The 72,089-nt window shown below is 45.1% G+C and overlaps 2 protein-coding genes across 4 annotated transcripts; one reads left to right on the top strand and one right to left on the bottom strand.

Annotated features, from left to right (window-relative positions):
* Positions 1-27,991: 27,991 nt before the first annotated feature.
* LOC100279243 (putative cyclin-dependent protein kinase C family protein) lies at positions 27,992-32,331 on the top strand. Its single transcript, NM_001152264.1, has 12 exons — positions 27,992-28,193; positions 28,300-28,381; positions 28,452-28,542; positions 28,636-28,665; positions 28,770-28,882; positions 28,977-29,049; positions 29,150-29,270; positions 29,704-29,821; positions 30,980-31,119; positions 31,208-31,265; positions 31,409-31,479; positions 31,569-32,331. Exons 1-12 carry the CDS (start codon positions 28,084-28,086, stop codon positions 32,092-32,094), a joined length of 1,533 nt encoding a protein of 510 aa, NP_001145736.1. The 5' UTR covers positions 27,992-28,083; the 3' UTR covers positions 32,095-32,331.
* A 15,186-nt stretch (positions 32,332-47,517) lies between these two features.
* Positions 47,518-50,079, bottom strand: LOC100194106 (uncharacterized). 3 transcript variants are annotated; one of them, XM_008662530.3, is made up of 5 exons: positions 49,887-49,985; positions 49,626-49,777; positions 48,907-49,521; positions 48,427-48,804; positions 47,518-48,331 (listed from the first exon to the last, which is right to left on the bottom strand). In XM_008662530.3, exons 2-5 carry the CDS (start codon positions 49,650-49,652, stop codon positions 48,257-48,259), a joined length of 1,095 nt encoding a protein of 364 aa, XP_008660752.1. In that variant the 5' UTR covers positions 49,653-49,777; positions 49,887-49,985; the 3' UTR covers positions 47,518-48,256. The 3 variants fall into 3 exon arrangements, with proteins under 3 accessions (XP_008660752.1, NP_001316635.1, NP_001132631.2); NM_001329706.1 differs by lacking the exon at positions 49,887-49,985 and adding an exon at positions 50,004-50,079 and having other exon boundaries at positions 47,970-48,331; NM_001139159.2 differs by lacking the exon at positions 49,887-49,985 and having other exon boundaries at positions 47,970-48,331; positions 49,626-49,841.
* Between the last annotated feature and the right edge of the window lie 22,010 nt (positions 50,080-72,089).

The raw sequence follows: 72,089 nt of genomic DNA on the forward strand, positions 1-72,089 counted from the left end.
CGCCACCCGCCGAGCCTCGACTCGGTCGAGGGGTAGCTCTCTTTGGTGGAGATATTGCAGGTACGGGGTCTGCCAGTTTCGATTAGGCGTGACCCCGCTTTGCTCCTCCTCGATGCGCAGTGCCTCACCCTCGGGGGCCGAGGGTACCTCGGACTGAACCGAGGGCGCCTCGGGTCGAGCTGAGGGTGCCTCGGGATGAGCCGAGGGTGCCTCGGACTGAGCCGAGGGCACCTCGGGTTGAGCCGTGGGCGCCTCGGACTGGGCCGAGGGTACCTCGGGCTCGGGCGTGTCGTCGATCTTGACGGAGGGTTGATGCAGATCCCGGGAGAAGACGTCCGAGGGAACCGTTGTTCGCCCCGAGGCTATTTTAGCCAGCTCGTCCGCAGTCTCGTTGTAGCACCGAGCGACGTGGTTAAGCTCGAGCCCGTAGAACTTGTCTTCCAGGCGCCGAACCTCATCGCAGTAGGCCTCCATCTTCGGGTCGCGGCAGTGGGAGTTCTTCATGACTTGGTCGATGACGAGCTGCGAGTCACCGCGGGCGTCCAGGCGCCGGACCCCTAGCTCGATGGCGATCCGCAACCCGTTGACCAGAGCCTCGTACTCAGCCACATTGCTGGACGCCGGGAAGTGGAGGCGTAGCACATAGCGTAGGTGTTTCCCGAGGGGCGAGATGAAGAGTAGGCCTGCGCCGGCTCCCGTCTTCATCAACGACCCGTCGAAAAACATGGTCCAGAGCTCCGGTTGGATCGGAGCCGTTGGCAGCTGGGTGTCGACCCATTCGGCCACGAAGTCCGCCAAGACCTGGGACTTAATGGCTTTCCGGGGAGCGAACGAGATCGTCTCGCTCATGATCTCCACCGCCCACTTTGCAATCCTACCCGAGGCCTCTCAGCACTGGATGATCTCTCCCAGGGGGAAGGATGACACCACAGTTACCGGATGAGACTCGAAGTAGTGTCGCAACTTCCGCCGGGTCAGGATCACTGCATATAGCAGCTTCTAAACTTGTGGGTAGCGGATCTTGGTTTCGGATAGTACCTCGCTGACGAAGTAAACCGGCCTCTGAACGGGCAATGCATGCCCCTCTTCTTGCCTCTCGACCACAATCGCTGCGCTAACCACCTGAGTGGTCGCGGCGACGTAGACCAGGAGGGCTTCTCCGGCAGCTGGGGGCACCAAGATAGGTGCCTTTGTGAGGAGCGCCTTCAGGTTCCCGAGGTCTTCCTCGGCCTCAGGGGTCCAAGTGAAGCACTCGGCCTTCCTTAAGAGGCGGTACAGAGGTAGACCTCTTTCGCCGAGGCGTGAGATGAAACGGCTCAGAGCCGCGAGGCATCTCATGACCCTCTGTACGCCTTTCAAGTCCTTGATGGGCCCCATACTGGTGATGGCTGCGATCTTCTCCGGGTTGGCTTCGATGCCCCGCTCGGAGACGATGAACCCCAAGAGCATGCCTCGGGGCACCCCGAAGACACACTTTTCGGGATTGAGCTTGACGCCTTTCGCCTCTTTGATGAACCCTGCCGCCATTAGCTTGTGGACCTCCTCGCCTATCGCTCTGCGCTTCTCCTCGTCGAATCGGCGCAGAGGCTGCTTGACGGGTCGGGCTCCGGCCCGAATATCCAGCGAGTGCTCGGCGACATCCCTCGGTATGTCGGGCATGTCCGAGGGACTCCACGCGAAGACGTCGGCGTTCGCGCGGAGGAAGTCGACGAGCACTGCTTCCTATTTGGGATCGAGCCCGGAGCCGATCCGGATCTGCTTGGAGGCGTCGCTGCTGGGGTCGAGGGGGACGGCCTTAACCGTCTCCACTGGCTCGAAGTTGCCGGCATGACGTTTCATGTCTGGCGCCTCCTTAGTGAGGCTTTGAAAGGGAAATGTGCCTTTGGGCCATTTCTAAGTATTTTGGTGGTTTAGTGTCCAACACAAGTGCCTAAGTGTAAAAAGGTGGACAAAGTACAAATCAAGGATAAAGGTATGTTTCTCAGACTTAGTACATTGTTTTATGGACTAATGTATTGTGTCTAAGTGCTGGAAACAGAAAAAATCGAGTTGGAGAAGAGATGGCTCGAGCAGCCAAAGTCTACTCAGTCTGGGTGCACCGGACTGTCCGGTGGTGCACCAGACAGTGTCCGGTGCGCCAGACTGGCTCGAGGAAAAGGCTGCTCTCGGGACTTCGACGGCGGTGTACGGCTAAAATTCACCGGACTGTCCGGTGTGCACCGGACTGTCCGGTGGGCCGCTCACAGGCGAACTCGTCGCTCTCGGGAAACCATCAACGGCGTACGGCTAAAATTCACCGGACTGTCCGGTGTGCACCGGACTGTCCGGTGAGCCAACAGTCGGCCGGGCCAACGGTCGGCCGCGCAATCTGCGTAGGGACACGTGGCCGAGCCAACGGCTAGAAGAAGGCATCGGACTGTCCGGTGTGCACCGGACATGTCAAGTGCGCCAACGGCTCCCAGGCTGCCAACGGTCGACTGCGCTGTTTATGGAAAGAAATCGGGCACCAGACATGTCCGGTGTGCACCGGACTGTCCGGTGTGCACCGGACTGTCTGGTGCGCTAGTCGACAGAAGGCAAGATCAGCCTTCCAAGATTGCTCTCAACGGCTCCTAGCTGCCTTGGGGCTATAAAAGGGACCCCTAGGCGCATGGAGGAGTACACCAAGCATCTCCTAAGCATTCCTAAGCACCAAGACATCGATTCCGCGCCTTTGATTCTTTGCAATAGCGATTAGAGCTCTAGTTGAGTGGTGAACTCATTGAGTTGTGTTGTGAGCTCTCGTTGCGACTTGTGTGCGTGGTGTTGCTGTGATTTCTTGTCTTGAGTGCGTTGCTAATCCCTCCCTTGCTCCATGTTCTTTGTGAATTTCAAGTGTAAGGGCGAGAGGCTCCAAATTTGTGGAGATTCCTCGCAAACGGGATTGAGTAAAGCAAACAAAACACCGTGGTATTCAAGTGGGTCTTTGGACCGCTTGAGAGGGGTTGATTGCAACCCTCGTCCGTTGGGACGCCACAACGTGGAGTAGGCAAGCGTTGGTCTTGGCCGAACCACGGGATAACCACCGTGCCATCTCTGTGATTGATCTTTGTTGGTTATTGTGTTTTGTTGAGGATTCCTCTTTAGCCACTTGGCAATTATTGTGCTAACAATTAACCAAGTTTTGTGGCTTAAGTTTTGAAGTGTTACAGGATCACCTATTCACCCCCCCTCTAGGTGCTCTCAATTGGTATCGGAGCCGTTCTCTTCACAAAGGGACTAACCGCCCGAAGAGATGGATCCTAAGGGGAAGGGAATAGTGATCAACGACAAAGAGAAGGAATCCTTCGTCAACGAGCCGAAGGACGATAAGCCTACCGACTCCGGCTCGGGCCATAGACGGAAGGAAGGGAAGAAGAAGAAGACGAGGCGCATCAAGGAGATCGTATATTACGACGACAGCGATGACTCTACTTCTTCCCAAAAGGACGACGACCACAACGACTACGAGAGAAGGAAACCGGTTAATTCGAACTTTTCTTTTGACTACTCTCGTATTCCGCAAAGTTCAAATTCACATTTGCTCTCCATTCCACTCGGCAAGCCCCCACACTTTGATGGGGAGGACTACGGATTTTGGAGCCACAAAATGCGTAGTCACCTATTCTCTCTCCATCCTAGTATATGGGTGATTGTAGAGAGTGGAATGCACTTTGATAGTTCGGATAGTCCCATGTTCATTAATGAGCAAATACATAAGAATGCACAAGCTACTACTGTTCTTCTAGCTTCCTTGTGCAGGGATGAATACCACAAAGTGAGCGGCTTGGATAACGCCAAGCAAATATGGGACACCCTCAAGATTTCTCACGAGGGGAACGACGTCACCTTGCTCACCAAAATGGAATTGGTGGAGGGCGAGCTTGGAAGGTTCGCGATGATAAGGGGCGAGGAGCCAACTCAAACATACAACCGGCTCAAGACCCTTATCAACAAAATAAGGAGCTACGGAAGCACGCGATGGACGGACCACGACGTCGTCCGACTGATGCTAAGGTCCTTTACCGTTCTTGATCCTCATTTGGTGAACAATATTCGTGAGAATCCCAGGTACACCAAAATGTCGCCCGAAGAAGTCCTCGGAAAATTCGTTAGCGGGCGAATGATGATCAAGGAGGCGAGGTACGTGGACGACGCTTTGAATGGTCCGATCAACGAGTCGCAACCCCTTGCTCTCAAGGCAACAAGAATCAAGGAGGCGCTACCTAGCAAGGTGGCACAGATTGAAGCGGTCGGACTTAATGATGAAGAGATGGCCCTCATCATCAAAAGATTCAAGACGGCGCTTAAGGGTCGCAAGGGACAGCTAAGCAAGACCAAAGCCAAGGGGAAGCGCTCATGCTTCAAATGCGGTAAGCTTGGTCATTTTATTGCTAACTGTCCCGACAATGATAGTGATCAGGATCAAGGGAACAAGAGGGAGAAAAAGAAGAACTATAAGAAGGCAAAGGGCGAGGCTCATCTTGGCAAGGAGTGGGATTCGGACTGCTCCTCGTCCGACTCCGACAATGAAGGACTCGCCGCCACCGCCTTCAACAAGTCCTCCCTCTTCCCCAACGAGCGTCACACATGCCTTATGGCAAGGGAGAAGAAGGTATGTACTCGAGACACTACTTATGCTTCTTCAAGTGAGGACGAATCTAGTGATGAGGATGAAATAGATTATTCATGTCTATTTAAGGGCCTAGATAGAACCAAGGTAGACAAAATTAATGAATTGATTGATGCCTTGAATGATAAGAATAGGCTTCTAGAAAAACAAGAAGATTTGTTGTATGAAGAACATGACAAATTTATAGAAGCACAAAAATCTCATGCTCTAGAAGTTAAAAGAAATGAAATGCTTTCTTGTGAATTATCTTCTTGCCATGAGACAATTTCTAGCTTAAGGAGCATTAATGATGATTTGAATGCTAAGTTAGAAATAGCTAGGAAATCAACAACTTGTGTAGAAAATGTTGTTATTTGCAATAGATGTAAAGATTTTGACATTGATGCTTGTAGTGAACACATAGCCTCTATTGCAAAATTAAATGATGAAGTAGCTAGTCTTAATGCCCAACTTAAGACTAGCAAAAGTGATTTCGATAAGCTAAAATTTGCAAGGGATGCCTACACGATTGGTAGACACCCCTCAATTAAGGATGGACTTGGCTTCAAGAGGGAAGCCAAGGACTTAACAAGCCATAAGGCTCCCATCTCCGCCAAGGAGAAAGGGAAGGCCCCTATGGCAAGCAGTACTAAAAAGAACCATGCTTTTATGTACAATAATAGAAGACAGTCCCATAGGAGTTGTAATACTTTTGATTCACATGCCTATGATTCTTATGGTATGTATGCTTCTAGTTCTTCCTATATGCAATGTAGAGATATGCCTAGGAAAAATATTCATCATGTGCCTAGAAAGAATTTTGCTCATGCTCCTAGGAAAGTTATGAATGGTCCATCTACAATTTATCATGCTTTGAATGCTTCCTTTGCTATTTGTAGAAAGGATAGGAAGATAGTTGCTAGGAAATTAGGGGCAAAATGCAAGGGCGATAAAACTTGCATTTGGGTCCCTAAGGAAATTGTGACTAACCTTGTAGGACCCAACAAGAGTTGGGTACCTAAGACCCAAGCCTAAATTTGCCTTGCAGGTTTATGCATCCGGGGGTTCAAGCTGGATTATCGACAGCGGATGCACAAACCATATGACGGGGGAGAAGAAGATGTTCACCTCCTACGTCAAGAATAAGGATTCCCAAGATTCAATCATATTTGGTGATGGGAACCAAGGCAAGGTGAAAGGTTTAGGCAAGATTGCAATATCAAATGAGCATTCTATCTCTAATGTGTTTTTAGTGGAGAGTCTTGGATATAATTTACTATCTGTTAGTCAATTATGTAATATGGGATATAACTGTTTATTTACAAATGTAGATGTGTCTGTCTTTAGAAGATGTGATGGTTCACTAGCTTTTAAGGGTGTACTAGACGACAAACTTTACTTAGTTGATTTTGCAAAAGAAGAGGCCGGTCTAGATGCATGCTTAATGGCTAAGACTTGCATGGGCTGGTTGTGGCATCGCCGCTTAGCACATGTGGGGATGAAGAACCTCCACAAGCTTCTAAAGGGAGAACACGTGATAGGTCTAACCAATGTTCATTTCGAAAAAGATAGACCTTGTACAACTTGTCAAGCAGGTAAACAAGTGGGAGGAGCACATCACAACAAGAATGTGATGACCACGTCAAGACCTCTGGAGCTGCTGCATATGGATCTCTTCGGACCCATCGCCTATCTGAGCATAGGAGGAAGTAAGTATGGTCTAGTTATTGTTGATGACTTTTCCCGCTTCACTTGGGTGTTCTTTTTGCAGGATAAGTCTGAAACCCAAGGGACCCTCAAGCGCTTCCTAAGGAGAGCTCAAAATGAGTTTGAGCTCAAGGTGAAGAAGATAAGGAGCGACAACAGGTCCGAATTCAAGAATCTTCAAGTGGAGGAGTTCCTTGAGGAGGAGGGGATCAAGCACGAGTTCTCCGCTCCCTACACACCTCAGCAAAATGGTGTGGTAGAGAGGAAGAACAGGACGCTCATAGATATGGCAAGGACTATGCTTGGAGAGTTCAAGACCCCCGAGTGCTTTTGGTCGGAAGCCGTGAACACGGCTTGCCACGCCATCACCAGGGTCTACCTTCACCGCCTCCTCAAGAAGACTTCATATGAGCTGCTAACTGGTAACAAACCCAATGTATCATACTTTCGTGTATTTGGGAGTAAATGCTACATTCTAGTGAATAAGGGTAGGAATTCCAAATTTGCTCCCAAAGCCGTAGAAGGGTTTTTATTAGGTTATGATTCAAATACAAAGGCGTATAGGGTATTCAACAAATCATCGGGTTTGGTTGAAGTCTCTAGCGATGTTGTATTTGATGAGACTAATGGCTCTCCAAGAGAGCAAGTTGTTGATCTTGATGATGTAGATGAAGAAGACGTTCCAACGGTCGCGATACGCACCATGGCGATTGGAGATGTACGGCCTCAGGAACATTTGGAGCAAGATCAAACGTCTTCCTCAACTATGGTGCATCCCCCAACCCAAGATGACGAACATGTACCTCAAGTGGAGGCGCATGATCAAGGGGGAGCACAGGATGTTCAAGTTGAAGAGGAAGAAGAACCTCAGGCACCTCCAACCCAAGTTCGAGCGACGATTCAAAGGGATCATCCCGTCAACCAGATATTGGGTGATATTAGCAAGGGAGTAACTGCTCGTTCAAGATTAGTAAATTTTTGTGAGCATTACTCTTTTGTCTCTTCTATTGAGCCTTTCAGGGTAGAAGAGGCCTTGCTAGATCCGGACTGGGTGTTGGCCATGCAGGAGGAACTCAACAATTTCAAGCGCAATGAAGTTTGGACACTGGTGCCTCGCCCCAAGCAAAATGTTGTGGGAACCAAGTGGGTGTTCCGCAACAAACAGGACGAGCACGGGGTGGTGACAAGGAACAAGGCTCGGCTTGTGGCAAAAGGTTATGCCCAAGTCGCAGGTTTGGACTTTGAGGAGACATTCGCTCCTATGGCTAGGCTAGAATCAATTCGTATCTTGCTAGCATATGCCGCTCACCATTCTTTCAGGTTGTACCAAATGGATGTGAAGAGCGCTTTCCTCAACGGGCCGATCAAAGAGGAGGTGTACGTGGAGCAACCCCTTGGCTTCGAGGATGAACGGTACCCCGACCACGTGTGTAAGCTCTCTAAGGCGCTCTATGGACTTAAGCAAGCCCCAAGAGCATGGTATGAATGCCTTAGAGACTTTTTAATTGCTAATGCTTTCAAGGTTGGGAAAGCCGATCCAACTCTTTTTACTAAGACTTGCGATGGTGAGCTTTTTGCATGCCAAATTTATGTCGATGACATAATATTTGGTTCTACTAATCAAAAGTCTTGTGAAGAGTTTAGCAGGGTGATGACGCAGAAATTCGAGATGTCGATGATGGGCGAGTTGAACTACTTCCTTGGGTTCCAAGTGAAGCAACTCAAGGACGGCACTTTCATCTCCCAAACGAAGTACACACAAGACTTGCTAAAGCGGTTTGGGATGAAGGATGCCAAGCCCGCAAAGACGCCGATGGGAACTGACGGACACACCGACCTCAACAAAGGAGGTAAGTCCGTTGATCAAAAAGCATACCGGTCCATGATAGGTTCTTTGCTTTATTTATGTGCTAGTAGACCGGATATTATGCTTAGCGTATGCATGTGTGCTAGATTTCAATCCGATCCTAAGGAGTGTCACTTAGTGGCTGTGAAGCGAATTCTTCGATATTTAGTCGCTACGCCTTGCTTCGGGATCTGGTATCCAAAGGGGTCTAACTTTGACTTGATTGGGTACTCAGATTCCGACTATGCTGGATGTAAGGTCGATAGGAAGAGTACATCGGGGACGTGCCAATTCTTAGGAAGGTCCCTGGTGTCATGGAATTCTAAGAAACAAACTTCCGTTGCCCTATCCACCGCTGAGGCCGAGTACGTTGCCGCAGGACAGTGTTGCGCGCAACTACTTTGGATGAGGCAAACCCTCCGGGACTTTGGCTACAATCTGAGCAAAGTCCCACTCCTATGTGATAATGAGAGTGCCATCCGAATAGCGGAAAATCCTGTTGAGCACAACCGCACAAAGCACATTGACATCCGGCATCACTTTTTGAGAGACCACCAGCAAAAGGGGGATATCGAAGTGTTTCATGTTAGCACCGAGAACCAGCTAGCCGATATCTTTACCAAGCCTCTAGATGAGAAGACCTTTTGCAGGCTGCGTAGTGAGCTCAATATCTTAGATTCGCGGAACTTGGATTGAATTATAGCATACATGTATTTATGCCTTTGATCATGTTCATTCTGCATTTTGTTGCTTATTGTGGTGCTCAAGTTGTACAAACACTCCCTGGACCTCACAAGTCCTTTTTGCAAGTGATGCACATATTTAGGGGGAGCTGTGCTACAACTTGACCCTTTGAGACTAACCATGTACTTGAGTTTGGTTGTTTTAGTCTTCAAGGAGGATTGAAAGGGAAAAGGTGGGCTTGGACCATGCAAGACTTCCACTGCACTCCGATGCAAAGAGTAACTTTCCAAGTTCATCTTCATACTCTTATTGCCTTTGTGTTCTCTTTTGATGATTTTGGTGAGGCAATGGGGTTAAAGGGCCAAGATTGATCCCGTTTTGGTGCTTGATGCCAAAGGGGGAGAAAATAAAGGCCAAAGCAATAGATGGATCAGCTACCACTTGAGAAATTTTGAAAATAATAGATTAGAGTTTTTGGTTTGTCAAAACTCTTTTATTGTCTCTTATGTCAAAAGTTGGCCTCTTATGGGGAGAAGTGTTGATTGTGGGAAAAAGGGGGAGTTTTTGAAATCCTTGATCAAATTTCATTGGAAAACCTCTCTTTATGTCTCTACAAGTGGTTTTGACTTAGAGATAGGAATTTGAGTTTGATTTGCAAAAACAAACCAAGTGGTGGCAAAGAGTGATCCATATATGTCAAATTTGAATCAAAACAATTTGAGCTCTTAGTTGAATTGATTTTGTACTTGTTTTACTTGCTTTATGTTGTGTTGGCATAAATCACCAAAAAGGGGGAGATTGAAAGGGAAATGTGCCTTTGGGCCATTTCTAAGTATTTTGGTGGTTTAGTGTCCAACACAAGTGCCTAAGTGTAAAAAGGTGGACAAAGTACAAATCAAGGATAAAGGTATGTTTCTCAGACTTAGTACATTGTTTTATGGACTAATGTATTGTGTCTAAGTGCTGGAAACAGAAAAAATTGAGTTGGAGAAGAGATGGCTCGAGCAGCCAAAGTCTGCTCAGTCTGGGTGCACCGGACTGTCCGGTGGTGCACCGGACTGTCCGGTGGTGCACCGGACAGTGTCCGGTGCGCCAGGCTGGCTCGAGGAAAAGGCTGCTCTCGGGACTTCGACGGCGGTGTACGGCTAAAATTCACCGGACTGTCCGGTGTGCACCGGACTGTCCGGTGGGCCGCTCACAGGCGAACTCGTCGCTCTCGGGAAACCATCAACGGTGTATGGCTAAAATTCATCGGACTGTCCGGTGTGCACCGGACTGTCCGGTGAGCCAACAGTCGGCCGGGCCAACGGTCGGCCGCGCAATCTGCGTAGGGACACGTGGCCGAGCCAACGGCTAGAAGAAGGCACCAGACTGTCCGGTGTGCACCGGACTGTCTGGTGTGCACCGGACATGTCAAGTGCGCCAACGGCTCCCAGGCTGCCAACGGTCGACTGTGCTGTTTATGGAAAGAAATCGGGCACCGGACATGTCCGGTGTGCACCGGACTGTCCGGTGCGCCAGTCGACAGAAGGCAAGATCAGCCTTCCAAGATTGCTCTCAACGGCTCCTAGCTGCCTTGGGGCTATAAAAGGGACCCCTAGGCGCATGTAGGAGTACACCAAGCATCTCCTAAGCATTCCTAAGCACCAAGACATCGATTCCGCGCCTTTGATTCTTTGCAATAGCGATTAGAGCTCTAGTTGAGTGGTGAACTCATTGAGTTGTGTTGTGAGCTCTCGTTGCGACTTGTGTGCGTGGTGTTGCTATGATTTCTTGTCTTGAGTGCGTTGCTAATCCCTCCCTTGCTCTGTGTTCTTTGTGAATTTCAAGTGTAAGGGCGAGAGGCTCCAAATTTGTGGAGATTCCTCGCAAACGGGATTGAGTAAAGCAAACAAAACACCGTGGTATTCAAGTGGGTCTTTGGACCGCTTGAGAGGGGTTGATTGCAACCCTAGAACCAAGCGTTGGTCTTGGCCGAACCACGGGATAACCACCGTGCCATCTCTGTGATTGATCTTTGTTGGTTATTGTGTTTTGTTGAGGATTACTCTTTAGCCACTTGGCAATTATTGTGCTAACAATTAACCAAGTTTTGTGGCTTAAGTTTTGAAGTGTTACAGGATCACCTATTCACCCCCCCTCTAGGTGCTCTCAGGCTTTCCAGGTCGGCGATGAGGGCCTCGGACTCGGCGAGGGCCTCAGCGTACTCCACGTCGCATTCGAACGCGTGCTTGTACGTGGGGCTGACGATGATGACCCCGTTGGGGCCCGGCATCTTGAGCTTCAGGTAGGTGTAGTTGGGGACGGCCATGAACTTCACGTAGCATGGCCTCCCCAGTACCGCGTGGTAGGTTCCTTGGAACCCGACCACCTCGAACGTCAGGGTCTCCCTTCGGAAGTTGGAGGGTGTTCCGAAGCAGACGGGAAGGTCGAGCTGTCCGAGGGGTTGGACGCGCTTCCCGGGGATGATCCCATGGAAGGGCGCAGCGCCTGCCCGGACAGAGGACAGATCAACACGCAGGAGCCCGAGGGTCTCGGCGTAGATGATGTTGAGGCTGCTGCCTCCGTCCATGAGGACCTTGGTGAGCCTAACGTCGCCGATGACGGGGTCGACGACGAGCGGGTATTTCCCCGGGCTCGGCACGTGGTCGGGGTGGTCAGCTTGGTCGAAGGTGATGGGCTTGTCGGACCAGTCTAGGTAGACTGGCGCCGCCACCTTCACCGAGCAGACCTCCCGGCGCTCTTGCTTGCGGTGCCGAGCCAAGGCATTCGCCGCTTGTTCACCGTAGATCATAAAGCAGTCGCGGACCTCGGGGAACTCTCCTTCTTGGTGATCTTCCTTCTTGTCATCGTCGCGGGCCCTGCCACCCTCCACGGGTGGCCCGGCCCTGTGGAAGTGGCGCCGAAGCATGACGCACTCCTCCAGGGTGTGCTTGACGGGCCCCTGGTGATAGGGGCACGGCTCCTTGAGCATCTTGTCGAAGAGGTGGGCACCTCCGGGGGGTTTCCGAGGGTTCTTGTACTCGGCGGCAGCAACAAGGTCCACGTCGGCGGCGTCGCGTTTCGCTTGCGACTTCTTCTTGCCTTTCTTCTTGGCGCCGCGCTGAGTTGACGCCTCGGGAGCATCTTCTGACGGGCGGCCCTGGGGTTGCTTGTCCTTTCGGAAGATGGCCTCGACCGCCTCCTGGCCGGAGGCGAACTTGGTGGCGATATCCATCAGCTCGCTCGCCCTGGTGGGGGTCTTGCGACCCAACTTGCTCACCAGGTCGCGGCAGGTGGTGCCGGCGAGGAACGCGCCAATGACATCCAAGTCGGTGATGTTGGGCAGCTCGGTGCGCTGCTTCGAGAATCACCGGATGTAGTCCCGGAGGGACTCTCCCGGCAGCTGCCGGCAGCTTCAGAGATCCCAGGAATTCCCGGGGCGCACGTACGTGCCCTGGAAATTGCCGGCGAAAGCTTGGACTAGGTCGTCCCAGTTGGAGATCTGCCCCGGGGGCAGGTGCTCCAACCAGGCGCGAGCGGAGTCGGAGAGGAACAGGGGGAGGTTGCGGATGATGAGGTTGTCATCGTTCGTTCCACCCAGTTGGCAGGCCAGACGGTAGTCCGCGAGCCACAGTTCCGGTCTTGTCTCCCCCGAGTACTTTGTGATAGTAGTCGGGGGTCGGAACCGGGTCGGGAACGGCGCCCGTCGGATGGCCCGGCTGAAGGCCTGCGGACCGGGCGGTTCGGGCGAGGGACTCCGATCCTCCCCGCTGTCGTAGCGTCCCCCACGCCTGGGGTGGTAGCCTCGGTGCACCCTCTCGTTGAGGTGGGCCCGATGGTCGCGATGATGGTGCTCGTTGCCGAGGCGGCCCGGGGCCGCAGGCGCGGTGTTGCGCGTGCGTCCGGTGTAGACCGAGGCTTCCCGCAAGAATCGGGAAGTCGCGGCATGAGGTTCCGAGGGGTCTCCCTGCCTTCGGGAGGCAGAGCTCTCGGCCCGTCAGACCGCGGCGCCTTCCAGGAGATTCTTGAGCTCCCCCTGGATTCGCCGGCCCTCGGTGGTTGATGGCTCCGGCATCGCGCGGAGAAGCATCGCTGCGGCAGCCAGGTTCTGGCCGACGCCACTAGATGCGGGTGGCGGCCTGACCCTGGCGTCGTCGGCGACGCGGTGCTGGAAACCCTGGGGCAGGTGACGTATTTCTCCGGCCGGGGTTGGCCCGCCCATGCCTGCCCGACGTCCCGGCGGATCGGCTCAAGCGCCCCTGCTCCCTCGTCGAACCTGGCCTGTGCCCCGCGGATTTGCTCGAGCTGTGGGTCATGGCCCCCTGCCTGAACGGGGACCACAGCTAGCTCCCGTGGGATGTCGACGCGGGGCACTGGCCTAGGGAGATCACCGTCCTCCGGCATGCCGAGATGATTGCCTTCGGAGGGACCCCCTAGATTGACGTGGAAACATTCGCGGCTTGGGCCGTAGTCCTCATCGCCGAGGCTGCGGCTACCGTCGGAACAGTCAGAAAGGCAGTAGTCACATGCGGCCATGAAGTCCCGCATGGCACTGGGGTTGCCAAGTCTAGAGAAACCCCAACAGATGCTGGGCCCGTCGTCTTCCTTGGACCCAGAGGGCCCGTAGGTCGAGACGTCCGTCAGCCGGTCCCAAGGCGACCGCATGCGAAACCCCAGAGGGTTTGGACTCGCCTTTACGAGAACGTCCACCAAAGCGAGGTCGCTAGGCGGGTTGAGGCTGAATCCAAATGACGTAGGATGGGAATTGGTCGGTACCTTTTGGTCGACGAGCGGCGATGAAGTCACGTCGGGGACTGACTGCACCGTCGTCTCAGGTGCGAGGGTGACGTCCAGCAAGCTTTCCGCGAGCGCGCTGGCGTCGTCCGCTTGCTCGGGATTGGCGTGTCGCGGGGAGACGGCGCTTGCCTTCGTCTCAAACGCGAGGTCGACGCCCGGTGCGCCCCCCGTTGGGGTGCCGGGGTCGTCGGCTCGCTCGACAGCCGACGAGGCGTTGTCTCCTGCTTGGCCTTGGTTGCCCCGCCTCCTCCTCCGTCGGCGGGGGAGAGGACGGGGCGATCTCGAATGTTGCACTCCCACCATGCGGGGAAGACGTCGCCGATTCCGCCGCCGGTGGGCGGGCTGCCAGCCGCCATTGTCGTCGTCGCGCGGCGGTGGAAGGAGTATCATGTCGTAGCTGCCGTCGAGGGACATGAACTCAAGACTCCCGAAATGGAGCACCGTCCCGGGTTGGAGAGGTTGCTGGAGACTGCCCATCTGGAGCTTGACGGGAAGCTGTTCGTCAACACGCAGCAGGCCCCTACCTGGCGCGCCAACTGTCGGCGTTTCGAGACCGGGGGGTCCTTGGGCCGACGAGTGAATGTCGCCGCGTGTCCCAGCCCAGATGGGTCGAGCGCGAGGGCGAGCGCGAAGGGGGGAAGAGCGAGGTGGCCGGAGACCGGCGTGAGAGAGGTGGGAATCCCACGGCCTTCGTGTTCGTCCCGCGCCTAGGTCGGGTGCGCTTGCAGTAGGGGGTTACAAGCGTCCACGCGGGAGAGGGAGCGAGCGGCCCCAAGCGAGCGCCTGTTCTCGTCCTCGTCCCCGCGCGGCTAACCTTCTCTAAGAGGGCCATGGTCCTTCCTTTTATAGGCGTAAGGAGAGGATCCAGGTGTACAATGGGGGTGTAGCAGAGTGCTACGTGTCTAGCGAGGGAGAGCTAGCGTCCTAAGTACATGTCGTCGTGGCAGCCGGAGAGATTTTGGCACCCAGCTGGTGTGATGTCGTGGCCGTCGGAGGAGCGATGGAGCCTGGCGGAGGGACAGCTGTCGGAGCGGTTGGGTCCTTGCTGACGTCCTCTTGCTTCCGTAAGGGGGCTGAGAGCCACCGTCGTCACAGCGCATGCGGGGCGCCATCATTGCCTATCTGGCGGAGCTAGCCAGATGGGACGCCGGTCTGGTTCCCCGTGGCCTGAGTCAGCTCGGGGTAGGGTGATGATGGCGCCTCCTGTTGACGTGGCTGGCCTGCGCCCTAGGTTGGGCGATGCGGAGGCTCCTCCGAAGCCGAGGTCGAGTCTGTCTTCCGTGGCCGAGGCCGAGTCCGAGCCCCTGGGTCGGGCGAGGCGGAGGTCGTCGGCTGAGGCCAGGGCGGAGTCCGAGCCCTGGGGTCGGGCGAAGCGGAGTTCGTCGTCTTCTGGGACTTAGCCCGAGTCCGAGCCCTGGGTCGGGCGGAGCGGAGTTCGCCGTCTTCCGGGACTTAGCCCGAGTCCGAGCCCTGGGTTGGACGGAGCGGAGTTCGCCGTCTTCCGGGACTTAGCCCGAGTCCGAGCCCTGGGTCGGGCGGAGCGGAGTTCGCCGTCTTCCGGGGCTTAGCCCGAGTCCGAGCCCTGGGTTGGGCGGAGCGGAGTTCGCCGTCTTCCGGGGCTTAGCCCGAGTCCGAGCCCTGGGTCGGGCGGAGTGGAGTTCGCCGTCTTCCGGGGCTTAGCCCGAGTCCGAGCCCTGGGTCGGGCGGAGCGGAGTTCGCCGTCTTCCGGGGCTTAGCCCGAGTCCGAGCCTTGGGTCGGGCGGAGCGGAGTTCGCCGTCTTCCGGGGCTGAGCCCGAGTCCGAGCCCTGGGTCGGGCGAAGCGGAGCTTCCTATGGTGCCTCCGGCGGGGCCTGACTGCCTGTCAGCCTCACTCTGTCAAATGGCACCACAGTCGGAGTGGCGCAGGCGGCGCTGTCCTTCTGTCAGGCCGGTCAGTGGAGCGGCGAAGTGACGGTGGTCACTTCGGCTCTGCCGGGGGGGCGCGCGTCAGGATAAAGGTGTCAGGCCACCTTTGCATTAAATGCTCCTGCGACTTGGTCGGTCGGTGTGGCGATTTAGTCAGGGTTGCTTCTTAGCGAAGGCAGGGCCTCGGGCGAGACGGAAATATGTTCGCCGTTGGAGGGGGGCCTCGGGCGAGACGGAAATCCTCCGGGGTCGGCCGCCCTTGTCCGAGGCTAGGCTCGGGCGAGGCGTGATCGAGTCGCTCGAATGGACTGATCCCTGACTTAGTCGCACCCATCAGGCCTTTGCAGCTTTATGCTGATGGGGGTTACCAGCTGAGAATTAGGAGTCTTGAGGGTACCCCTAATTATGGTCCCCGACACATATGCTATGACTAATGTGTTTTTTCAAGTCTATTTCAAACCAAGTCATAGGTGTATTGAAAGGGAATTGGAGTCTTCGGCGAGGACAAAGGCTTCCACTCCGTAACTCATACTTCGTCGTCGCTCCGCGTATCTCTCCATCTTTTTGGGGAGAGTTCAAAGCAAAAGGACTTCGTCTTTGGTACAATCTTCACTCATTTATTTATGACCAAAGGGGCAGAAAGTTCTTCAAGGGCTCTAATGATTCCGTTTTTGGCGATTCTTGCCAAAGGGGGAGAGAGTATGAGCCCAAAGCAAAAGGACCGCACCACCACCTAAAATTAGAGATTTTCAATTGGTAAATTTCAAATTGGCATCTTATTGTGTTCAAAAGGGGGAGATCGTAGTATTTCAAAAATGATATATCAAAACCCTCTTGAACACTAAGAGGAGGATCTCATTTAGGGGGAGTTTTGTTTAGTCAAAGGAAAAGCATTTGAAACAGGGGGAGAAAATTTCAAATCTTGAAAATTCTTCGTAAAAATCTTATTCATTTACCTTTGACTATTTGCAAAAGAACTTTGAAAAGGATTTACAAAAGAATTTGCAAAAACAAAATCTGTGGTGCAAGCGTGGTCCAAAATGTTAAAAATGAAGAAACAATCCATGCATATCTTGTAAGTATTTATATTGGCTCAATTACAAGCAACCTTTGCACTTACATTATGCAAACTAGTTCAATTATGCACTTCCATATTTGCTTTGGTTTGTGTTGGCATCAATCACCAAAAAGGGGAGATTGAAAGGGAATTAGGCTTACACCTAGTTCCTAAATAAATTTTGGTGGTTGAATTGCCCAACACAAATAATTGGACTAACGAGTTTGCTCTAGTGTATAAGTTATACAGGTGCCAAAGGTTCACAACAAGCCAATTAAAAAGACCAATGTTGGGTTCAAAACAGAGAGCTAAAGGCATCCCGAAAGGCTCCCTGGTCTGGCGCACCGGACTGTCCAGTGTACCACCGGACAGTGTCCGGTGCACCAGGGGACTTCGCGCTGAACTCCTCAGCCTCGGGAATTTTCAGAGCCGGCGCGCTATAATTCACCGGACTGTCCGGTGTACACCGGACAGTGTCCGGTGCTCCAAGAGGACGCGGCTCTGGAAGTTGGCAGCCTCGGGAATTCGCAACGGCTGCTCCGCTATAATTCACCGGACTGTCCGGTGTAACTGCGGGGCAACGGCTACTTCGGCGCCAACGGCTACCTGCAAGTGCATTAATTGCACGCCAGCGCGCGCAGAAGTCAGGCACGCCCATGCTGACGCACCGGACACTCTACAGTACATGTCCGGTGCGCCACCGGACATCCAGGCGGGCCCAGAAGACAGAGCTCCAACGGTCGGAACCCAACGGTTTTGGTGACGTGGCTGGCGCACCGGACATGTCCGGTGTGCACCGGACTGTCCGGTGCACCATACAATAGTCAGCCCCACCAAACGGCTAGTTTGGTGGTTGGGGCTATAAATACCCCCAACCACCCACCATTCATTGCATCCAAGTTCTCCACTTCTCAACCACTTACAAGAGCTAGGCATTCAATTCTAGACACACCAAAGAGATCAAATCCTCTCCAATTCCACATAAGGCTTTAGTAATTAGCGAGAGAGATTTGTCGTGTTCTTTTGAGCTCTTGCGCTTGGATTGCTTCTTTTCTTTCTCACTTGTTCTTGTGATCAAAACTCCATTATAATCAAGGCAAGAGGCACCAACTGTGTGGTGGCCCTTGCGGGGAAGTTTTGTTCCCGGTTTTGATTTGAGAAGAGAAGCTCACTCGGTCGGAGAGACCGTTTGAGAGAGGGAAAGGGTTGAAAGAGACCCGGTCTTTGTGACCACCTCAACGGGGAGTAGGTTTGCGAGAACCGAACCTCGGTAAAACAAATCCTTGTGTCACACTCCTTATTTGCTTCAGATTTGTTTTGCACCCTCTCTCGCGGACTCGGTTTTTATTTCTAACGCTAACCCGGCTTGTAGTTGTGATTAATTTTGTAAATTTCAATTTCGCCCTATTCACCCCCCTCTAGACGACTATCAACTTTAATTATATATATATTGTATATTACAAGCTCTAGGCTTCCAATAGCTGGGGAAGCTCTGGCCTAATGTTGCATCCGATTCAGTCGCACCAGGTCTCAGCCGTTTATAAAAGGAGCCTAAGCTTGCTAGGGTTCAATTTTGATGCCTCACCCCGACGCATGAGCGGAGACAGTTCTCGAGGGGCACTTGGCGGCGACGGCTGCTGCTCCCCGAGGCGCTCGTGGGGCGGCGGTTCCCGAGGGGCGCGTGGCTGCTGCTCCCCGAGGCGTGCGCGCAGCGGCGACGACGACTCCCCAAGGCAGCGACGACGAAAGTTCCCAAGGCACGTGGCGGTGGTGGTTCCCAAGGGGTGCGCGCGGTTGCGACACCCTCTTAGAAAAGAGTATAGATGGCCAAATGGGTCGTGCCTAACGCGCCGGCCCGAAGCAAGGCCCGTTTAATAGTGTCGGCCCGGGCCCGGCACGAGAATCGTGTCGTGCTTGGGCCACTGCCTCAGTCCACAGTGTCGGCCCGGTCCGGCACAATTATATATTTTTTATTTTATAAAACATATTATATATTTTTACATTTTATATTTTCTATTTACAACAAATGCACTAGAGTTCTACTGGTTAGTCTCCTTCAGTTAGTGTTTTCAGCCTTATGGAGGGAGGCCACGGGTTCAAGCACAGTTTTTTGCTATTTTTCTTGATTTAATGGGAGAACGTGGCCAGTTAACGGCCCGGCCCGGCACGACTACCAGGCCGGCGTGCCGTGCCTGGGCCGAGGCTGCGGCACGCGGGTCGACCGGGCACGACCCGATTATCCGTCGGGCCTAACGGTGCCGGGTCGGGCCGCTCGTTTGGGCACCTATAGAAAAGAGTGACGACGACGACCCCGCGAGGCACGAGCGTCAGCGGCGGCTAGAGGCATGCACGATAGTGGCACCTCCCTGATCTACGCGCAACATCGACGCCCTCCTACCTCCAACTATTCTTCGAGCTCCAAAGAGTCGGACGCCGCTGCGATAGTGTGGATCGTCCGATGACGACCTCCTCCGATCCAATGGCTTTGGGTATCCTCTTCCGACGGTCTCATCTGATCCATATGTTATGCATTCCCTGATATTTTTATGTTGACCACTGCAATTTTTATACATTCCATTTGAGAATTTTATGATGATGAATATGTTGTCTTTCGTGTGGCTTTGGTATTTTTACGTGAATAACATTTATGCTACATCTGCCATTATTGTATGCACAAGCTTGATTATTTTTATCAACATATCTCACTTTGGCTCTGTTTTTACCGTAAAAAATGAGGATTTTTACGCTCATAACTAAAGATTTTTACGCTCAAACCTAGACTACACACATGAGTGAAACACATGCCATATTTTTCGTGTGCAGATAAAAAAGGAATCCAATGACTTATGATGTCCATAATTGTTATAAAAAATCAAATCCCGTAATCAACTCAGCTAATTAAATCATGTAATCAACTTCCGTAATCAAATCCCTTGATTTATGGCAGATGCATAGACTTGGGGGGTTGTTAGTTGGTAGTGAATCAACATTTACGCTATATCTAACACTATTTTATACTCAAACTTGAGGATGTCACTCACGTTAGTTAGCTATTTACGCTCAAAATGAAGGATTTTACGTTCAAACCTGAAGTACGACCACCAGCGTCCCGCATGCACAATAAAAGGGAATCTCGTGATTTATGATATTCATAACTATCATAAACAATCATCTTGTTGACCATTGTAACAATATTTAGCTATATCCGACATTATTTATGCTCGAACTTGAGGATTTTATGCAAAAACATGTGATGCGCACAAACAGCGTCCTGCATGCATATTTTTCGCATGCACAACATTTTTTGGATCTACCATAATTTTTAGACCTACCATAAATTTTCGGATCTGAAACCGCACTTGTCATAAAAATCGAAAACCACATGCACGCCTGGTGGATGACGACTATACCTTTCATAAAAATAGGACCCCACATGCAAGGTGATGGTAAACATTATTTTATGCTATGTCTCACACTATTTTACGCTCAAACGTGATGATTTTTACGCTCAAACTGGCATCGCGTCCATAACTGCCATAAAAAACAGATCCCTAGAATTAAGCGCCACATAATCAGGACGTAGGATGTGGGGTGGTGGGGCCTTATGGGCGCGGGTCGTGGGGGGAGGGAGCCGACCAGTGTTTTATGTAACTGTTTGAAGCCCTGGGCTCCAAATAACTATACCCTATATATATATATTAAATATGATTGTGTGCGGTTGTAGCTAGGGGTGAAAATAGAAACAGTAATTTTCGGATACCGAGAATTGTTTTTGAAATTTTACCAAAATTGAGGGTTAAACAGAAATAATTACCAAAAATATGGAAACAAAATCGGTAGAAAAAATCGAAACGAAAACGTTTGTGTGTCTTCTGACCGTTTCCGGAAATTACTTTTTTTTATTTGGTATTTTGCAGAGAAAATATTAAATATGAACCCATCTTTATAAATTCATGATAAATTTAACTTAGAAAAATATGAAACTTATTTTGTTCTTTTTCAAAAATCAAGATCTATCTAATGGTATATAGTTTAGAATTGTTTGAAACTTTTATGGATCTTATTTACATTTTTTTACCAATTATTACTCTTGATACATATATTCATAATTTTCACGAGCCTAAGAAGGACACCAATTATGTTGACTATGCCAAGTAGCAGGAGTAATGCAAGTGTCATGTCATTGTGCACATCTTGATACTTTAGTCATATGCTAGCTACTAGACTTAATGTTGCTTTATTTAAATACATGATAATAATTTTATTATTGTCTTATATTTATTGTGACCTCCTACCTTATATTAAAATGTCTTATAAAGTATTATTTATATTATGTTGGATCAAGTTATATGGCTAGTTCTATGCCCCATATTTTGGTGTCTAGTATTGTTTTATGGATTTTGATGGTTATCAATGTATTTTCGATAGTTCAGTAGGATAGTTTTGTTTTGCAAGGGATTGTGTTATGACTTTCTAACTTTATGTATGTACAAATCTACGAGATATTGATTTAATACTTTGTGAGATATCTTTTAATGTTTCATGAATTTGTAATTATTTTTATAGTATTACTAATTGTTATATGGATGTACGACTTGTGTGAATTTTTAAAGTCAATTGAGGGTATATGTTACGGTTTTACCGATCGTACTTTTAGATTCTGGCCACAACTGATGTATTTTTAGTACCGAGATTTCATTTCCGATATTTACGAATTACCCAATATTTACGGATTATCAATGTCGTTTTCCTTTCTGGTGTTATCATTTTTTTATTTTGTTTCAGACAAAAAATTACCGACCATTTTACCCCTAGTTGTGCGCACATGCATGATACTCCCTCTGTCCCATTATATAAGGCGTAACTACTTAGGTTCAAAAACCAAAAAATACATTTAATTCTATCTATACCATTCATCGATGTGTGTGAGTATAGAGAGTACACGCCTTATACTATGGGACAAGAATAAAAATTGATTATTCTGGAACAGAGAGAGTACTGCTTTAGAATTGATAAAACTGTCCAAATTGTCAAGTAACCCTAGTTAGGGTTATGTGGGCAAATACCTGCTTTGCCCCTGAGGGATCTCACATCTCTATATAAGGAATCTGTACACCACCTCATAAGATAGAGAATAGAAAGAGGCCAGAGGCCCAACCCTACATCATGTGTCTTGTGTACTCTCTATCGTGCTTATGGGAAGGGAGACGGGTACTCTACATCTTCTTACGTCTCTACTGCTGACGGGAGGGAAGGGAGCGGATCTGGTGATCCGTGGTAACGTAGTTCTCAACACGTTATCAGCACGCTCTACCTCGACGTTGCTGTGGATCAGATCTGCATCAACTCTTCGTCAAGCCGGCAGGTCCCCGACCTAGCCGAACTGTCCTACGCGACAGCCTTCGATTCCGTCTCTACGCAATCGAGCGGTATGCAAATTTTTAGATCGGATATGTGATTCACTTTCCAATATAACATTTACGACAAAGAAGAAGAAAAAAGTTTCCTGAATAAACTAGGCGCGGGCATGGCCCTGCCTCCGCTGGCCCTCCATTCCACTCACCCGATTGACGCAGCATCGGCGGCACACACGACGCCCTGATGGCTCGCCTAATTGCTCGCGTCGATAATGGCACATTGGCAGCATCATCGCCGCCGGGTTTGGTAGAGGCCCCATGGAGTCCGGGGCACAGTGCAGCCGTGGTGTTAGCGACATGCCAATTCTGTACGTGTGTGCCTGATTAGGCGGGGCATCAGCTGTTGGCTATGGCCTGAGAGCAAGCCCGGGCTAACCGTCCGGTCATTGATCTGAAGCCCTCTGTCCATGCGATCCGTCGTCGCAGGCTAATGGCTGCATGCAAGGGGATCCGTTTTCCCCGGGATGGCATGGGCGGTTTCCTGTCGAGACCGGATAAGGCATGTTTGGTTTGTTACCTCAATTGCCACACTTTGTCTAACTTTTCTGCCTAAGGTTAGTTATTCAATTTGGACGACTAAACTTAGGCAAAGTGTGGCACATTTAGCCACAAACCAAACATGCCAAAAGACTATCAAAAAATTGCATGGCCGCATGCAGCGAATCTGACGCCCACGGACCGCCCCTACCAGCTGCATGCTTTCCGTTAGTCGCTGTAGCAATTTCTAGCGGTGTGGCTGCTCCTGGGAAACCGGATCGAAGACTGAGTCACGTGCTCTCACACTAGGATGTGCTCTGCATGCACACTATGCGGCATGCACAAACAACCAGGCACACATGCATGCGAACTCACGATTGATCCACATTTTGGTTAAATATTTGATGTCTTAAATACTTAGTAAAAATTTGCATGCTTAAATATTGGAAAATATTTTTACACTTACGATTAAGCATTAATATTGGTATTTATTTTTTCTGCTTTATTTCCTGAAGTAAATAGTAGAAAAATATAAAAATACATGTGAATGCTATGTTGCGTATTTTTATATCGCTATAAATATTTGAGTTGTGTTGAGCTTTTGGACTCACGTCGAACGATTAAATTGTATAATGGGTACTCAGACACGCCGATCAGGCTGCGTTGGTAATCGGCTGAGTTATGACATTAGTTGAATATTGACTGCGCCCTGGCAACACGACGCAATATCTGTGCAGTTCGAACTTGGCTGCGTCATGTGATTGCTATGTTGCGGTCTCCATTAATCGGATTGCTCTCGTTGAGTCAGACCGTCATCGCTGAGTCGCATATTTTTTGCATGCCCTGTAGGCACTGTCTGTCTGACGCGAGCCAAAATTGCGTCTGTTGCGCACATTGCGTGGATTTATCGTGTACCCCAATTACCGAGCCATAATTGTGCCTGTTGCGCTTATTACGAAGGCTTGCTATACTGTCGTAGCCCTGATGGCCGCACACACGTTGACGCCAGATACGCTAGAGCTTGTACTAGCTTGGATTGTGGTGAGTTGTTCAAGGTCCTGAAGTCACATTATGTGCAACCTTCGTAAACAATTTTGTTTTCACTTTATATTTTGTTTGATTGTGTTGTGTGGCATCGTATATTTATATATATCGCCAAGTGGCCATAACAACTATATTAAATCTGGGAAATTAAATCGAAATACAATGGAACACAGATAAGTTAAATCTCTGCTCTCTCCTCGTGCATAAAGTTTTACCCAAAGTAACCTGAAGAAATTCAATATTAATGCATGAAAGCCTTTTTGGCACAGAAAACATCACAAATTGGGATTTTATTAGTAAGCAATAAGACTTTGTCAGATGAATAGATGCTAGAATCTCAGTCATACATTGCTCAACCAGATGTTGGCACATTGCTATTTGTCGCTGAACGGCATGAAGCGAACTTTGAGATAAATGGCTAGTACCTTAGCGACACGAAGTTGCGAGTACATCGAAAGATAATTCTGAGAATTTTTTCACAACGTTGGTGTGAAAAAACATTGTGTGTTCTCGTCGAACCACTTTACTCTGCCTATCTAGGACCTCTATGCTTGTGTTGCATACATCTCTCATAATTTAAATACTTATAGCCGCTGAATTGACTTGGGATAGTCCTTTGACTGGTATGGTATATACTATAAACCAAATGGTAAAGGTCGATTCTGAATAGACATATATCTGGGGTTTATGTAGCAGAACTACATTTTATTCCACCCCTTGGCATGCTTACCATAATCTATATATGATCTAACAGAAGTAAGAAGAGTACAAAAATAGCCATGGAATCCCACATCACCACAGAGCTTGAAGCTACATTAGGCATTAATTTATCCTTGGTTCCTGGCATTGGAAGAGCCACAATTCTCGACCGCAATACTATCAGTGATGGTAATTTGTGATAGAAATATAAAGATCTTATGGAGACCTGTTGTATTCTTCCTAGTCCTGATGACTCCTTCGTATGAGAGTAGTATTATCTGTTGTTGAAGACAAGTCCCAGATGGATATTGGTATTTCTTTCGCTCTTGCCAATCACTTATCTCCATTTGCTTTGTCGAAAGCTTACGAATTAGATGTTTTTCCCAGATAAAAGGAATTCTCGGCCTTGTCTGTTCTATTCCAAAGCTTCTCTTTTTGCTGAACAACGAAGAGATCGGAATAATGCTTTATAGAACAAACTGGTATATAATATGAGGAGAAATGTTTGTCCTGCTGGCAGCATCACAAATTATCAACTATTGTTATAAATTCTCTCTCAAAATTATAATACCTAAAAATGTTGCACAAATTGATACCCAATTTCAGAACAGTATGAGTAATTGGGTAAACTATAAGCAGTGATAAAAACGAGCTGGACTATACATATATGCATATAAAAATATTTGCTTGGCATCATTGGCCTGATGTCGTGCACTTTACTATCATTATCTACACACACATTTTTCCTATATGCTTAAAATCACAATGCAACCAGTGAATGTCTTTGTGAGCGTTAGACCTTGATGGTCATTTTACTTGTTGATCTGAAGTCAACTAATGGCTCCAAACGACGAATGGTATGCATGAGCCCCTGAAGGACCCTTATGGATAAAATAGTGTTGCGCATATCAGTCTAAATCTTAATGATTGACTGTGCTTGGTAACAATAACAGTAAGTTTGCAGAATAGTAACCACAAAGCAACTTGTTGTTGCGTGTCTTGCTGGAAGTTAAGACTAATCCTTCACGATGAGGGACAAATATGTAGTATTCATGCCACTACATTAATCCAAGTCCAAAGCTCACTGCATAAAACCCCTATCTGTAATGTGTGTAAGATTTCCCAAATAAATCACCGCATAGCATACATTGCCCACAACTGGATGATTGTGGTTGGGGATTTTATATGTATGCTTTTAGAACATTTCGGCGTTAGGGGGAGGAATGCCCATATAGTGTAATGCCTCAATATTCTATTAAACGCACAAAAGTCAAACTGAACCTGTCTTTCGGTGTGTACTCCTGTGTATATGGAGTTTGCAGAAATCGTTGAGGAGTAACCATATTGGTCTGAATGCTTCTACCTGATGTAGATGTGGATATACCCGGGATTAATATCATATCCACATTTGACTTATTGGCATTTGATCTATTCTGCGGGGACGCCTGCAAATATGATCTATCAGCCTTAGTCAAAGCATATGTTCTGATTGCAGATTCACGTGGTCTTTGATAACTCTCCTCCGATTAATTCACCCAGATGGTAATTTGCCTCACGAAGAGGTTCATCTTGATGATGAAGTTCCTAGCAATGCGCGCAATATCATTGTGCTAGGAATACGGAACAATGAATCTTTCGTTTTGGGAAATGACGGAGATCGTTATTAAATGTGGGAGACAAATGTGTCGACACCTATTTTGCCTCTATAGATTGCAAAGGGATCCAAAACAAAGTCCTAGGCATGAGTGCTTTAAGCTCTCTTATCGGGTCATTGATAAATGCAATCGAGGCTGAACCAATAATCGCAAAATGAAAGTCGCAAGCTTGAAGTTCGGACATTTATGGGTACTATTGAAATAATGTATGGTGAATGCGATGGTTCAAGTGGTCTTGTGAGAGACCCACCCCACATATGTGTTGAATAAACACTGTTCCGCTATGTAATATATCTGGCAAATGGTATGAATTAAAATATACAGTTAATAGGATTCTGAAGATCCATCATGAGATCCTATGAGGATACATATCTTTGATTTATAAATATGCAACATATAAATCTCATACCGGATAATACATTCCTGATGAATGACCACTCTCCAGTGTAGAGAAAATATCTCATAGTTGAGATTATAGTTCCCAGCTGGAACCTTCCAGAAGAAATAAAGTCTGTGTTAAACACCAAAGTTTGATAATCCCTATAAAGGGATAAAGACCCATACAGACCCAAAAAGGTATAAGATGAGGTACCAAAGGATTTGAAGTTCACCGAATAAGCACATGTGCATTCCACGAGTTTTACTCATGGTATTTTCCACTAGATGTGGAATTACAGTATCCTCTAAAGCCCCGATGGCAGAAACCTATAAGGTTTATGTGTTACTGGCAAAATATCCCCATTATGCCAGAATGACAGACTATAACGATATATCTGATCGATGAAAAATCCCTGATGGATTATGATCTTTGATGGACTTTTGTTACACCATCATAGATGTTGCAATGGATGAACGCCTGGAGCGATGTGTCATATTAGAATATGTACTATTGCAACTATATTATCCCCTAAGTCCTATTGAAGGACATGTTATTTGCTTTGCACAACTATGTATAAATTGTGGTGTAAGATAGAAAATGATAGCACCTCAACCTCATCCATTCTCGTTATTCCAGATGAACAATGAGACATATATCTTGAAGAATATGCTTGAATAATGAGGGATAACGACTTTGACAAATGTCATCGTCAGGGGGAGCGAATGCTTATATTGATCACAATCATGAGATAATAAATGTCATATTCTATGCCCTGAAGGCGTGAGCTTGATGATCAATATGTGAACCTTTATGGAACTCTCTATTAAATATATAGATCTCGTCGATCGAACACTATCAGTCAAAGTGGCTTATTTATATTGATACGTGCACTTACCTCGTATATCCTAGAAGTGAGTAGAGGTAAAGTTCCTGAAATAGTCCTTGCAAGGATCAGGGGAGCACATTTCTAAAGTTAGCCTTTGTAGAAGATCCGATAGAATCTAGATCCGAGACGATCGAAATATGTCCCGATGACAGTTGTTGTACTCTTTTTCCCTTGGTGAGTTTTCTTGAAGTTTCTCACATGAGGTTTTTAACGAGGCAACAAAGTGCAAATGCAATTTGTATCACCATGCACTTTTTCTCAATATTTCTCCCACTGGGTTTTTCGGAGTTTTAACGAGGCATGTGTTGGTCATGGTATTCACTCAAGGGGGAGTGTTAAGTAACCCTAGTTAGGGTTATGTGGGCAAATACCTGCTTTGCCCCTGAGGGTCTCACATCTCTATATAAGGAACTTGTACACCACCTCATAAGATAGAGAATAGAAAGAGGCCAGAGGCCCAACCCTACATCATGTGTCTTGTGTACTCTCTGTCGTGCTTATGGGAAAGGAGACGGATACTCTACAGCTTCTTACGCCTCTACTGCTGACGGGAGGGAAGAGAGCGGATCTGATGATCCGTGGTAACGTAGTTGTCAACCCAAACAAGTTTGCACCACACTTATCGTATTCTGGACCTCCTTTGGACTACGCTTGGGCCTGACACCAATCCTCTGGAGGTCTCTGGATCTTAACTTCGCCTCGACCTGATTACTGAACTATCCGGGCTCGCCACAGCCCACCCCGCCCCGCCTCGCCTCCGCCGCGGCCCACTCAAACCAAACCCCACTCGCCCAGCCGCCGCGTACCGCACCACACCACACCACACCAGGCTCCTCGACAGTCGATAGCCTCCCAAGTCCCAACTCGACCTGAGCCGATTCGGAAGGACGGTTTGCCTACCTCTGGTTCCGGCGGCCATGGCGGTGGCGGCCCCTGGCCAGCTCAACCTCGACGAGGCCCCGTCATGGGGCTCCCGCAGCGTAGACTGCTTCGAGAAGCTCGAGCAGATCGGCGAGGGCACCTACGGGTAACCTCGCCTTCCCCATCTCATCCTCCCTTATCGATCTGGTGATTACTCTACCTGTCTACTCCTAAATTCCCGATTCGCTTCATTCCGCGGCCGCCGCCGGCAGGCAAGTGTACATGGCGAAGGAGACGGGCACCAACGAGATCGTCGCGCTCAAGAAGATCCGCATGGACAACGAGCGCGAAGGGGTGAGTCTTTTATCCCCCTACTGCCTCTCGCGGCCTCGTTTTCGGCTCTGACCTGGTTGTGTCGACGCAGTTCCCGATCACCGCCATACGCGAGATCAAAATCCTGAAGAAGCTTCACCACCAGAACGTTATCAAGCTCAAGGAGATCGTCACCTCCCCAGGTGGTTACAACCACAAGTAAAATGAACTAGATGTGTATTCCTACTAACCTTTTTTCCTCTGGGCTGATGATTGGATTTGGGGAATTGTTGCAGGCCCAGAGCGGGACGAGCAAGGGAAGCCAAGTATGTCGAGCTTCACTCTTGTGATTGGGCTCCGTTACTTTGTTTTTAGGGTTAAGTTAGAGCAGTGGTGATGGTTCGCACGAATTGTTGTGTTTTTGATTTAGTTGACGGTAACAAGTACAAGGGGAGCATTTACATGGTTTTCGAGTATATGGACCATGATCTCACCGGGCTTGCTGATCGGCCAGGAATGCGGTTCACTGTGCCGCAGATTAAGGTACACCTATCCAAGTACCTGCAGTGCTTTGCTTAGGATGTGTCATGGTTTTATCCCTGATGAAATGATCTTGTGATGCGTGGTCTTGTTCTAGTGTTACATGAGGCAGCTGCTTACAGGCCTGCACTATTGTCATGTCAACCAAGTTCTGCATCGAGATATCAAAGGTCTTAGCTGCAAACATCTCTGCTGAGTTTTTCTTGTCTTCCTTATTCGGTTTTTATGTTTTGTTGAGCTAACATACTGTATTTGGTACTTTGTTTGTAGGATCTAACCTTTTGATAGACAATGAGGGTAACTTGAAGCTTGCTGATTTTGGCCTTGCAAGATCATTCTCGAGTGATCACAATGGCAACCTTACTAACCGTGTGATCACTTTGTGGTATAGGTATTGTCTATTTTCACAGGTTTTGTTACCATATTTACAGCATGTTTGGAAGTAAAATATTTTTATAGTTTCTAGGCAATACCATGGTTTATAGGAATACCAAAGTATTTTATGCCATAAGGTGTTTGGTTCCATCTTCTTAAGAACTATGTTTTCAAAACCATGGTATTCTAGATAACATGGTATTTTTTGGAGTATTGGAAACCCCACTTCAACCCAAAGTTTTCATTTCCTGATTAACTTTTGCCTAAATACCATAGTTTACAATATTGTATCCAAACAATAGGTACTATTATTGGAGCTGGCCAAAACTATGGTATTGTCATGACAATTGTATAGTATTGTAAAACCATGGTTTTGAGAAACATTGTTGCCAAACAGGCCCTTACAGTTGTTGTTGCAAGCTTCTTAAGTCTTCCTGGATTGGCTGCAGACCTCCAGAGTTGCTACTTGGAAGCACAAAGTATGGCCCAGCCGTTGACATGTGGTCAGTGGGCTGTATTTTTGCAGAACTTCTCAATGGGAAGCCAATATTGCCTGGAAAGAATGAGGTAGATTTTTTCAGTCTTTCGTGTGTTAGTTTACGGTTTTTTCAGTTTTTCCCATTAACAAATCTGTGAGCACACAAGGTTACTGGGGCCCCTTTGTGTTACACCTTGGTTAAATAAACTAGCAGCTATTATGCTACCTGGAGAAGGCTTATGACAGAATACCAATAAATATTACGTGGTGGACTTTGGAAAAACATAAAGTTCCAACGAAGTACCTTATACTCATTAAGGACATGTACAACAATGTTATGTCTAGTTTTCAAACAAGTGATGGAGATATGGATGACTTCGCGATTAAATTAGGACTCTATTAACGATCCGCTTTGAACCCTTACCTTTTTTGCCTTGGTGATAGATAAGATCACAAGGGACATACAAGTGGATATCCCTTGGTGTATGCTTTTGCTGATGATGTAGTGTTAGTTGATGAAAGTCGGGTTAGGAGTAAATAGGAAACTAGATGTGTGACAGGAGACTCACCAAGAATCTAGCGTTCTATATGACAAGAGGGTACCATAAAAGTTAGAAGACAAGTTTAATAGGATGATGACTAGACTTGCTATGTGTATAGTGCAGAATGCTAGCCTATAAAAAGATGACATGTTTAGCAGATAAGTGTTGCGGGAATATGTATGTGCGTTGGATTTATGGCCATACAAGGGATTGAGTCTCGAACAATGATGTATGTGCTAGGCTAGGGTAGCACCAATTGAAGAAAAGCTTGTTCAACACTAATTGCGATGGTTTGGACATGTTCAACGGAGACCTCTAGAGGCACCAGTGCCTAGTGAAATTCTAATGTGTGATAGTAATAGAGAGATAGGGAAAGACCGAAGTTGACAATGGAAAGATGCAGTAGAAGGAGACTTGGAAGGAATGAAATATATCCAAAGATTTGTGGCTTCTGTTGTTTTTCAACTCTAGCCCACCCAACTTGTTTGGGACCAAAAAAAACTTTGTTTGTTGTTGTTGTATTATGTATGCTGGTGCATCCATACAATGATCTGCCAAATCCTTGATCATATGCATACAATGATAAGCGTATATATGATCCAGGTCTCTAGTTGTCTTGTGGCATAGTTTTCCTTCATGGCCTTTATTGTAGTTACAAACTCACTAACAGGTGCATCTCCTTGTGATGTTTTGCTATTCCTGCAGCCAGAGCAGCTGACTAAGATCTTCGAGCTTTGTGGTACCCCTGATGACACAATCTGGCCTGGTGTCACAAAAATGCCTTGGTACAACAACTTCAAGCCTCCCCGGCCATTAAAGAGACGAGTTAAAGATTTCTTTAAGCAGTGAGTGATACGTGACATATTAAATATATTTGTGCCAATATGGCTTTTAAGTCGCCTGATTGTTGTCCATTATTCTATATACTTGTAGTTTTGATCGACATGCACTGGATCTGTTAGAGAAGATGTTGACTTTAGATCCATCACAGGTATGCTACATTGCGTGAATTACTGTAAGTTTAATTTGTTTAGTCAAAATGGTTAGTTCCTATTCCGTACTTTTCTTTGGCTGCTGTGTGTTGTTCACACCTGTCATTTGGGTCTTCTTTTGACGCCTCTACAAATCATTCAGAGGATATCAGCAAAAGATGCACTTGATGCGGAATATTTCTGGACTGATCCCTTACCATGCGATCCAAAAAGGTGCAATCAAATGGCATTTCTCGTTACATGGCCACATAGCTCATTTTTGTCGCCTTTTCCAATGAAAACCTAATTGTTTGCTTATACAGCTTGCCCAAGTATGAGGCATCGCATGAATTCCAGACTAAGAAAAAGCGTCAGCAACAGAGGCAAGCAGAGGAAGCTGCAAAGCGTCAAAAACTTAACCATCCTCCACCACATTCTCGTTTGCCTCCACTCCAGCAGCCTGGCCAAGCACATCCTCAAATGAGGCCTGGCCAGGGTATGCACAATGTGCCTCCTGTGGCAGCCGGCCCAGGCCATCACTATGCAAAACCCCGAGGACCAGGAGGCCCTAACCGGTATCCTCAGGGTGGGAATCAAGGGGGAGGCTACAATCCGAACCGTGGAGGGCAGGGTGGTGGCTATGGCAGTGGCCCTTATCCCCAGCAAGGGCGAGGGCCTCCTTACCCTGGAGCAGCTGGCCCACGGGGCAGCGGTGGCAGTGGCTATGGGGCTGGAGGGCCAAACTACCAACAGGGTGGCCCATATGGTACGTCCGGTCCAGGCCGAGGACCAAACTACTCTCAAGGTAGTGGTTCCCGCAACCAACAGCAGTATGGGAACTGGCAATAATGTGGCAGTATTATGCCATTGATATGTATGTATTTGCAGAATGCATTTGCAGCACCTTTGCACTTTAAGCATGTTGTGAGATGTATGTCATGATAGTACTCTAATTCAGTCCAGATGTCTCAAAAAGATGTTTATGACTCCAGATGTAGATTATGATTATCGAGAAATGTTTTGTACTTAGAACCCTTGATTCACTTATTAGAAGTATGCCACAAAGACCTAGCAGAGCTTGCTATTAGCCCCAGTTTCATACTTCATATCCATATTGGAATCATGAATGCATGGAAGAAGCCTGAAGTTCAGAAATGAAATTTGTTATGGTTGTGTACAGTTTTGTTATCACTTCGCTTCAATCACATTATCAAGCTTAAAACATGTTCTGCTTGACATCTTGACGCGACATATTCATGTACAAACTGCTCATCATAATCATGCATGTTAGGTGACTTTTTTATAACATACGAATACACTCTCCACCAAATACTTGCTGCTCCAGATCACAAGATACACAGCAAGGTTACTTTGACCATACATGTCTCATACTGAAAACTAGACCTGCAACGACCAACTCTACGTCTGAAAATACCCTGTCGCCGTTCCCTGGTTGCGCCACGCGCAACCACCTCACTGGACTACCCGGCCCTTTCGGCCTCTCCGGTCACCTCACACAAAATCTTTCTCTGACCAGGAACAGCTAGCATGATTGCGCTATTTCTTTTGAGTTTTGACAGCAAACCGAGCCGTTCCATTTCTCACAGGTGGGAATTGTTTACAACTTTTTCAGAAGCAAAACTATGCTGCCACCGGCCATATAATCAGAGACTTGGTTGCAATTGGTTGAGCAGCCAATTCCCAGGGGACAGCATCGCAATCAGTGATGTGGTTTGAGGGGGACTGTTACAAGTAATCAATAATAACCTAATTCATAAGAGACCCTAGGGCAAAGCTATCTATCAGATCGTTTCAAAACCATTGGTCTCTGAGAATATTTTTGGATCTTGCCACCTCAATCATGCATCTCAAATCTCACAAGCAGACAAAAGTTTATACGCAGGGATTGGAGAGCCCCAGTTTGATGGGAATGGCCGTGATTGTAGTTGTGGTTTTTTTTAAAAGAATCCATGTAGTGGAAGGAGGAGATAAGACGATTTGGCTAAAAAAACAAGTATTTATTGTCCCACCAGAGCAAGGTAGGCTTTGATTGACTAATGCAACTTCGTTGTCAAGGCATTTTGGTGTGGTGTGCTGTGACACAAAAGAAACTACGATCGCACTATTAGTATTGTTTTCTGATAGCTGCAATTATGAGGGAGTTCACACGGAAATTAGGACAGCATGTTGTCATGCTGTAGATGTCAGCTTTCAAGTTCCCAAAATTATACAGCCATGTGAGAAGTAAGAAAAGTGTATTCATAATTGGAAAAAAATCTACATTCTTTTAGAAATTAAGTATCTATAAGTTTTAAAAAGCAGTAGGTCGCACGTTATTTTTTTGGGTACACTTGAAATTTATTTTCAATGTTCTTTTTGGAAAATTTCAGAAACGACAGCTTTACAATTTAATTTCTATTGTATTAGTTTGTGGAGACATCATGAATAGAGTAACTCGTCTCCGGCGGAGATATGAGTAAAGTGTTGAATAATTAGACAAATTCCAAATTAAATTCCGAATATAAATCATGACCAAATCAGAAGAACTGAAATAAAAGCCAAATCAGATGATGCGTACTGATTAGACTTACTGATTGTTGGCGCGCGCCAGGATCAGCTGGGTCGACGATGTCAGAAGATCACGAGCAGTCGCGTGAAGACGCTTCCCAAAAACCTTATTCGCCCTCTCCCGGTGCAGGATCTAGAAGACGAAGGGTTCCGGAGACCTGCTCTCCTGATCGCAGATGCACCTCTGCGGTCGGGACGAAGGGAACTAAAAGGCGGCTCAGCTATGAAGAGAGGCGAAAGCGAACTGGGATCTGGGGATGAATTGGAGGCTGGCTGCCGGGCTCCTTTTATAGGGCCGAGTCCGCGACCCCCGTGCTTATCCACCCACGAAAATCTCGCAATCAGTTGAGATTTTGTAGCGATCGGTTAGGATAAGCGTAACAGCCAAGAAACCAAAAAATCAAACGGCAAAAGGTAGCCGCGCCCCCGCAAGGCGAGGGGCCGGATTTCGGCGGACCATTCACGCGCATGTCGTGCGCCCGCGCCCTTCGCCCCGCCCCGCCCCGCCCCGCCCCGCCCCGCCCCGGCCCGGCCAGGCCAGGCCAGGCCAGGCGAGGCGAGGCGAGCGAGTGCGCGCGCGCGTGTGGCTCTCCACACTCTCTCCTCTCATCCATGACTTGGTGAGTGAGTGTGGCTTCCATATTTAAGTTAGCTCTACTCCACAAGAGCTAGCAATATGGTGCTATTGGTTCCACCTATCCCTTTGCCATCCACTTATATGGGCTTTTGAGATTTTCCTGGGATTTATTTGAATAACTTAATTGGGCCAAGCCCATAAATCCTAACAATCCCCCACCAGATCTCAAATGCCCATCTGCAGTTTTCGCCACTGTTCACTACTGTTTAATATACTAGTTTTTCAGCAGAGACTGTTAAGTTGAACTTCCGCCTAGAACTCCAAGTTACACCAACCCACAACTTGGACAATGGACTATGCCTTGAATTGCAAGTTTTGCGTGAATGGGTTTCACTTGAAGTCATGACCAGTACTTGGCTACCAGTAGTCCCCTTCTCGGGTGGAGCATATACGTCGTACTCCAAGGTCTCTTCATGAGTTTACTAGAGATCACCCAAATCTCATAGACTGCGACGTTAGACAGTCTAACTCATATAGGTGTGTTCTTTCAAAGAATGTTCTGCAGGACAACATCTTCGCTAATACAAGCCAACAGAACACATTAAGGCACAAAGCCAACCTGCCTTACAGCATTTGAGAGTATTGCATCTTTACTTAGAGAGGGTCAAAAGTTACTCTCCTCAGTTCACCAATGGCTTGTTCTTCCCAGGACCTAATTCACGGGATCTCCGATCACATAGACTGGGTTTCCACCATGGCAACTTTATTCGGGTCTCATACCCATCTCTCTCGATGCGATTTCTATCACATTACGTGGTAGTCCCTTGGTAAAAGGATCTGCCAGATTTTTATCTGTTGAAATATAAGTCACACTTATAACTCCGGAGTTTCTCAACTTTCTGACAGACTTCAATCGTCTTTTGACATGTCTTGATGACTTTCCATTATCCTTAGAACTCGTCACTTTAGCAATCACTGTCTGATTGTCACAGTTCATAAGGATAGCTGGTATTGGTTTCTCAACCACCGGCAAGTCCATCAAGAGTTCACGCAACCATTCTGCCTCAACGGTTGCTGTGTCAAGTGCAGCTAGCTCGGCTTCCATGGTTGACCTCGTCAAAATGGTCTGCTTGCATGACCTCCATGATACCGCACCTCCACCAATAGTAAAGACATAACCACTGGTGGCATAAAGCTCGTCTGCATCAGATATCCAGTTCGAATCACTATATCCTTCAAGTACTGCATGCTGACCAGAATAGTGAATTCCATAACTCATTGTACCTTGCAGGTAGCGCATAACCCGCTCAAGTGCATGCCAATGATCAGTCCCGGGGTTTGACATGAACCTACTCAATTTGCTCACAGCAAACGAGATATCGGGCCTTGTTGCACCAGCAAGATACATGAGTGAACCGACAATCTGAGAGTATCTCAATTGGTCTAAACCAATTCTCTTGTTCTTTCGCAGTGTCACACTGGGATCATAAGGAGTTGGAGAAGGTTTGCACTCAGAGAAGCCAAATCGCTTCAAAACCTTTTCAACATAGTGAGATTGCGAGAGAGTAATCCCACCATCTGCCTTAATCAGCTTGATGTTTAGAATCACATCAGCTTCTCCCAGATCTTTCATATCAAAACTCTTTGATAGAAAAGACTTGACTTCATTGATCACATCAATGTTTGTGCCAAATATCAATATATCATCAACATATAAGCACAATATAACTCCTTCGCCCCCACCACAGCGATAATATACACACCTGTCTGCCTCATTAATGGCAAAGCCTGCAGACGTTAGAGTAGTGTCAAACTTCTCATGCCACTGCTTTGGTGCTTGCTTCAGACCATACAAAGATTTCAATAACTTGCACACCTTGCTTTCTTGACCCTTTACTACAAATCCATCAGGCTGTTCCATATAGATTTCCTCGTCCAGCTCTCCATTAAGAAAAGCTGTCTTTACATCCATCTGATGAACAAGGAGACCATACGAGGCAGCCAAAGAAAGTAGTACTCGAATAGTGGTCATTCTAGCAACAGGTGAGTAAGTATCAAAGAAGTCTTCTCCTTCTTTCTGAGTATAGCCTTTAGCCACAAGCCTAGCCTTGTACTTTTCAATTGTACCATCAGGCTTGAGCTTCTTTTTAAACACCCACTTACAACCCACGGGTTTGCATCCATAGGGTCGATCAGTGACTTCCCACGTACCATTTGAAAGAATAGAGTCCATCTCATTATGAACTGCTTCTTTCCAATCATCTGCATCTGGAGATGCAAATGCTTCTGCAATGGTAGTAGGAGTATCGTCCACAAGGTACACAATGAAATCATTACCAAAGGATTTTTCAACCCTTTGTCTCTTGCTCCTTTTAGGAGCATCATTGTCATCCTCCTCTAGGACAATTTCATGTGGCTGTTCAAAACTCTCAATAGGTGTATTATGTTCAGGAATTATCTCAGAAGAGTATCTAGAATTGCTGTTGGGGACTTGTTCTCAAATGCTATGAATTAAGAACAAGGCAACACAGAAAATGTTAAACATTAAGATCCTTCGTCCTTTGAAGCATTATTTCCCTTAGGATATAACGATCTCCGGACGAAGGTCATGAAAGATTAACCTTCATCACTACAATATACATTAGTAAAAGACGAAGCTTATGAAACATAAAAGATAGCATGAATAATCATATAACATTATTCATTTAACTTTATTAACTCATCATAAAGAAATAGAAACAATATTGAATTATAAATGTACCTTCGGCTTGGAAGGAGATGAAAATACAAGTGTGACGCAAAAGCAAATGCCAAGTCAGCGTGAACAGTACGGGGGTACTGTTCACCTATTTATAGGCACGGGGTACAACCCATACAAAATTACATACATGCCCTTTACATTTGGTGATAATTCTATAGCATTCTATCGAGGTCTAAATGGCCTTTTTATCTTTAAGTCGGCTCCCTTTTCTGCGAACATGCCGAAGCTTTCCTGCTTCACAGCTTCGGCACTGTGTCAACCTTCGTATCTTTTGAGCTTCTCCCTTTCTGATTCAAGTCCGAAGATACCTGTTCACACATTATACTCCAGAAACATTGTTAAATCATGTTTTTGAGGACCTTCGGAAGCCGAAGGCCCCCAACAGTAGCCCCTCGCAATATTAATTTGTTTGAAATAATAAATTCAGATTGCGATATGAACGAAGGCTTTATGCCGAAGGTCCGAAAAAACACCTTCCCTTTGCTAGAATAGCAACATTCAATGACAAGTGGGGTCTTTCAACTTTCAACGCATCAAGCGTATAAATACGGCCATACCGCAGACTTATTTTGCACGCTTTCTGGCCAACCACTCCTGCTCACTCATTTTTTAGCTCTTGTGCACTGTGATCTGCTAAGTTTTTAGCTTTGAAGCTTCGGCTTTTAAAAACAGTTTTTTAGCGCTTCCGAAGATGTCTGAAGCTGCTAAGAAGGCTGCTGCTGAGATGAAGCTGAGTCTTGATGAAGAGAAGAACCTAGGGTTTCTTATAGCGATGTCGAAGTCCAACACAGAAAAGATTACCAAGGAAATTCTGGAGGGGCTGTCTGAAGATACTGGTGACAGTGAAAGTTATGATATGGACAGCGATGGCGAAGACTCCGAAGATCGCCCCTGGCGACCAAGCCATTCAGTTTATGGTAAATCAACTATCAAAGAGAATCATCTTGTTAATATGAGAGGAAGGTATTTCCGGGATCTGTCCGTTGTGAGGGCGGACGAAGGGGAAAAAACTTGTCCACACCCTGAAGAAAATGAAGTTGTGGTGTACCGAAGCTTTTTGAAAGCTGGATTGCGATTCCCCTTGAGCAGCTTCGTCGTGGAGGTGTTGAAAATCTTCGAAGTCTATCTTCATCAACTTACTCCCGAGGCAATTATAAGGCTAAATATCTTCGTGTGGGCCGCGAGGAGCCAAGGTCTGAAGCCTGACGCAAGAAGCTTCTGTAATGTTCATGAATTATTATATGAAACAAAGCCTTGGGGCAAAGAACAGTACCATAACAACTTTGGCTGCTACAGCTTCGTTTCTCGGTCCGGGGCAAGCTGTCCCGTACCAACCTTTCGGAAGAGATGGCCCGGGGATTGGATGACAGAATGGTTTTATGTGAAGAATGACTTATCAGCACGAGAAGACATCAAAGGTATAATTATGCGTCCTATTTGGCAAAGCTTCGGCCTTCGGAGGCCGAAGGTTGAAATGAACGAAGCCGCCGAAGAGTGCCAAAGAGCCTTCGGCGTTGTCTGCTCTTTTATAGGAACAAGGGACTTAGTACAAGAACATATCGCCTTCAGGGTGTGGCCGCTTGCTGAGAAATGGGAAATGCCACAAGAAACCATAAAAGAGGCCGACGAAGGTGAGCTTGTGAGACTGAAGTACACCTTCAAATTTGGAGATAAATTTATTGAGCCAGATGATGAGTGGTTGAAAAGCATTGACAATTTAAGTGATGAGCTACTCGGGACCTACTCGAAGGCTGAAGATAATGCAATGTCAGCAGCCTTCGGAGGCCGAAAAAAGAAGAGACTGAATCGGGTATTTGATGCCATTGGGTTTGCCTACCCTGATTACTGCTATCCCATTCGAAGGCAGAAGAGAAAAAACACAATCTCTGCAAAAGAAGAAGCTGCAGCTGCTCCTAGCGAGCCAGAACCGAAAAGGAAAAAGATAAAGGTTCTTACGCATCGGCCGCGTTATATTGAACCAGCTTCGGTGCCGGAGTTTACCGGGAAAACTTCTTCAGCCACCGAAGCTGAAAAACTAATCGAGCCAGCCTTGTTGCCAGAGATCGCAGAAACGGCCGAAGTGCCACCAAAGATAGAATCAGAACAATCAAACATTTTGTTGTCAGAAACAAAAGAGAAAACCGAAGCGCCGCTCACAGAAAAAATTGAGGAGGTAAAAGAAGCAACTGAGGGCTCCAAAACATCAGAAGTTTTGAGTCCTACAGCAATCATTGGGACAGCAAAAAATGAAAAAGTGCCAGCTGCAACTCCGAAGAGAAAGAGAATGGCTAATGTGCTAGACGTATTGGAAACGATCAAATCTTCGAGCACACCTCCGAAGAAAGCTGCTGTTACTCCTGAAACAACAGCTGAAATCTCTGGTTCTACAGCTCCAGAGCAAGAGATTGAAGCCGAAGCTGGACCCTCAGAGCCCGCAAAAACTTTGGAAAGTGAGGCAGAGAAAATAACAAAGCCAACTATTGAAGAATCTAGTGTTGTTGCCCCCGAAGCATCCCCCAAAATTCGTGATTATATTTTTCGTCATGCTTCGGGGAAAAAATTATCAGAAAAAGAAGAACAAGAGGCCCAGCATTATGCCCAAAAACTGAAATATCCGAAGGGGGCGTTAATATTTAATGGCAGTGGAGAAGAAGACTTCTTGTACTGTCTTCCCGACAACAAGGAAATTTCTGTCTGTCGGGAGATAAGCAGAAGCTTCGGATTCCCAACTTTAGAAGACGGACTTTCGGCGCTATCAAAAAACGATCTGGCTGACAGCCTAGCTTATAACAGTTTAAAGGTATGATAAATGAAATCCTTGCATTTTTCCGTTCATTTAAACCCTCTGACACACACACATATTCCTTTTTGCAGGGCTTGATTCTTAGCAATGCTCTCAGAGCCCAGAAAGATACTGAAGACGAAGGGTGTACTATAGCCCTGAGCAACCTTCGTTCCGAAGTAATTGAACTGAGGAACGAAGGTCTCGAAAAAGACAAAATATTATACTCATTGATAGATAAAATAAAGGAGGACGAAGCTGCTTTCAAAAGTCAGGCTGAAGCTCAAAAACGCGAAATTGAAGACCTTCGGAAACAACTGGCCAGAGCCAAAGAAGAACGTATACTTGAAGAAACAAAGCGTGAACTCAGCGATCAATGGGCAGATCACCTAGAAGTGACTGTTGAAGAGCTTCGTTCATCCAAAAAGAGATGCTACAATAAATCTATAGACTGTGTTAAAAAATTAAAGGCTAGCTTCGCCAAGGTCGGCGCATTCTCAAGTGAAGAAAATTTTTCGAGGGGCAATCCCGAAGGTGTCATTGAATGGATTGACCACGAAGCTGAAGCCTTCGAAGAAATTTTAAATAGCCGAGGAGATATATGTGCCTTCTCTGGCGCCAGAGGGATTGCCACCATTTTAGAGAAAAAGGGCTGTGAGCATGTAAAAATTTTAGCACAGTCCGAAGCCACTTTGTCGACTGAAGATATAAAAGATCCTTCAGCCGAAGCTAGCGCGGTTGGGGGAAAATTTTTCACCGACATCTGGGACAACGGTGGCCGAGAAATGGCAAGAGAAATTATTCAGAGAAGTGAAAAGGGCATCCATAATGCTAGAGAAGTGGCTAAGGCTGCTGAAAAGGGCACAGAGTCCGAAGGTCAATTAGGTACTAAATAATAGTTTTTACCGTGTTGTAATCTTTAGGCTTTTAAGATCTGTTTGCGATTTGTAATAGTAATGTAGTCGTGTCCTGCTTCAGATCCGACTAAAGCGCCTTCGGGCCCTCAGCCGAAGGGGGACGACGAAATTAAAAAGATGGCCGAAGATATTATGGACGAAGTCGTCAATCGGCTTCTGAATGAAGCTGCAGGAGTCGTTTTGAGAGAGGATTAAACATTTTTGTAAAAAACTTCGGAAATGTAATATAATGTAACATTTTTGTAACCCCGAATGTAATATATCTATTTTTGCTACTCAATTCTTTACGATGCATGAAACTTTACACACGTACCGTTTTTGAGTTTGGCGAAAAAAACACCTTCCCTTCTTTTCATGCTTCGTGAAGAATATCCAAACTTCGTGAAAAAATTCTCCGAAGCTATACTTCGAAGATGAAGATTGTGTCTCCTTGTGACCATGATTTTCACTCTTTCAAATCATACTTTCGAAAATCAATATTGTGTCCCCTTCTTGGGACCACGATTTTCACTCTTTCAAATCATACTTCCGAAGATCAATATTGTGTCCCCTTCTTGGGCCATATGCAACATGATGTATGATGCTTATGCTATGCAAAATGATGTAATGATGTTATGCTACGTATATGACATTTGTTCCGAAAGATACACACATATCCCCACACAATATTTTTGTATCAGCACTGATTCTTCGCTGTAAGCTCTGCATTCCCTTAGGAACGTCTTTGGAGCTTCTTCGCCTCTTACTTAGGCGGTATAAGCTCTGCATTCCCTTAGGAACGTCTTTGGAGCTTCTTCGCCTTTTACTTAGGCGGTATAAGCTCTGCATTCCCTTAGGAACGTCTTTGGAGCTTCTTCGCCTTTTACTTAGGCGGTATAAGCTCTGCATTCCCTTAGGAACGTCTTTGGAGCTTCTTCGCCTTTTACTTAGGCGGTATCAGCGTTGACTTTTCGCTGTATGCTCTGCATTCCTTTTGGAACGACTTTGGAGCAGAAAACTTACGCTGCGCTCCCTTCGGAACGACTTTTTGTGACTTCGTCAGACTTACTCTGCGTTCCTTAGAACGACTTTTCATTGCTTCGAAGGATTTTCGATAGTCCGAAGGTCCTTTTTATTGTCGCAAACCTGTGAAGAAAACATATTTTTCTTGTAGGAATCAACGAAACTAATTACATGAAAACAATGTCCTTTATTACAGAGAATAAAACTGAATGAAAAAGATTGCTATTAAGGTAGGATATTTGTCAATAGATGTGCTTTGATTCTGGCACGGTGCTGTTGACCGTGCGAGCTTCGGACTGTTCTCTGAAGTCCCTTTGATGTGGAGCATATTGGCTCCCTTCTGGCTGCTGACCTTGTTGCAACGGAGGTGGAGGCGGAGGCTGTTGCCAGGAAGCTGAAGGCTGACTTGCCGAAGCAGCAGAGACTACAGGATGATTGCCCACATATTCTGGGATGTAGGGCGAATGATACGAAGCTGTATGCATGACCTGCTTCGGCTGGGCTTGTTGTGCTGCTGCTTCAGCTATTTCCTTTTGCTTCTGTATAGTAACATGGCACATCCTGGTAGTATGGCCTTTGTTCTCACCACAGAATAAGCAAAAGATTCTTCTTGGTTGATCGCCAAATCTTCCTCCGAAGCCCCTGGCGCCTCTGCCTCTTGGAGCTGGTGGTCGGAAGGAGCTTTGCTGTTGCCCCGAAGCCTGTGAGGAGTACTGTGGCCTTTGCTGCTGGCTCCCCTTATCATCATTTTGATTGGAATTATGAATTGATCTGACATGCCTCGGATAGAATCTTCCTCCGAAGCCCCTGGTCATCTCAGAAAATCTGAAGGCCTCCTCCCTTCTTTGACGAAAATCATTGTCAGCTCGAATATATTCATCCATCTTCTGGAGCAGCTTCTCCAGCGTTTGTGGTGGCTTCCTGGCAAAATACTGCGTTGATGGCCCTGGCCGAAGCCCCTTGATCATGGCCTCAATAACAATCTCATTGGGCACTGTCGGTGCCTGTGCCCTCAAACGCAAGAACCTTCGGACATATGCCTGAAGGTATTCTTCGTGGTCCTGAGTGCACTGGAACAGAGCCTGAGCAGTGACCGGCTTCGTCTGAAATCCTTGGAAGCTGGTTAACAACAAGTCCTTCAGCTTCTGCCATGAAGTGATCGTTCCTGGTCGAAGGGAGGAATACCAGGTTTGAGCAACACTTCTAACAGCCATGACGAAAGATTTGGCCATGACTGAAGCATTGCCACCGTACGAAGACACTGTTGCTTCGTAACTCATCAAAAACTGCTTCGGATCAGAATGGCCATCAAATACGGGGAGCTGAGGCGGCTTGTATGATGGAGGCCAAGGTGTAGCCTGTAACTCAGCAGACAGGGGAGAAACATCATCAAAAACAAAATTCCCATGATGGAAATTGTCATACCAGTCATCTTCGTTGTGAAAGCCCTCCTGATGAAGGTCTTGATGCTGAGGCCTTCGGTATTGCTCATCCTGAGCAAGATGACGAACTTCTTCAGAGGCTTCGTCTATCTGCCTCTGCAGTTCAGCTAGCCTGGCCATCTTCTCCTTCTTGCGTTGAACCTGCTGCTGAAGGATTTCCAGATTTCGAATCTCCTGATCTAGATCATCCTCCGGAGGTGTTGGACTGGTAGCCTTCCTCTTCTGGCTCCGTGCTTCTCTAAGAGAAAGGACGTCTTGATTGGGGTCCAGCGGCTGCAGCGTGCCAGCCCCTGGTGCTGAAGCCTTCTTCGGCGGCATGACGAAGCTGATGCTTGCCGAAGGTGCCGAAAAACTCAAGAAGTGGAAGTGAGTTCACCGGAGGTGGGCGCCAATGTTGGGGACTTGTTCTCAAATGCTATGAATTAAGAACAAGGCAACACAGAAAATGTTAAACATTAAGATCCTTCGTCCTTTGAAGCATTATTTCCCTTAGGATATAACGATCTCCGGACGAAGGTCATGAAAGATTAACCTTCATCACTACAATATACATTAGTAAAAGACGAAGCTTATGAAACATAAAAGATAGCATGAATAATCATATAACATTATTCATTTAACTTTATTAACTCATCATAAAGAAATAGAAACAATATTGAATTATAAATGTACCTTCGGCTTGGAAGGAGATGAAAATACAAGTGTGACGCAAAAGCAAATGCCAAGTCAGCGTGAACAGTACGGGGGTACTGTTCACCTATTTATAGGCACGGGGTACAACCCATACAAAATTACATACATGCCCTTTACATTTGGTGATAATTCTATAGCATTCTATCGAGGTCTAAATGGCCTTTTTATCTTTAAGTCGGCTCCCTTTTCTGCGAACATGCCGAAGCTTTCCTGCTTCACAGCTTCGGCACTGTGTCAACCTTCGTATCTTTTGAGCTTCTCCCTTTCTGATTCAAGTCCGAAGATACCTGTTCACACATTATACTCCAGAAACATTGTTAAATCATGTTTTTGAGGACCTTCGGAAGCCGAAGGCCCCCAACAATTGCTATGAATGTCTTTCATTGGAAATATATGCTCAAAGAAAGTAGCATCACGTGATTCCATAATAGTATCAACATACACATCAGGAACTTCAGATTTAACTACTAAAAATCTATATGCTATGCTACACGAAGCATATCCAAGAAAGACACAATCCACTGTCCTTGGACCAAGCTTGCGCTTTTTATTAATTGGTACATTGACTTTCGCCATGCACCCCCAAGTACGCAAGTATGAAAGTGATGGTTTTCTCCCAACCCACTTCTCATAAGGGGTTTTCTCTTCTTTGCCCATAGGAATTCTATTCAGAACATGACATGAAGTCAGGACTGCCTCCCCCCACCATGCCTTAGATAAACCACAAGTGTCTAACATGGCATTCACCAGGTCAGTCAACGTACGGTTTTTCCTTTCAGCAATCCCGTTTGACTCGGGTGAATAGGGAGGAGTCCTCTCATGAATAATGCCATGTTCTGCACAGAAATCATCAAAGACTTTGGGAAAGAACTCGCCACCACGATCTGATCTAAGACGTTTGATCTTTCTCTCTAGTTGGTTTTCAACCTCAGCCTTATAGATTTTAAAGTAGTCTAAAGCCTCATCTTTAGTTTTTAGCAAGTATACATAGCAAAATCTAGACGCATCATCAATCAATGTCATGAAGTATCTCTTACCACCTTTTGTCAACACACCATTCATCTCACAAAGATCATAATGTATGAGTTCTAGTGGTGCCAGGTGTCTCTCCTCAGCAGCCTTATGAGGCTTTCGAGGTTGCTTCGACTGCACACAACTATGGCACTTAGAACCTTTGACTATGGTGATATTCGGAATTAAACTCATGGTTGCAAGCCGAGACATAGAGCCAAAATTAATATGACACAAACGAGAATGCCAAATACTCGCAAGATCATCAACATTAGCACAAATATGGTTCACAGACTTATTATTGAAATCTAACAAAGAAAAGCGGAACAAGCCTCCGCAATCATAGCCTTTACCAATAAATTGTCCAGACTTGGACACAACTAATTTATTGGACTCTAAAACTACCTTGAACCCATCTCTACATAGAAGGGTTCCGCTAACGAGATTCTTGTGTATAGAAGGGACATGATGCACGTTCTTCAGCTGCACGATCTTTCCCGAAGTAAACTTCAGATCCACCGTGCCAGTGCCATGAACAGAAGCATGTGACCCATTCCCCATTAGCACGGAAGAATCCCGGGCGCCCTGATGAGAAGAGAACAAGTTGATGTCAGAACACACATGAACATTAGCACCAGTATCAAGCCACCAGCTAGGTGATTGAAATACTGAGAAGATGAAAGGTAAATTACCATACCCTTTGTCTTCCTCATTGCTAGCGACCACTGTGTTGACATTGCCCTTTTTGTCACGGCGATCCGCTCGATCGGGACAATCCTTGGCAAAATGACCCGCCTCGCCACATGCGAAACATGTCAATTCAGCCTTGTTCTTCTTCTTCTTGAAGTTGGTAGTTTTGTTGGGCTTGTTAGATTTTGGCTTTCCTTTGCCCTTGTTGTGGTTCTTCTGAACCATGTTGGCGCTGGAGTGGCCCTCGCCTCCTTTAGATCCCGTGTCCTTAGCCCGAGCTTTCTCCTCAACATCCAGAGACGCTATCAGATTTTCAACTGATATCTCCTGTCTCTTATGTTTCAGAGCTGTGGCGAAGTTCCTCCATGTAGAAGGCAACTTTGCAATAATGCATCCGGCCACAAATCGGGCAGGAAGGACTATCTTAAGGTGGTCGAGCTCCTTGGCTATACACTGTATTTCATGAGCTTGCTCTACAATAGAGCGATTATCAACCATCTTATAATCATGAAAGCTCTCCATGATATACAGGTCACTGCCAGCATCTGATGCACCATACTTAGTAGTAAGTGCATCCCACAACTGTTTCCCGTCTGTGTACTGCATATTCGCATCAACCAGACGGTCAACAAGGGCGCTAAGAACGGCTCCCGTGAACATAGTATTGGCATGGTCGTACTCTTTCTCCTGTTCAGGAGTCAGTGGACCCTCAGGTCTGCCTTTACTAACATGGAAGACATTCATAGCAGTAAGCCAGAGCGTGGCCTTGACTTGCCATCTCTTAAAGTGCATACCATTAAACTTTTCTGGCTTCAGCGCGTCGGCAAAAGCAGCCATAGAAAAACTAGGAAATTGTCTACAATAAGGTTTTTGGATTGTTGAATAATTAGACAAATTCCAAATTAAATTCCGAATATAAATCATGACCAAATCAGAAGAACTGAAATAAAAGCCAAATCAGATGATGCGTACTGATTAGACTTACTGATTGTTGGCGCGCGCCAGGATCAGCTGGGTCGACGATGTCAGAAGATCACGAGCAGTCGCGTGAAGACGCTTCCCAAAAACCTTATTCGCCCTCTCCCGGTGCAGGATCTAGAAGACGAAGGGTTCCGGAGACCTGCTCTCCTGATCGCAGATGCACCTCTGCGGTCGGGACGAAGGGAACTAAAAGGCGGCTCAGCTATGAAGAGAGGCGAAAGCGAACTGGGATCTGGGGATGAATTGGAGGCTGGCTGCCGGGCTCCTTTTATAGGGCCGAGTCCGCGACCCCCGTGCTTATCCACCCACGAAAATCTCGCAATCAGTTGAGATTTTGTAGCGATCGGTTAGGATAAGCGTAACAGCCAAGAAACCAAAAAATCAAACGGCAAAAGGTAGCCGCGCCCCCGCAAGGCGAGGGGCCGGATTTCGGCGGACCATTCACGCGCATGTCGTGCGCCCGCGCCCTTCGCCCCGCCCCGCCCCGCCCCGCCCCGGCCAGGCGAGGCGAGCGAGCGCGCGCGCGTGTGGCTCTCCACACTCTCTCCTCTCATCCATGACTTGGTGAGTGAGTGTGGCTTCCATATTTAAGTTAGCTCTACTCCACAAGAGCTAGCAATATGGTGCTATTGGTTCCACCTATCCCTTTGCCATCCACTTATATGGGCTTTTGAGATTTTCCTGGGATTTATTTGAATAACTTAATTGGGCCAAGCCCATAAATCCTAACATAAAGAACAAAAACAATCGCGGTCCATCAACAATCTGCGAAGTTTCGCGCCATTAAGAAAAGACAGATCTTGAGTAAGCTGAAAAGACATGTGACCAAGAACTGAAAAGCCATGAAAGGTAACAAACTAGCACATTTATTTATTTTTATGCTTGTGTGAGAGTAAACAGCAACAACTACACATTGATCCTGTGACAACAAAGCTCACATGTGGAACTATAAGCAAAGGGTCCATCAAGTGGTGGCCAACCTGTAGGACCCTCAAAAAAAAAAGGAAGTGGCACCCCTACAGTACTTCCAAATCAAGGCTTGCAAAGTCCCCCTCAGAGCTGAAAAAAAGATGGCGCCATTTTCTCCACAATTGAAGCTTTCCTGGGAGCAGTGTGATCAAGATTGAGAGGACGGCAAAGGTAGGGTTTTTTTTGTGTGTTTGACAAACACAATCCTCTCATGGAAAAACAAGGTGAAAGGGCAAACATACTGGCAAAGGGGAGAGAGGAAAATTAGGAGCTCCCCGGCCTATATAGCAAAGCCCTAGAAAAAGGCTGGTCACTTTTTTTGTTTTTTTTTACAATCTGCTCCCTCCCAAAAACATGGAGTGACAGGATCAAACCATGTAAAAAACTGGAGGGAGAGAAAATAGGATGTTGGGTAACTAGGTAATAAACCTCTGCACCCATGCAGCAAAAAACAGTGGAAATGGCTATCTTTGGGGGGGCACTGTTGGGGGACAGCAAGCAACTCTCTTCGGAAGCAAGGCAAGGAAGAACCTGAAAACATTACCATTAGCCTCAAATCCTTAAGGCTAATGGAAAAAAAGGTTGGCCTAGATTAAGTTTGGTCAGAAGCTAAACCCATCAGAAGGATGATTTGAACGCTTGATTTAGCTTCTTGACAATATCCTTGACAGACCAGCAGAAGTCGTCACCAGCCTGCGGGAATATCGCCAGATGAGTTAGCATCATCAACATGACGAGTTACTCTATCATGCATGGCAGACAGATAGTGATTGATCGAGCCGACTCACCATGGCCATGATGGTGATGTCGAGGGAGGAGGCTGTGAAGGGGAGCACATTGGTGTTCATGATGGAGAGGCCAAGGCGCTCGACCTCAGAGAGGGCGGCGATGAGCACCCCCTTGCGGTTCTCGCAGTGGATCCTGACCAGCACTGTGCGGTCCGACACCCGGGCCTCGATCTCCGGCAGAGTGCCGGAAGCCTCGGTGGCAACGAAGTTCTCGTCGCAGGAGGAGCCCTCGTCGTCGTCGGCCGACAGCTGGGACTTCTTGACCAGCACCGCCGCCTCGACCGGGCGCCGCCGGGCGTCGTCCTCCAGCCCCTTCACCTGGTCCTGCAGCTGCTTCACGTACTTGATCGCGTCGCCGAGCACCGATGCCTTGTCCATCTGCGACGAGCACCATCCAAATCAGTTAGTTGACCGGAACTGGCTGGCTAGTACTAGTAGTCGCGCTCGGCGGCATGTCGCCATGGATTTGGCCCTACGTACCTTCTTGAGGCCAGGGACGATCTTGGAGAGGGCGATGAAGCGCTGGCTGAGCTTCTCGCGGCGCTTCCGCTCGGCCAAGATGTGGTCCTGGTTCTGGGAGGCCGGGCGCGTGTTGGCGGACGGCGCGTTGGCGGCCTCGGCCACCGCGGCCATGTCGTCGTAGGAACGCTTGGCCGGGCGCGCCTGCTGGAACGGCGGCATCGCGGCGGCGTCCATCATCTCCTGCTTCGGCGCCTTCGCGGCGGCGGCGGCGGCGCCGTAGTACCCGGCGCAGCTGGGCGGCTGGTGCGTCGTCGGCTCCGCCTTGGCGAACGCGGTGTGGCCGCCGAAGGAGAGGATGGTCGGCGAGGAGGAGTCCGCGGCGGGGGAGCCCTGCTCCGTGATGCACGAGTCCCAGCTGGTGTTGACCTTGGCCGCCTTGCGCGGGCGGTGGTGCGGCTGCTCGGCCGCCGCGGGCTGCTGCAGCTGCATGGGCATCGCCGTCGCCAGGGCCGCCGCCACGGCGTGGTCCACCGGCTCCCCCTGGCCGAACGCCACCGCGATCTGCTGCTCCGTGTACTGCTCCAGCAGCGTGTCGGACTGCCACTGGTGGAAAAAGCTCGGCTCGTCCATCACCTGCGCGCGCGCCAGCAAATTAAAGGAAGCATCAGGCCATCAGCTGCTGCCATCGAACGGCAGATGACAAGCTCATCAACCAGTAACGGACCCGGATCACTCACCATGTTGGAGAACCACTGCGTTGCCATCTGCACACTGCTTGCTTGGGATTGGGATTTGGGAGTCCGGCACGCCTTGCTTCCGAACCGAAATCCAAAAGGACTGCTAGCGCTCTAGGCTTAATTACTAGCTGCTCCAAAGCTCAGCACAGGTCCTGATGAACAGCATCAACAGACAAGAGTTAGGTAGAGAGAGAGAGAGGGGGGGGGAGATCACTGCATTGCGCGCAGAGGCGAATCAGCTGCGTGCTACTCCGTACACACATAAATTAGCTGGAGTGGCACGAGATGCAAGGAAGAGCGCGCATCTGATTCTGAGAGGAGTGGTGTGACATCATGGTATGGTATGGTATGTGTTGTGAGGGAGGGAGTGCGACCAACCTGTGGAGATTGGATTGGAGGAGAGGGGGCGTATAGCCTGGTCCCTTTCGTTCACAATGGCAGCACCAATGGAGATGGGAGAATGGGACATGCCGCATCGCCTTATATAACCACTCGGGCTGGACTGGGCTGGGTTGGGTTGGGCCACACTGTTTTTAATTGCGGTTGGGTTGGGTGTGAATGTGGACTACTCGGCCTCCTCGGCTCCTCCTTGCATTGCAATGGTGGTTCCTTTGAGCTGCGATCCAACTGTGCAAATGGCGGCTAAAGTATTCTCGCGTCCCTCTTCCTCTAAACTTTTTATATTGCGCGCCCTCTCCCTTGTATTGTACAGCATCCTGGCAAGTAGGCCATGTTTATTTGATCGCCTTACCTCATGATGGCGTCAGCGCAGCGGAGGGGTTGCTTAGGCAATTACTACTGTTTTGTCCTTTTTTGTGCTGTTGCCCCCCCCCCCCCGGGTGCAAGGTCAGCTGGTAATTCAGTTAATTATGGGTTAGTTAATTCGTATTGATCTTCTATACTTCATATATGAGCCAATTGATTGCTACCATAGTTATTGTTTTCCTTATATCATACAATAGAATTTGCTATGCAAATTATTATTATTGTTTTTAGCGTTGAGCTTATTACGATTTATAAAAAAATAAATCTTAATTTCGTTGTATATGTTTTTAAATAGTTGGTATAAATTTCAGATACGGATACGGATTTAGATTTGAATGTTTTTTCACCTTTTTCGTCAATGAAAAAAGTATAGTTTTTATTCTTATCTTCCATAATATTTCTTAACAGCATTACTAAAGACTAGCACTAAATTTTATGTATATCTATGTTAAAATATTAAATTTATCATATAATTCGGATGCTTATAATCCATTCCTAATCGTACAGTGTTCAAGTGTGTGTATATATGAGACCATGCATGAAACAAGAATAGCACTTAGGTTTTGGTTCTTTTGATGCACCCGTTGCAACATTCGGGAGATATTTTTCTCGTCAGCATCCCTCCTCCAGTCATATCTCGACAGACGACGACTCATTACTGGCTCAGCCTGAATCGTTTAAACCGACCTCGATTGCTTTTAATTTCTCTAGCAGCAGCACTCATCATATCAGAGCTAAAAGCTGCACAGCAGACCGGGGATAAAATAAATAATCGCCGCATCGGTAGGCAACAAATCAGTGGTTCGTGCAGTTTATTTTTGAGGGAATTAAATGATGGAATTATCTGAAAAAAAAAATGCTCTGGGTGTACGTTTTTATTGCCAGTGCAGCCTGTAGCTTGCCAGCAAAGATGCCTCGATCGGGTGGATTATGACTTGGGCCCAACCCACATGCATGGGGCCACTAGCTAAAAGCAGCAAAAAAAATAAAATAAAAAGAGTACACGTATGTAGTGTCGAAGCATTATGAGTAGTATTAGACAAGCGGGGATTATGAAATGGTGATCTAATAACGTCGGACTAATCTAGAGATCTGCTCGAGATTTGTTCTAGTTTGTTTCCAAGATATTCGCAGGCAGGGTCTGTCATCTGTGGCTGTGTGGGGGGGTGGACTCCCAACCGCAGCGAGGTGCGTCGCTGCGCCATTTCGTGGGAGGGGGAGGGGGAGAGAGTTGCGCATTTTTTTTTCTTTTTGAAAGGAGCCATGTTGGATGGATAAAAGTATGATGTGTGTGGCTCCCAACTTCTGGGTAGTAAGAGTTAAATTACATGGACGACGACAACTAGAGGGAGATAAAAATAACCACACGTTACCGCATCCATGTTGGGCCAATAATACTAACTACTTATTATATCACCAGTACTTGTGTAAGCAAAGGCCTAATCTAGTTTCTTGGCGGGTGGGGTCCACTTACACGTATACGTCGCTTGCATGTTTGGTGTGAATTGAGTTTCGTGTTTGTTAATTTTAAGCGCTTTATATGGGTTTTTTTCTCCCTCTTTCACACATGCATCTTTGAAGAAATTGTGGAGCAAATAAACGATCCAGGATCTCTGAGTTTTCAAACAATGCGTGCATGATATGTCCTTTTTCTTCAATATATGCGATCGATCCTAACCATGGCCTGCATATATTCATTTGTAACCGGGCCGGGGACTGCAGTTTATATAATAAGTCATGTACACATCTGTACGTTCTTACTACTACTCCATCCGTTTCTTTTTATTAGTCGCTGGATTACACTATCCAGCGATTAATAAAAAGAAACAGAGGGAGTACATTGCAGAGCACAAAATCAAACTACTAGAAGGCAAAAGAAAAAAAAATGACGTTGCCTAAATGCGGGAGAGAACCCCACACACACACTTGACAACAAACTGATAGCAGAGCATGCACGCATGCATGCAGTGCTACTTATCCTGATAAGAAACCCCATACCTCTAACTTTAGTTTCCGTGAAGGATACCCATGCTTCCCTGCTGCATCTATCTGAATGCGCCTGTGGCTGTGACCTGCAGATCCAACCAACTCGCTTCAATAACTGCTCCAAGATAAAACAGAACAAGTTATTACTTCATGCATAAAATATTCTCATTATTGCATGCGATGGTAAGTTGGCTCACGGCCTCACCTACCCCTTATTAATAAGGTCTTGTAGAGATTCAAGAGGATTAAATTTTTTATATTAAAAAAATTAATCCCCTTTAACCTCTTAATACATCCCTTACCTAACTAGCTCTTACCTAGAACTAGCTTTATCTTTATGGTTATGGTTCTGTTTATTTTTCTTTTAGGATTATATAATCTAGCTTATGAATTATATAAGTATATTTAATGATATGTTTATAGATTATCATAATCTAGGTATCTAGAGGGTAAACAAACCTGTGGATTGTCTGGGCTTTATTTGCTACTTCTGCCATATTTGTTGCTTCTCCTTTCAAAAGTTCAAGCCACATGCGCGCAACGATCGATATGAACGACTGTGCGGGCTGGGCTGGCCGGGCATCATTGGGAGTTCGGGATCCAGCAGTAAACAAACCACGCAGATCGATCGCCAGCGCTAGCTTCTATGCAGGCATGCAGCTGGTTGCGCGGTTGGCCCTCGATCAAAATAGCTGGGATTTACTACACCTTATTTATCTTACGTCAAATAGAGTCTACTTATCAATAAAATGACCCCTTTCTGCCATTACGAAAGAGTCTGCTGGTCGTATACCACTTAAGGTTAGACGACGACATATGATACATAAAGAGAGCAAAACCTATTGTTGTACAATTGCCACTACTTTTTTTTTATCGAATATTTGTTGCCCGCTAGTCATGATAAATTAAAAAGAATGGAGAGAATACTAATTAATATATTAGAGCCCGTATTTCATTTCGAGATAGATGATACTGAGGCCCCTTATCGCTAGGAAAATGCTCCTATCGCCAAGGGTGGTGATAGCTGATGACACCAACGTATTCGTAGACCTTAGAGCATCTCCAAGAGACTAGCTAAATAACTCGTCAAACTAAATTTTGGCTACTCAATAGCAAAATAAATCTCCAACAGACTAGCTATCTGACTCACAAGCTATCTGACTCTCTAAATTGGCTCTCTCACTAGATAAATTTAGCTAGCCACATGACTAGGCAAACTAGATAGATAGTCTGTTGGACTGAGTTGCTATATAAATAGTGTAATCTTTATGAAAACATAAATAGATAGTCAAATAGAGAGAAAAAATGAAGAGTCTTTCGGAGATGCTCTTAGCTTACTGACTATATCTGTTTTTTTATATAATGGATAAAGTCTGGCTTCGTATCTTGGAAAAAAAAGGAACTAGAAAACTTATTACAAAAGTTTGATATAACATAAACTAGATCTGCCATCATCCAAAGGCAGTTAGGATTTACAAAGTCTTCGTTTAATTCTAACCACTACTACGGACTAGAAAACATTTATAGACTTGGGCACTTGCTGGCTACTTGACCTGTCTCTACCCGTCTATTTCTAGCTAGAAAATAGGTTGTAAAGATAAGCTCATGTGTTGGTTTCCTTACCAACTGTATATATTAAAGTAATTTGTGAAATACATTCCATTTATATTCACTTTACTGACGACTATCTAAGATCTTAAACAAATTCAAATGAGAAAATGTATGAACAAGATTACAAGAGAGTTTTAGATCTCTTTGAAGACTGCAACTTTAGTTTAGGTCGTTTCTTCGTTCCGAGGTCATTCAAAAATATTTATCTTAGAAACCAAATATTTGATGTCCAAATGTTTTTAAATAAATAAAAAAATTATCATCTAAAAAGTACATCTGTTTCCACAAGCCTAGCCACAGTTCCTTTTGTTTTCCTTTTCACCAGATCGTCTCGGCATCCATCAGTACGGGCATATTCCTAGGCAACAGTAGCTCTTGCGTAGCGCACATGGTGAACGTTATGCTTATGCCGTTGCATTCGTCACGCGAGGAAGATTCACGGATGCTTCAAGAGCGAATCTACCAAAAGTAAGGGGGGCAAAAGGAAAAGTTGGATGATTATGGTCAAGTCAAAGATGGGCTGGTATGGTATGGTATGGAATGGAATGGACGGATATTTTTTTATATCACCGGGTTTCATTATTTTGGCTATAGATTAGGACCAACAACGAAACTAGCGCATCAAATATATTCAGGAATCACGTTTAGTTGGGTTGGCGCGTTCAGAATCTGCTCTATAAAGAACAAGTAGTTTAATAAATTATCAGTCTACCTAGTGTCTTGCCTCCAACAAAAATGGCATTTCTTCCATTCACACAATGTTCCCATTTAGTTTAACGCCCTGTTTGGATCATTGGAATTGAATTCCATTCTAATAATAGTAATTTATACATATATCAAATAAGCTAATTCGGTTTTATGCAAAATATATTTGTATATTATTATTAGCAAGATGTCGGAGATATTTATGTGCTACATTTTTACTATAGAGGAGTGAGACTAAGAGTGCCATATAAGTTACAGAGTAGAAACGAATTCTACTAATGCATAAAATCATTTTTCATCCTCTACCCCATGAATTTGAGATAGACTTATATCTGAACTTTGAAAAGTGGTGGAATGTCAAATTCCAAACTAAATAAGTTACTTTATTGAGTGAATTCCAATTTCTCTAAAATGAAGAGATCCAAACGTCCCGTAAGAGAATGTTGCTAGAGTTCATGGGAATCGCTAACTATATCTGTTATGCGTGAATCACATTCTGGTTGGTATGTAGTTTTGTACTCTTTTTGGACAACAAGTTACAATGCAAACCATTTGAGTTATGTTGTTGGTTGTATGAAAATGGAAACAGAGAATAGAAAGATTGTCACACTTGAAAGCATCTAGACCACCCCTAGCGGGTTTTGGTGATCAATGACTACACAAGGTTATTATGGTTAGCATGTATTTTTGGTGAGCCAATTTGAATTAGGTCATGATAATAGAGATCACTTTGGCAATCGATGATTTTCATGCCCGTAGTAATCGAATTCAATTTGATTTTCAATGGATGAACAATAAAGTTAAAAAAAGGACTAGCGCTAAGTTTCGTTTAGAGTTGAGAGACACTTATAATGGTTTAGGATTTTTTTGTGTTTTAACCATATTATAAAGAGGAGGTCGACCTAAGTGAGTCTAATAAATAAGATGTGATTCAAACTTAGAACAAAATAGCTCAGAGGAGGCCTAAAAGTCTTTTGGAACAAAGTCCATCAATTTAGTTTACCGGATGTGTCTTCTTCTTCTTAGGCGCCTCAACAAGGGCTCAAGTTACGGAGCAAATTGTCTTTTGGTTGTTTTAATTTACACGTTTTAATGTCGTAGCGTTAGCATGAATAACCCTCTACCAGTAAATTCCTTAAGGACTAGTTTGAGAACCCAAATCCACTCCGGCATCTCTGTCATTTCCCTAGCTAGTAAACTCAAGGAGTATCATTTGAATAAGATATTTAGTTGTTTACGAGGGTTTTCTCTCTCTAGGTTTGCCTTCAATTGCTCTCAAACTAACCCTTAGCGTGTAATATCGAGAGTAATTATATAAAGTTTAATGTATGCTTTCACACAAACGTACACATGAACATATATATATATATATATATATATATATATATATATATTAGCACGTACTTGCGACAACACTATAAGAAATTATCTAGGCTTGTCTTCTTCTTAGGCGCCTGAGCAAACGCTCAAGTTTCACACTAAGTTATTAGCTCCAAGGAAATGGGGGTCAACAATATGTGAACATCGCATGCAACTACTACGCGTTTCACAACTATGCACTAGTCGTCCCCCCTCCCCGGCCTAGTTTCTTGTCCTGTACCCTGTAGCATCTCGAGTCCAATGATCCCCCTTATATCAAATTATATGTACCACGCTACGGTGCACATGAGGTGGCAACAACACAGCAGTACGGGCAAAAGTCCATCATCATCTAGAAGAAGAAGCAGGGCTGGCTAGCACGTACGCAGCTAGCTCACTAGTCTCTAGCTATACAGCCAGTGTAGATGTAGATTCAGGCGCGAGCCTATCGTCACAGCTCCCGTTTTTTTCCCTCTTCTTCCTGATGACTGAGAGCAACAGCGAGCAGTCGTGAGTGACTGTCCCTTTCTCAATTCTGCACCCAAGAAGTTTTCCCATGACGGGTCCATGTCCAAGTTGAGTTATACCGGCCGGTTACGTGACAGACTGATGATATAGATATTTAGCGTGCATGCCGAGGCTACGGAGCAGAGAGCGGCTGTGACGGTGAGATCTACTACATAGCCGAAAGCAGAGGGGAACCATCGGTACGTACGACCGGGTCCCTGGCCACAGGTTCTGCGAGAATCTTGGAGGCACGCCGCACGCACCAACCCGACGCCCCACTGATCGCGGCCGATACGTCCCGGCGGGCGGAGAAAATAAGAATCGGGGACGCGGCGTGCGCGCACGCGTCGGCTACTCGGCGGCCTGGCGCCTGGCGGGTGGGCGTACGGCTGCCTTGACCAGCGGTGCGGCGTGGCGCACGTTTTTCTGGCTTTGCGGCTGCGGGGAGAGAGGCCGGGGGGCGGGTTCACACTTCACACGCAGCACGGCCCTCCCGGATTCGTGGGAGGGGCAGTCACTCAGGCCTCCCGGCGGCGTGTCACGTGTGCATGGCAGGCAGCTCCAGCTCGGCGCACGCGTGTGTCGCCATCCGTGGCTGGCTTTAGACCCAGTCGTACGGCCGGCCGGGGAGCTGGACTCGATCAAAAGCGAGCTTTTCACCGGAACTTTACAGGGTGATTGCACCAGATTTTTGTGACTTTCCTCGCTGCTACTAGAGTCTCTGTCAGTTCCTAAACTCACGCTAGTGGTAGTGGGTCTTCAAATCTGCTGGTTTTGGTTTGGTTGTTTCCAGAAGGTCTCGAAATCTGCATAGGCCCTCCTCCCTCTTGCCGACATGAAACTCATCAGATGTATATACCATGGCGTGCATAGTTTTTCGCTTTCAGAAAATACTCTACTGCTGCTACTACTACAGGAAACCAACGTGTTTGAGAGAGATGCCCACGCAAGCCCTATCGTAAGTATATATATATATATATATATATATATATATATATATATATATATATATAGGGACGAGGTAATGGAAGCCCAGGGCTTCCATTACTAGAGAGAGCCCCGGCCCCCGGCGTGGCTAGGTGTGCGGGCCGCGGGTCGACGTGGCAGGTGGTGGGTATACCGCGCGCAGGTACCGGCGTTTATGCATACGTAACATGAATGAAAGAGCTTCATAAATGGTAGCGTGGGGCCGGGGATCGGGTGGGGAGACGTGAGCCGCGCGTTATGCTTGCGTATTTTGCCGTGATTGGCTGCGTAAATTCGGCGCGGGTCGACGTGGCAGTTGGTGGGACTACCCACGCATGCATCGATTCTAGGTGGGGCGATTATGCATACGGAATTTGAATGAAAAAGATGCATAAATGGTAACGAGGGTACGGTGGTCGGGTGTGTAAACGTGGGACGAGGGTACGTTATGGTTGCGTATTTTGCCGTTATTGGATGCGTAAATTCGCATCTGACGGGACGAGAGTGGTCAGATCGGGTAGTGGGGTGACGCGCGCGTCGATCGCGAACGTGGGGCGGTCGCACGATGGGGTGATGCATGTTTATGGAAATGTAACACAATGGTCATGTAATCGTAACGGATAGCTCACGTAAATCTCGCGACATGCAAACTGCGCAGCAAATCGCGCAGGAGATGGGATCATGCCATGAATATAGGACAGGACGGTTTAGGCGAGTATAGAAGGTGAAAAATAAACGACCTACACACAGCCGCCGCAGCTTTTGTTCGTAGCTATCGAAGAGTTAGGGCATACACAAAGGAGACGGCGATGACGACACCCTGTACGAGCGATGGCCGGAATGCTGTAACGCCACCGGCTGCGTTACCGGCGCCAGGAATTGTTGAAGAAGGCAACACGGTTCATCAAAGTTTGATGGGAACAAGTCAGCGGATACCCATGCGGACAATTGGTGAACATGAGCAGGACACACCACACATTCTCCAAAGCCATGTAAGTTCAAAGGAATACCCATGTATTATTGTATACAATTTCCGTGCAAGTTATGATTACACCGATTACACATGTATTATTGATACAGTCCGTGCAATTTATGAAGTCCTAGAAATTCGCCATGCTAGAAGTTTTTTTTATATTTGTGCACTGCATGACGACTCCATGAATTGAATAGGATGATAGTATAGATCAACGATTGGTACCGAAGGTGGGTATGACATTTAGTAATGTGGACGAGGCGTACAAATTTTATAGCCGATATGCATATGAAGTTGGATTTCCATTGAAGAGATATAGGGAGAGAAAAAATTGCAAGTGGTTGAATTGTTCAATGGAAGGCAAGCGTGCCGAAAGAGGAAATGGTACTCCAAAAGTGCGAAATACAATTTCCAAAAGAACACAATGCAGAGCTGGAATGAAACTTAAAAAAATCTATGACGATGCCAAAGAGAATATCATTTCAGTGCGGATTGATCTTATTCATTTGGAACATAATCATGAGTTCTTCAGAAAGGATACAGAAAAGAATCAGTTACAGTGCAACAAGACACATGATCCAGAATACATGGAATTCCTTAGTGCGATGCAAGAAAGCAGGATTCCGCAACACTGTATTATGGATTTTGTTTCAGAAATGCATGGTGGACCAGAGAATGTACCGTTAACTACACAAGACATGATCAACCTGTAAGTCATTTTGTTATTTACACTGGTATAATGACATAATGATGTTGTGTGTGTATTGACTATGGCATATTCTGTAATGTTCACAGGAAGAAAGCACGACAAAGAGAAAGAAATGCCAATGATGTGTCTAAGCTGCTATCTTTTTTTGCATTGTGTAAAAAAGATAACCCACAGTTTTTCTCTGACTTCCAACTAGACCAAGAAGGAAAGATTTTGAGCATTTTTTGGTCCCATGCTAGCCAGCAAGCAGATTACATTGACTTTGGAGATGCAGTTACCTTTGATACAACTCATAAGACAAATCTATATGACAAACCGCTGGGGATGTTTGTTGGTTGTAACCACCATCTGCAGTGCACCGTATTTGGTTTCACATTGTTGGGTGACGAAACTGTAGACACATTCGAGTGGGTTTTCAATGCATTCAAAACATGCATGGGAGCTGAAGGACCACGAGTAATGCTTACAGGTATGATTCATAAGCTAAACAATTATTACGTTCTACTGTGGTTGTATTGAATGTAATTATAGTTGGTAATGTGTTGCATAATGTTCTGACAATATATGATTTCAGATCAAGATCCAGCAATGCCAGTTGCACTAGGCAGGGTATTTCCAAACACAATCCATCGTTTGTGTTTGTGGCATGTTCAGAACCGGTATATGCCGTATTTGAACGAGTTGTACGCTAGATTTGAGGAAGAGGATTTCAAAACAAGGTTCCAATCTATAATACATCATCCTTTAACTGTAACTGAGTTTGAGACTGCCTGGGCAATGCTGATTGATGATTTCCATCTACATGATAACATCAGTCTTTCCAGAATGTATGAAATTCGTAAAGATTGGATACCAGCTTTTTTTAAACATGATTATTGTGGGTTGATGGTCTCTACACAGCGTAGCGAGAGCATGAACAAACTCGTCAAAAGTGCTCATGTCGATGCAAACACGCCACTACATCAATTCGCCAAGCAAATGTTGAAGCTTCTACACAGTAGGAAGATGAAAGAGGCAAAAGAGGCACTAGGATGCATGGTGAGTACATAGAATATTATTATATCATAATATTTAAAGAATGGTGTTATAACGTATAATTTTGTCTACTGTAGGGTCAAAAAGAAACAAATACATTGTATATGTTTGAGATACGTGTAGCGAGGACATACACAAGGGCTGTAATGAATAAGTTTCACGAGTCTTTAAAATATGCTACTGCATACAAGATATCACATGATCCAGAAGGTGGTGTGAATGAATGGGTGGTTCAGCATACTTCAAGGTCAAATAAGATTGTGTGGGGGCAACACCAATTCAAAGTAATTGCTGATGTAGATGCTGGAAAGTATGAATGTGAATGCAAGCATTGGGAGCATACAGGTATGTAATATTGCGTAATTGGTGAATCAAAATGTTCAATTATAATGAGTAAACATAAAGTAAGACATTTTTTACATGCTTTGTTGTAGGTCTGCTTTGTGTGCATCTTTTACGAACATTTATGCATCTTCAAATTGATCGAATACCTTCGGAATACATCCTTCAGAGATACACCTACTCTGCTATACAAGATGTGACTTTTTCAAGGGATGATAAGAATTTGAAGGGTAAAGACGGTGAGACTAAATCATATAGGCAGAAGATGTTGCTTAAAAAGTCAATGAAAGTAGTACATCATGCAAGTCTTTCAAAGGCTGGATATGATAGAGCCCTGGAGATGATGGATGAACTGCTTTTGCTACTTTCACGGTTGGAGCCAGATATTGAAGGTGATGATAGTACTAGTGATGGCGAAGGAATACAGGTAATTAATATATTAATTGTAATAGCCGTGTATTTTAAATGAAATACTGAGTTATAAGTTTTCGTGAATGGAAAGTATGAGAAACTTGCCTGATACAGGGCGACAGGAATGATGTAAGAGACATGATGGGAGATAATATAACGACAAGAATGGCGCAGGCTGGTGTATGTGTAATATGTTATATGATGTTTACTATGCATAATGGTGTGTACTGTTTGTCATAAACAAACATATTTACTGTCAATCGTATTATTTGACAGGTAATTCAATTGGTGCCTACTTTACAAGAAGGTGGTGTGAGCGATACCCAATGTGTTATGCCACAACAAATATTGGAACAGGTAATACATGATTATAAAAGAGGAAAAAGTTGTTGTAATACAAAATAGTAACGAAACCTCCTTGTTGCTGATTATGAATGATTAATAATGGTATATGTGTGCAGCACGATTATGGACAATTGACCACTAGCACAGCACTGATTGATGAGAGTGGTACAGATTTGACGATTAAAAAGGTAATGGTGCTATTAAAAACGCATGTGCATGTATATTATTTAAAATTACATACAAATAATTGGATGTAAGCACTTATATTTAAAAATATCATATTTTTTCTTAATTGTAGAAGCTAGATTTTAATGTGAGTGGAGTAAGCTTGAGAAGACCGGATAACGCGAAGCCAAAGGGCAGAACAATCAGGGATACAGAAAAAAGAGTTATTAAGTTGGGGGCAAAAGGAGACAAAAAAAAGAACAGAAAGTGTCAAAGGTGTGGAATTGCGGATGGTCACAATAGTCGCACTTGTCTATCTGTGGAGGAGAATAGGCTTCGGTTGGCCAGCCTTACTGGTCGAAAGAGAGGGCGGCCCATAGGTTCTAGGAACAAAGGTTCATCTAGCGCTCCAAACTGGAATGAGGCATGCACTTCAAAAAAACATCAAGGAGGTGTCACAGACAATGATTCATCTAGTGGGGAGTAGAAGATTTCATATTTTATGACAAATGTAATGTAGTGCCATACTTGTTATTACAATTGTGGGTGAATTTATAAATGCTTGAACCAGTCAATATTAACAAAGTATAAGTAATAATGATTTACTGCATGTATTGATATGTTGTGTAAACTGTATACGAAATATGCGTAAATGTGTTATGAAAACAGCGTAATTCGACGCTATACAAATTTTGGTGGCAAAAACTGGCTAAAAATGTCTTGGTGAAGAAAAGAAACGACACAATAAATTGTGATTTAATGTAGTAACAAAATTTTTATTACACATGTGTGCGAGTAGACAAATGATACCAGTAGGTATTGACAAAACAATAAGGCTGTACAGATTTGCATAATTGAGCTAACAAAACAGCGTAAATCGTATGTAATTAAAATTATTGTAAACTGGGTACAAGTTTGCGTAAATGAACTAACAAAACAGCGTAATTCGTATTAGACATAATAATTTGGGACACATACTGGTAAATAATAGATTTGTGAAGAAATCAGAGAATAACAATAACTAGTGAGTACATCACTGATATAAATATGACCAAACAGTCGAAGTTTGAACTGAAGATGATTCATAACTTGTTTAACACACATAGACCCAATTTATATCTAAAAACTGCATTAGACATGAGAGTCTTGATAGGTTGGGAGAAAAGCATAAAAAGTTTCAATACGGTTACATAGACATGCAACAAGGAGGTTTGGCTTCACAACATCTTGTTCCATAACAAGGAAGCCACAAAATGTTTGTTCCATATCAAACAACTGCGATTCACAGAAAGTTGACCCAGCGACACAGCTAGCGTCCAAACTTGAATTTTTGAATTTCTAGAGGCAACGGGAGGCACTTGTTCTTGCTATGGAAGGTGAGGTAATGTAGAGCCAGAGATCGTAGGTCACCAGAGTTTTCCTGCATAATACAGATTATCCCGAGGTGAATAAGTTGTATCTGAAATGTTGAACGTATAAATACAAACAGCATAATCATAAAATGACTCACTCGTTTTATAAATTGCTTGATAGAACCATCTGTATGGTCATAGTACTGGATGTATCTCATGACAAAAAAGCCACAGTCATTAGAGCCAGCTATCATGGTGGGACACATAGGTGGCATGTCAATTGGGAAATTTCCAAATTTTGGGATGCGTGAATTGGGCCGGACTTGTTGCAAAGATTTGTTCAATCTGTTCATTATAACCCTAGCCCATGGTAGTTTCCTGGTCCCTATGTCCTTTAGGGAGTAATGAAACATCTTCCATGAAGTACCACCCAACTCCGGACCATATGGATTTGAATCTAATATGTGAATACATCGTAACTGGATATTTATGACATACAATGTCCAATGTCCCATATGAAGAATAGGGACCATAATCTGTCAAATATCAGGAGTTATATAAACAGAATGATAACATTATTGTGAGGCAGAGCGATGAATTTAATTGCATAACAGGAGAGCGTTGATACAAAGATAAATAAGTATACCGTTTTGTAGTCACCAAAATTGTCCAGTTGGGGCAGGGTCTTGTCCAGATAAGCATCAAGGACAGTTTGATCAAAAATCTGAGGAGACTTACTGTACCGTTCATGCTCCTCAAAGTTGAGGAGAATCTGCATAATCATAATTACTGTGTCATATAAAACTGTATGTAAACAATTGGAAAAATAAATAGGTATTAGTGAATTGTACATACACCAACATTGACATCCAGTACAAGTCTGTCTTTGTCGATGGACGAGCAAATATTGTTTTTGTCATGGCGAAAACCCATGATGAAACACTGCATGAAAACAGTATCCAGACACATCCCATCTGCAAATGATTGTTGTATATCGAGACAATTTCCAATACATTCATCGAATTCTATGATATTCCTATATAATAATGAAAAAGGATATGTTATTCATTATATATGTAAGCAACAACCTACATGTTATTTTGACTTAATAGTTAAAGAAAAACCTGTTTGGGTCAGCTTTTGAGGAGCACAAAAAATCACGAAGCGACCGAGCACAGTCCAATTCTGTTAAAGGTGGCACAGAGTGGTCATGTGTAGTGTGCAAGCTATGTGTTTCCTCACCATCTGCAGCCTGAAACACAATGCAGGTATAGAGTATATTAAATTATGAATGAGTTATGAGAAGCAAGCATGCAATAAATGTATAACTGGATTACTTACATGACCACTAGGTGTCTGATCGAAAAGGGGGCCCGTGAAAGTAGGAGTGTCATGAGATGGACCAATGTCTCCTCCCTGACCCAAAGAAACAGTGATACTATGTGTTAAGCCTCAATCATGTGTCAATAAAATATAATCCATAATTGAGATAACAATGGATAAAACAAAGCTGAAACATATACATGTTTTTGCGGTGTGGCGTCGAACATCGGCAAGTGGGAAGACGGAAATGAGCTCATAGGATTGCAGTCTGGTACATGTCGATGAGACATGTTTGTGTCGCTCGGCATATTATTGTCAACATTAAAACAGAAATCCTGTATACATTATTATGGTTTTCTCTAATATTTTGGATGAAAATGGTAAATTAACATGTAATGTAACCATAATCAGACTGCATAAAATACCTGGTCTTCAGCATTTGCGGTTATGTTCGTCTCCAAATCGTCAGGGCAGCCCTCAAATGCACGACGCATTTGTTGTTGCTTTTCGTGTATTTCTTCAAACTGGGTACCTGTCAACTCCGTATTGGGTTGTGAAGGCATAGTCATGTCCTGGGTATTCTGGGTACCCTCATGGGTCTGTTCCTCTGTAATTAAAAAGTTGTAGTATTCAAACAGCAAGAACTGGTAAATGCATAGAGTTAAGTACATGAATTGAATAAATGACAATGAGTGAAGGTAACCTGACGACATATGCTGAGATATATCTGGAGGTTTATCTGTTTGAGGCGCTTCCGCAACATTGTCTGGGTCGCCAGACTCCGCGCGAAGGACATCATCAATTAACTCAGCAAATGTGTCCGCTAGTTCATACTGCTTCACAACCATCTTGGTAAGAGTACTTTTTATGACTGAACACGCTTTGCCAACTTCAGAATCATACTCAACAAACTTTTCAATGAATTTTGGTCGGTCACGTGGTTGGAGCTGCTTTATCTTACTTGAAAGCATATCCTTGATCAAAGGGAGCTGGATATGAATAGTATGATGACCACAAGGATCGGGACGAGGGACATCAAAAATGTTTGTCCTGTCCCTATGCTGTGATGTAAATAATGATAATGCATCATAATTAATTATTAGAAACATAAGGATATAATATTACATAAAACATCTTTAATGTACATATGGAATTTATGGACACATATGGGATGTATGTTTTGACATAAACTGACCTCTGATTGAAACTGCACACTAGGGACAGCAGAATAGCAAGTTTCAGAAAAGCTTCGGAACTGAAAAAAACATTTGTAATATAATTAAATACATGAAAGATAACCATAAATAAAGTGTGTCACCTACTGAGAAATGAAGTATATGGTGTCTACTACGAGTTTATTCATAATGGTACGACAACTAATAGAGATACTACATGCATAAACATACACCTAAAAACAGCAACTGCATATTTATGCAGGGTAATGCATTCCTCTTATTTTATGTACAGATGACATACCTCACAATGGCCAAAAGGTTCACCACTTTGGCGTGGCTTCCTCTTATCAGCTTTTGTCAGAGCTTGGATAATGTTTTTATCAAAGAATTTTATGCGGGGTGTGCCACGTTTATTGGGGGGGGCTGCAGCATCATGCAAGTGGTCCAAATAGTACAACTACAAAAAAACAATAACTAATTAATACTATCATGGATGGTAATTGAGCAAGTAAAATAGATTCAATTCGATATGTAAAAAATGAACAGTCCAATGTTATTTACTTACTAGTATGACAACTGAGCATCCATAAATCGTGGTGGACACATTAGAAGTGCTTCTTGTATGCCACTTTTGTGCAGCTTCACATAGGTCATTATAAATTAAGTGGCACCAGTCTATTTCGTGGAAACGGTCCATTTCTTCCGTCAATAACACTTCATGGTTGGATATGCCCCAGCTGGAAGTGGGGAACAACAATCTATTGAACAATATCAAAAAGAAGCATCTGATAGAGAGGTCATCATCATTTCCTTTTCTCAATCGGTCCTGAAGAGATGCAACAACAAACTCATCCTTGGACAATCCAAGTTCAGCCCTCAAGTTATTACCCGCCACTGCTTCATCGATTCCTAGTGGCTTACCACCGCCAGCATTCGGAAGGCCTAGTATAAGGTGGACAGTTTCTTTCGTAATTTTTAGTTCCTTGCCAACTCCAGGGCGAATAGTCATATCCTTGTGGTCCAACTTATCCATCAACCAACGAAGATGAGAACGGCTACCCAGTGCATCAAGTGTCATGTCAAGAATATTGGAAAATCCTTTTCTAGCAACGGCTTGTCGTTGCCTCTCATTCAATATCTTAATAGTTATAATCACATCCTGAGGGTTGCATCTAACATTGAGTTTCTGAAAATAATGTATGTTAAATGTTATGAAAACAATGAAATAAATGTGGCATTAGCTATAAAATTATAACTCATAATGTAAGGGATGCAACTAAAATAACATAATACCTAGTTAAATAAACTAAACTGCATTATCTGTAGACAATAAAAAAGTGTCCAAGTGTTGTAAAATAAATATGAAATTGTAAATGCAATTCAGAACTTGGAACATAACGTGAAAATTCGACTAGATTCATCCTTACTGTATACTACTAAATAATATATAATATGTTGTATCAGGTCATAATTATTGAATACTAATTAGTATTTAATATATATGAACTCATAAGTATAACATATAACCTGCCGTGGAGTTTCTAATACTTTCGGCCTCTTTGTGCATGTCTTCCGTAAGATATTCATATGACTTCCAGCAGCATTACGCTTCTTTGTAGGTGTCATGAAGTCATCGTCGTCATTGCCAGATCCAGTTTGTTCATTGGCTTCATAAATAACAGATGGTTTCTCGACAGGTGCAGGACACTGATCAGAATGCTTTGTGTTTGGAGGAACTCCAATAGAGGCCGGCCGTGGTATCTCAACACTAAAGAATTCTTGGCTTGACTCAATTGTTATGCGTTTGGGATTAGCGGGAGGACGATCAACGGACTTCATTTTATGGGGTAGAACAAACTAAGTAAATGAAAAAGAACATCAGGAAATAATACTATACCATACATAATAATGGAATAAAAAATAACATTATGAAACTGATGGGGTATGTATAGTGTGTGTATTGTGCATAACAACATATGTAGACAACGTAACTGAGAAGAAGGAATGCATAACAACAGATATGTGAAAACTCATATTTAAATAAAACAGTACATAGTGTGCATAAATACATTATGCAATATAATTAATAAAAATATGTGTATTATAAGTATCAGAAACAACACTAATCTATTGATTGCTATTGTAAAAAAAATAAATTGTGTTCATAAACAACACTCAGTACCTATATAAAAATGAACAGATTGTAACAAATATGCAATTGAAAAAATTGGAAGGCATTATCGGATACTACATATACTGAGGCGATTCAATTAATTTCGAATCAATTGAAGGGATGTAGAAGGGGCGGGGCGAAACTGATGGACATTAGCGAGTGAAATATGTAAAAGAATGGGGGAACTCGAAAGAATGAGAGGGGCAACGAACCAGGGAAGGAGGACGACGGCGGTGAATCGATGAACAGCGGAGATTACGGCGGTGGAAGAGGTGGGGGGCGGTGTCGTCGATGGCGATCGCAGGAGCGAATGACGGCGACGGGGAGGAACTGATTTTTTTAGGGTTTGTGTCTGTTGTCTGTTGTGGGTGGACCCGAGCTGAATTATTAGCTCGGTCGGCCCGCGGGGGAGCGGCGAGGGACTGTGGGTCCACTAGTCAGCGCACAGTCGGGTGAAGGTTTGGTAACTGCATGATCATAAGAAGCATAAATATCTGTGCAAAGTATCGTAAACAGTTTACAAAAAAATAATTAATCAAGACCCACGCCAAAGTGCGTAATATAATAAATCCCAAAATGATATGTAGTTGTCAACATCGAAGTATACAATCATAAATCCCAAATACTACACCACACCCGACCAAGCCGCATCGACATGTAAATTTATGAAACGGTTGGAGTCATAATATGCAAGTATAAACGCGGCCAACTACATCGCGGGTCGTGACCACGAAGCCGGAATACCCGCGCGGAGCATGCGCACACACCGTGTCAGTTACTTGTTTATGCATACGTAATTTGAATGAAACGGATGCATAAATGGTAATAGGGGGTGCGCACGTACGCCCCACCTTCAATCGGTGCATGTGCGCGGTACTCGGACCACCTGCCACGTCGACCCGCGCCCGGCACAACTAAACTGGCAGGGGCTCCCTGCATTAATGGAAGCCCAGGGCTCCTAATACTATAACTATATATATATATATATATATATATATATATATATATATATATATATATATATTCATCGGATAACATAAATTTATAGAGGAAACCAAACCAGTATATTCAGCTGCGAAAATACATAGAGAGATGTGTGCTCACTGGCAGTCCTGCTGCTTGTAATGATGTGTCAGGCCAACTGGATTTCTTGGCAGGAACCTGCACAACACATGAACACAACTTGCAGGTTGCTTTGTTTATCAATTGCTAGCACAATTTGGCGGCTTGGTTCCACAGAAGCTGCAGCAATTGGCTGCCATGTTTTGCCCTAGTTGACAGTTGAGGCCACATGAACACCTCATTACCGGCCGGGGGGGATATCTATCTAGGGCAAAGTGTGATCTGGGTGGGGGATGCCAAATTGGCAAGGCAAGTGGGGAGCATGGCAACAGGGCGACTACTGCAGGGTGCAGGTGCAGGGCTGTTGATCAAGTTGGCCCTCATGCCTGGGCTCTTGGTGGTGCTCAGGGAAACGTCGATCCATGTGCCAAAAGAGAATCAGTGACTAAGCATGCAGCTCATCAAGGCTGACTGGACGTGCATTATTACTGAACAACCTGGAATCTATACAAAGACCTGCTGATCGATCGATTAGCAAGTTGTTGGTTTCTGACTAATTAGAGGATTAAAGCGAGAGGACACAAATGGACAGGGACAATGATCAAGATCTAGCGAGATCTGTTTAGGATGGCGCGCCGCCAGATGCTTCTTTCTCGAGGCTTGATCGACGCGCTGGCGATTCACGCATGCAGCACAGTCTCGGCATGCATTCAGTGTAGAGCTCTGGTTTGCTGGGGTACCTCGCAGTCTCTCAGATTGCACTGTGCGTACGCGCAGTCTCAGGATCTTTTTTCCGGCAACATCATCGAGCTCAAGATTCTGTGGCAAATAAACAGGATATTTAACAAGCAGATTGGAAGCTTATAATGCCTAACATTGTTGCCTTCAGGATACTTGTTTTTCGAGGTTGAAACTTGTCATCGGTAGCCCACCAGAACAGTTGAGACACAAAAGCACAGGAGATGTATCGTCTAGTAGTAGAGGTAACCACAATTGTAAAATGATTGGAAGTCAAACTAAGGCTCCATTTAGCACGACTTTGGGCCTGTTTGGATCCTATGATCTAAAGCAACTTTAGTCACTTTAGAAGTTAAACATCTAAAATGTAAAAGCTAAAAGTGACTAAAATGATACTCCCTCGGGCTTAAAGTATAGTTCCTTTTGGGCTTCTTTTTTCTGTCCACATTCAAATGGAATGTAGACATACATACAAACTATATTCATAGATTGATTAATGAATGTGTGTTTAGCCTAAAACGAGTTATATTTTGAGACAGAGGGGATACATTTTTACCATTTTAGTCACTTTTAGCCCTTTTTATTTGAGTCTTTAGTTTCTAAAGTGACTAAACTTTAGTCACTTTGTATGTTGGCCTTGGTTTATTATGCTAATAATCACGTGAATCATCTAAGGTTGAACTCGCCACCATGAGGACGTAGATTGTCGGCAAGCAACCGAATTTGAGGAATAAATAATGTGACTACCTCTTTCCATATGTGGTTTGCACTTGAAGTTACCCTTGCTATTACATATTGTTTCCCATAATCATATTGTGTACAGTTCTTTATTACCTATTAAGTTTTTGCATATAAGTTCTTATCTTAGTTCTGCTGATAAGGCTTTGTTCGAGAAACTTTATAGGCTATTCACCCTCCTCTAGCCATCTAGATCCTATCAATTGGTTAGAGCTTTTGTCACCTAATTTTAACACATAGCAACCTTAGGTGTAAAGATGGCTCATATTAACAACATGAGAAATCCATCACAATTTGATGGAACAAACTATGATTACTAAAAAAGAAAATGTGAACATATTTAAGATCAATGGACAAAAGAGTTTGGGATGTTATAGATAAAAAATTAAGGCCATCGACATGAATAGTTCAACACCTAAAGAGAAAGAAGATCTACAAAAAGTTAAGGCCATTGACATGAATAGTCCAACACCTAAAGAGAAAGAAGACCTAAAAAATTAAGGCCATTGACATGAATGTTCTATTTGATGCTATTTGTTGCAGACCTATCGAGATTTCCAAAAGAAACACATGATTACTGATTTATATCCTTCTTTCCTCCGAAGGTATTGAAGGGGAGAAGGAAGCATTCGTGATCAAATCATTGATATAGTAAAGGCTTTGTAAACATATAAACAAAATGATATGAGATGAAGTAAACTCCATACACACAAGAAGTTTCATCTATCTCTATTATCAATAAAATCCCCCTTTGGTCCCTGTAAACAACAATTCATATTTATGAAATACATAAAAGCTTGATTTCTTTATACCTTTGAAAGTGTTCTCGAGAGAAGCTACTACAGGCACAAAATCACAAATGGTCGATCCATGTAGTGGTGGGATGGTGGCACTATTCATCTATTTATAAGGTCAATCTTGTATACAATTTTATATGAAACTATATGAATTCCCTTTTATTATACAAAAGCTCTTCGTAACTAAGGATATACAATTACGTATTTTTACAACTGAGACATGGCGTACACATATTTTCTTCTCCCTAACTATCTTCTTCTGCTTCCATTTTTGAAGTTGGCACTGAATGTAGTGGGACTTAATCTTTCCTTCGGTTATACCTTTTAGCTTCAGTTCTCTTTCGTCATGTTTGGAACTGCTCTTTCTTGCTTTCGTCTTCATTCTTTGGTTCAAAGATGTTTTCCCTTGGACATCGACTTTGACTTAGATCTTTTTTCTGAAAACATGTTTCAACAATGGTTTTGGTTAATATGGATCTTTGACAGAGACCCTCTCCCAACAGTAGCCTCTCACGGGAATAGTTCGTTTTCTATAGTGAGCTCAAACCATGAAATATGATTCAAAGGCCTCTATATCAATGGTCCAAAAACACCCTCTTTGAGTTCGTGATTTAAAATGGATAATGTAAAATAGGTTAACTAGTTATTCATGAAGGTTTGAACTCATGTATGGGTTCACATGTCAGTGAGTATGATGTGTGCGACCTGTCAAATTTTACATCGATGCAGTTATATAAGGGGTTTGGTTTGTAGGGGACCCTATAACAATTTGTTCTTGTGCCTACACTCTGCTGCTATAAGCTCTATCTTTGAAGCTATTCTTGGCTTTAATTGCACTTTACACCTTTAAATCACCCCTATGGGATTGTAATCGTCTATCCTTGTATTGTTCATGTGAGACCCTCCAAAATGGTCCATATCAAGATGATTGCTAGAGCTTCAACTCTCACTTCCTCCAAAGCCCTGCAACACGATGATGCTAGTAGCATGGAGGAAAAGTGAGACCGCTATCGAAGCTGTCGAATTGAAGGAAGAGATAACAAGTGAAGTAACTCCGACCAGATGAGACCAAATGTATTGAAAATAAGTCTAATGTCTAAGGATGATGACGATGGTGGTTTTGATGAGGAGGATGGCGAATACCTTCATTTGTAGGGATGAAAATGGAATGGATACAACTGGATACAGGGTCATCCCGTATCATACCCTAATGTATTTCTTTCGGAT

Source organism: Zea mays, chromosome 1 (genome assembly GCF_902167145.1).
Source record: "Zea mays cultivar B73 chromosome 1, Zm-B73-REFERENCE-NAM-5.0, whole genome shotgun sequence".
Taxonomy (NCBI): Eukaryota; Viridiplantae; Streptophyta; class Magnoliopsida; order Poales; family Poaceae; genus Zea; species Zea mays.

Coding starts and splice junctions, on each gene's coding strand:
- LOC100279243 (NM_001152264.1), top strand. CDS start 28,084: ATGGCGGTGGCGGCCCCTGGCCAGCTCAACCTCGACGAGGCCCCGTCA. Junction 28,194..28,299: donor ATCGGCGAGGGCACCTACGG/GTAACCTCGCCT, acceptor CGCCGCCGGCAG/GCAAGTGTACATGGCGAAGG. Junction 28,666..28,769: donor GGACGAGCAAGGGAAGCCAA/GTATGTCGAGCT, acceptor TTTTTGATTTAG/TTGACGGTAACAAGTACAAG.
- LOC100194106 (XM_008662530.3), bottom strand. CDS start 49,652: ATGGCAACGCAGTGGTTCTCCAACATG. Junction 49,522..49,625: donor CGCAGTGGTTCTCCAACATG/GTGAGTGATCCG, acceptor GCGCGCGCGCAG/GTGATGGACGAGCCGAGCTT. Junction 48,805..48,906: donor TCGTCCCTGGCCTCAAGAAG/GTACGTAGGGCC, acceptor TGCTCGTCGCAG/ATGGACAAGGCATCGGTGCT.